Source organism: Anser anser (assembly GCF_964211835.1).
Source record: "Anser anser genome assembly, chromosome: 20".
NCBI lineage: Eukaryota > Metazoa > Chordata > Aves > Anseriformes > Anatidae > Anser > Anser anser.
In genome coordinates, this window is record NC_139741.1 from 2,318,655 (window position 1) to 2,388,983 (window position 70,329).

Below are 70,329 nucleotides of genomic sequence, written 5' to 3' on the forward strand. Positions count from 1 at the left end.
ACAAATCTAAATTCAATATACATATCTTAGAAAAATCCCCAGCGCACGCATTCACACGCTGACAAGCCATATAAAGCGGGCGTTGCTATTGCGTGCAGCACGGAGGCAAAAAAAGGCTTCATTTAGGATAATTCCTCATTTATATCAGACAAAATATCCAAATACGCATAGATTATTGTAACAAGCCCATGGCTGCCAAGGAATTTATGGGTGTCTGTGGCGAGCTGGAAACAGAAATTAACGGGGATAGACTCAGGACCCTTCTCCCCGTGGACATGAGCTGCTTCTCCTGGAGCTCACCTGGGACCACCCTCAGCTGTGATCTGTGCAAGGGCTGAGACAGGGGGGCACAGCTCCCAGGGCAGCAGAAAATGCCAGAGCTGGCTGCTCTTCAGCATATGGCATGCCCACATATAACAAAATACGCAATGTTTTTTATTCCTCGATGGACAGACTGCTCGGACACATGCCGAAGCAGGACCTCCCACCTGCAGCACCATTACTCCATGGAAGCGAGGTTTTTAGTTTCCAAGTAAATGGGGGGGGGTGCCAGGCATCACCCTCACATTTCTTCCTAGTCTCACTGAGTGAAGTTTGCAGAGGAATTTGAAGGCTACCATCTTGCAAACAGCCCAAATTGGAGATCACAGCTCACAAAGCAGCGCACAGCCTAGAGCAGACACATCCAGGTTTCAGCGATGCAGGAGGAGCAGCGTGAGGTTTACTTACACAGAAGTACAGTCTCAGGAGAATACCAAGACATGGCAGCTTAGCCCTCTGTGGATCAGCAGCTTATTTCCAGTTGCTTAAATTTTCTCCTCCTCTCTTGTTCTTGATTTTGCTGGATTTTCTTCCAGCTCGCTAGTATTACATTTTCATTTACAGGCAATATGCTTAGGCCAGAGATGATCACCAGCACTGGGGGCTAGAAATAGAGCTGACAGGTGCCTACCTCTAAGAAGTCCCCTGCATTACAGCACAGCTAAGCTGCCAGATGATCCCACAGCAGCAGCCGTACCCCCGAGAGCCCGCCTGTCTACCCTCTGGGAGCCGAGGCCACTGCCACATCACCACCAGCTATCGGGGTATAATCTCTTGCTTACAGAAATACATCCTGCTCTTGCATGCAAAGGGACTTTCAGAGAGCCCCAAAGCCCTGTGATCAGCTGCCTCCCCCCCAAAAAAAAAACATCGCACCACTACAGCCCTGGCACAGGATTACCTCCACAGCCGCAGCACAGCTCCCACAAAAACTCCTAGGGCAGGGAACTTACCCCTAGAACCCCAAAAGCCATTGAATTCACAAAGCCCTGCAAAGTATAGTAGTATTTGGCCCTCAGCTGAGGACACCTGAAGCTCTTTGTGCTGGTGGCCATGTCACCAGTGTGATAAGGTGTTAATTCTGCAGGAGCAAGGAGGTTTGGTCCTGCATCTGGTTAGTTCTGCTGCAGCCTGTTTGTTACTGCTTCCATCACCTGCCAGTTCCATTTACGCCAGCTGAAATTTCTAAATCTGAACTTTTTTGCACCAACATGAAAAAGTCTCTTCCGATTAATGCTTTAAACACAATAGCACAGCCCATAGCTCTGCAAAATAAGAAAATCACAGAGACCATCAAGAGGCAAGCTGGTTACTTATAGGAAAGCAAACCGAACAGTAACAGAAGTGCTGAGCTGACCCAAAATACAGCCCCCTCACCCACGAAAAGCCCTGAAAGATAACCCAGAGGGGAGCAGCCGTCAGCACAACCCCCGCACAGGCTGGGCACCTCCGCACGTGGTGGCACCGAAGAAGTCCCACCAGGATGCTGCAGGAGCATCCTCCAGCAGGAAGCCGGGCTGGGGGACACTGGGGCACGGTGCAGCAGCACTGCAAGGTGGCTCCTGAAAGCCTCCTGGCCTGGCACAGCGAGCTGAAGCACAAGGATCCTCTTTGTTTCCACAAAAACATGCACTGTCAATGCCAGCAATCTCTCTCACCTCACACACACGCGCTCTTGTTCAGCAGCTTGTCTCAAGACCACCCCAAAACAACCCTAGCCTTTTTAGGCTTGGTGGTAGCTTTTTTCCTCCCCTTAATTTTATTAAATTGTGCCATCAAAACCAGTAAATAGATCACACCAATTCTACTCCTTAGTCCCATTGATTTTAAGGCTGCATCACGTTCAATTGTTTATTTACAGAAACTTTTCTTTTAAAAAAAATGCAAGTTATCTGTTCTTGCCCCAAGCTGCTGGGCAGCTTTATAACCAGCTGTTATCCCTCGCTCCCGAGGTGGCTGCAGTTACTGACAGAACAAATGATCCCTTTGTGCAGTTTTGCATAAATGTTTGTCAAGTGTCCCGGGCTTCTCTCACAATGCCGGCTATTAGGGAACAGAAGTAAAATTCCCAAGAGCAGAAGCGCGTGTGCGGAGTTATCCACTTAGGCTAAAATCCTCATCAATATATTTTTTCTCTCCTGAGAGGCCCCATGCAAACAGGAGAATAAAGTCAGCAATAACCACGCGAGGGGTGGTTGCAGAGGAACGGGCGGGCGCAGAGAGCACCTGAGCAATGCTGCAGTGGCACCAACCTTCCCCGCCTGGCAAAAATGCTGGAGCCAGCATTAAAAAAAAAAAATTCAAAAGCTTTTGAGCATCAGCCTTGCAGCCAAGCACACCCAGCACACTTCGATTTTGATGTACAGTTTGAAACAAATCAATAGCAGTATAATAATACTCAGCACGCTGTGTAATTTTTATATCATTAGTTTTCATTTTCCGCTCCCCATGCATCAAAAAACTTACAACGGGCTCGTAAAGTTTATTTAGTATTCCATGAATTCCTAATCAGTTTCATTTCATAATGATTCAGAGCGGCCGTTGCCAGGGCCCCGGTGTCAAAAAATCGATAAAACCAACACACTTTTCCTGATGGCGGCTGCAAAAGGATCTATTGTAGGGGAATTATGATTTATGTCTGGGCTGCACCACGAGCAGCGGCAAGCGACAGCCTGGCTCAAGAGCTGAGATGTTCGCCAATAATGATTTATATGCATGCCTCTCCCTCCCCCAGCTCCCCTCGCACCACCACAGGCCCCATATGCCGCATCGCAGCGGCTCGGGCTCTCGCGTGCCTGGCTGCAGCTGGGTGCTGCAGGCACAGATCTGAGCACGGGGCAATCCTCAGGAGCCGCTGCTGGCCCCACGGCCTCGTCCGCAGGAGGAGGGAGCGTGGCGATGCCCCGTAACCCCCCCTCCCCGCTCCCCTTGTCCCCAGGCTCTCGTGACAATCTATTCCGCGGCGGCTCCAGATGAGCACGGGGCCGGTTCGATTTTCAGCCGGGCGCAGGAGGTGCCTATTTGTCTTGGGGCACCCATCCTGTCACGCCTGCCTGGGGTGGGGAGCACGGCACAAGCGGTCCAGGAGAGCCCACGCACAACTGAGCATACGCGGACGTGTCCCAGAGGGTGAAGCAGGGTCTGCATGGGGACATGAGCACCGACCGCGTCCAGGTACCCCTAAAGTTAGGGACCTTTAAGGGAAAACCTTTCTGAAATGAAGCAACGCAGCCTGAGGGATGCCGTTATCCGCCTGTATTGCTCAATGTCCTTAAGACACAGGTATTCTGGGGTCAGGACAGTTATAACGAGTACTTTGGAAGTTGTGCCTGTACCATAAGGAAGCAGGGACAGCACGGGGTTCTGCTTCATTTAATACGTTCATCAGCTTGCTGCCTCCCCACCAGGGACAGGGAAGGCCGGAGCAGAGGGTTTGAGGACAGGATGAGCAGGCACAGCTTGCTGTTGAAGTCCTGCTCACATGCTTCACCCAAACACCACCAAAAACTACTTCTACAGGCTCCACGACTGGCATGTTTTCCCTTTTAACTCAGCAAAAGGACCAGGACACGCAATACTATTATCGTCAGCACCAGCTTGTAGCAGTGCCTGTATCAGTGATAAAAATGGTATTTTGGACACTGTGCAGTTACAGCCCGACAGGCAAATCCTGCCTGGTGCACCTGCACAGGAGTCAAGGCTCAGTTGGAGCTCTGGTGTTAATTTCACATACTGGGGAAAGTAACTTTTATAAGCCACACACTCAGTGCCATGCCTCCTCTGAAGACTAAAAGCAGAATGAGGTGCTTTAAAGTGAGCGCGTGAATATTAGAAATTGTGCGCTCTGGTTTTACAAGCATGCATTTAAATACAGGATGACAAAAGATTTGTGTGAAAAAAATACCTGAAAAAATCTCTTAAAATAACTAAGATTCACACTTAACTTGCTCATCACCTGCCTCTGGACCTTTGAGGCAAACATCACTTGGTCTCTCTATAAACACAGAGAGTTGGAAGGTTGGAAATTAAGCATTCAGCACAGGCTCTTCAGCAAGTCTCTAGTAAACAAAGGGGAAGTTTAAGTTGGAATTATGCCACTTGGTTAATAACAAGCAGTTATGATGAGATGATTCAATAGCTTGGGTGAAATGAAGGTCCCAGCGATAGTATTTCATCCCTTTATTTACATACATCATGTTCACACACACGCGCTCACGCTGTTTGCTGATTATTTCAGAGCAGCAAAGGTTGAGATCCCAGCTCCTCTTGGTCTCCCCCCTCCAGTACAAACAGGGGCTTTGTAAATTAAGAGCACATCACTAGGAAAGCACTCAGACACCCAAGGGTGCAGGTGTGTTTATCTGGGGAGGAACACTACAAAAGCATCAAGGGAGCACAGCATCCTCTAAAAGGAACGCGCTGGAAACCATTCTCCAGTTTTAGTACTCTCCGTACTCTTTGGCAGAACAGTTGACAGACATTTGCTACCAGCATGAAGCTGAATCTAACACCAGTAATTAGCCAACGGCTTTTTAAATTCATTTTTCTGAATCACGACAGATTCGTGTTTTTAAATTAAGTGGATGATTCACGGTGCTTTAGGGAAACCTCAGTGACACAGGAGGCTTTGTACGGCCGGTCAAGCCAAGAGCGAGTTCCACGGCTTTCTCACCCACTGAACTCTGATTGCACAAGTCCAAAGGGAGGAGGAGAACAATACAGAGTTTAGAGGTGAGGAGCGGCGAGATGTGGCCTGCACTCAGAAGAAAAGGTAACCAAGAGGAGAAAGATGCATGAAGGGGTGAAAGCAGTGAGGACGAGGCTCCTGCATTTCACCAGGAGAGCTGCTTCGCAGCTACATGCTCCTGTTTCGCCCACGGTTCATTCATGCCTGCATTCAGGATGCTGAGCAGCAGCACGCCCGCAAAAGGCACAAGTTCTCAACAAGACAACTTTCCCTGAGCGAAGGTGGAGCTGGACCGGCCGACAGCACATACCTGCATGTAAACGACTCCTGCGGAAGGTACAGGCCTACTTTTATCACCTCTGAATTTAGCCCAGGAATGACTGGATGGAGTCATTAAGACCTGTGATCTTATTTGCAAGGCATTTTTTAGAAAGACAAAAAGACCTGCATGGACAACATAATTACATTTTGGTTAGCATAAGTTAGCAATTCCAGTACATTCACATTAAAAAGAAAATGGGGTTTTCTTCTTCCCTTCAAAAAAGTAGATGCTGCTTAGAAACGTACTTTTATTACATGGGGTGGGAAACCAGCTAAAATATTGAGATTTAAGGGAAAAAAATAATCATGGGTTTATGTTCCCAGGCTCCTGTGAATATTTTCAGCTTATTTCACCATATCATCGCGCAGTGGGCTCTGTTCGTGCTGCCAGAATGGATGTTCCATCATTTCTATAGTGGGCCTGTGTGACATTCATTAAGTGCAGCTACAAAGGGAGAGGGTTAAACAGCGCGGCCTCTTTTCTCTGATTTGGTCATACATCAGCAGGCGCTCCAGGTTAAATGCCCAGAATACCGCAGCAGATGGATAGGGAGAAGGAGAGCGGCAGATACTTCACCCCACACTACTTAACCCAGGGAAATGAGTCTCAGAGTCGGTGTCACGGTAAAATATGGAAGCTCACTCAGATAATGTGCAGTTGAGATTTTTTTCCCGAGCCTTTACAACTGGCTGCGCGTTAAGATACCACAGACCCCTTCCTGCAAACTGCCAGCTCACTCTAGCTGGAGTATCTATTTGTGTGTAATTTATCTTCATTGACTATCAAATAAGAATTTTAACCCATAGTACGGCAATATGAGCATTTCTTCTTTGACTCTAACTTCACCCCAATCGAAGCCGTGCCCTGGGGAGTTCCTTTTTCCTTACCCAAAAGTCCTCGTTCACACACAGAGGAGCAGGGTAAGGGTGAAGAGACACTGCTAAAACAGCAAAACGCTTGGTACTGCCAGCATTAGTTTGTCCTACACAAGTAAAAGTAGTAATCCAGCTAATCAACACGTGGAGACACTTGTGTTTGGTACACGAGCACACATGCACACGATCATAAGGCTATGCCAATAATTTACATTCTGACATGGAGAAATAACTATCGAATTGTAACCAGCGCCTTCCCTTTTCCCTTAATCATAAAGGAAAATCCAGAGCCCTGCAGCATCTATTGTGTTTTTTAATATCTCAGAAATAATTGCTAATCAAAGCCTCATGCGGTGGGGCCAGTAGGAAGTGGATACATGTCCTCAACACAAAATTTTCATGTGAGCTGAAGGAGTGGGAAGAGGCAGGGACACCTAATTTCCACCTCGCAATCCAACTCCATCTGATGAAAAAGATTGCCCAGCAGTCAAAAATCAAAGTCACACTGTCCTGGTGAGAGCCGGAACGGTGACAGGTCCTAGCATGCCGGGAGAGCAGGCATGCAAGCAAGTGAAAATTTGGTCTCCACTAGGTGTGGAAAGTCAATGTTATTTGTTTTTAAAGTTATTTTAGCAAACATGCAGTTTTTGTTCTCTTATCAAAACTGATTCAGTACACGGGGGTTCTACTATCTTATTAACCTTACCAAGTCTTTTCCATTATATTTTTAAAAAATGATTACTGTTCATTAGTGCCAGCTCTGTCACAAGAAATTCAGTCCCTTTATCCTCGATCTGCGGTGGTTACACGTTTGTGATTTCTTCCGTTCTGGCAAATGAAAAATTTACACCGAACAAAAAACAGTTCTGTAGCAATTCCTTATCACTAAAATCTTTAACATCTAAAAGAATTTTTAAAGCCGAGTAACACAGAACACAATTAACAGCTTGCCTTGCTAATTAGGTAACTCCTTGCTAATGAGATAGCAATAAGCTGAGCAGCAGTCACATAATAGGAAAACAAGGTCTTCCCAGGCAGTTCGCTACTTCTGCCAACACAACCAGAAAGGCTTCTCCTTTCCAACCAGCTCTTTTCCCCCCCTCTCGAAGACGCAGCTCAGGAGTGCTGAATGCAACGTTAACAGGAAGGCCGCGGTGTTCCCTGCCCTCCGTCCTGCTTCGTGGCATCCCAGGAACGCTGCACAGTGCAACTTCGTCACCCCAGGCAGCCCCCAACTCAACATAAAGCACGGAGGTTGATCCAGACCTCACTCACATCCCTAACCTCACGGGCACGGGGCTGCCAGAATTTCAACATTCCCCACGCCCTGTCTCCCTATCAACACTTTTTGCCCCCATACAGCCCAGCCTGCTGTAGCATTTGAGCAAGCAGTTCCTGCATCAAGCACCAACTACGGCTGCTCTGCTACAGGAGCAGTTGGAAAACAGGAACAGTTCTCACCAGTGCTTGAAGAAAGCATCTTACCCTGAGAAGATATGATTTTAGGTCAACATTCAGTCTCAAACACAAGCAAATAAATGTGTTGAATAAACATTTGATGGTGAGAGTTGGTCATTTCTTAATGAAACAGACTCAGGAAATTCGTCTTAACTTAAGCCTGCTCTTAAAAACAAAAATAAACAAATAAAAAAGACACACGCAGGTTTAAACAGTAAACATGCAAGGGAAAAGCAGCCAAAGAAAACCATTCAAAGCACGGGGACAAGCACAGTTCCTTGCTGCCACTGACAACTGCAATTCTAGTAAGGGTTGGAGTATTTAATTCCCATACATGTTTTTCTGCCAGGGATGAAAATCTTATATTGCTATTTAAGCTGGAGATAATTTCATAACTTAAATGATCTTGAAAAAGCATGCTTTAATGTAGAAACATCAGTACAAGTTAGTGCAAGTTGCCCCTAAGAGTGAAATTAAAGCAAGGGCTGGAGCCAGACCACTTGTGCCTTCTGCTGCCAATACCATGCTTGCGTCAAGGTAACTTATTTCCACGGAGGACCCAATACAGAATCAATAAAATCAGGCTTTGGTGGTGTTGAACTTTGCATTGTGTAACAACAATAGTTCAAATTGAATTTTAATTCTTTTAATTACAAAGACGCTCAGAGGCCACATCACAAGAGGATTTTGTTCGTCAAGGAAAAGGAAGCCACAACAGCAGCTGGCAAAAGATGTCAACATTAGATATTTGCACAAGTGTATAGAGATATTCCAGGCTTTATCCTTGACAGAGTAGCCAAAACCCAACTGTCTCTCAGAAAGGCAAGGTTGCGCTTTCTTTTTCAAGGGTTCTTTACAAATAATAGCTGTTCTCTCAAGAAAAAAAAAAGAAACCCTTAAATTCCATTTATACCATCCTTAAAAGAAAAGGGAGGGAAGGAAAGGTTAGAGGATTAAACTTTGCAGATGCTTTGCACAGCCTAGCTAAAGATCTGGAAAGACCATCTCAACCTTTGATCCCTTTGGGGAAGGAAGCAGTTATTTGAGCAGGCTTTTTTCGGAACCCATGCTGTGGACATCTGTGCCAGCAGACCCTAATCAAGGCAGACCCATAGCGCTGGACCAATTTGTGTTCCAGGATTCAGACAGAAATATGAAATTCCTGATGGGATAACTAGCTACCTGTAGGGGCATGGATGAGTTTCCCGGACAGATTGTGAATATGAGTGACAGTTTAATCCAGGTTTTTTTCCATGCCTGTTTTTTAGTTGTTTTCTTTTCCTGTAAATCTAGGAGTCTCTTAAAGAGCAAGAATTTCAAAAGCATTACCCAGAATTTTGGTAGCTTCAGGAGGAAAACTACTAATTGGTTCTTCCAAACCTGGTCTCCACCTCCCCACACTCCCAATTTAAAGAAAGTCAAAAGAAATTCTATGAAAGTTTCACAGGATTTGACAACCAAGAAAGAGACTGATGCAGTGAAGCCTACGGTTTAGTTTGCACATAATTCAAACAAAAAGCCTCCACGTACTCCTTTCCTTCCATTTCCTGAAGCCTCTGAGGCTTTCCAAGATCTGGCAACTGAAGCGATGCTGGGATGTCATTAATTGGCTCTGTGCTATAGAGCTCTACCAAGTCCTCAAAATCCCAGATTACAAGATCCAGCGAGACACTGAAACTTTTACAGTGGCACAAATTACGAGCACAAAGTAAATGGGCAAAGCAACTAATCCATACACCAACCAGCTGTTTCAATAACACTAACTAACACGGGGCTCTGGCACAAGGATAAATTTTGCCCTGAATTAACAAGAGCAATAGTAACTGGAGTCTTTGAGAGGCACTGTCAATATTTGCTCCACTTGTCATTGACAGAACACACAAATCCTGCAGCCCGAGTTTGGTGCATTTCAAACACTCACCGAGAGGCACTGAAGCAGGCTCTGCTCGGGGTGCTAATGCGATTAGCGCTGCAGGACGCCTGCCCAGGCAGTAACCCCCAGGGGTGGGACAATCCGCACCAGTAGGAGGGACAGGAGAAAAAAAAAGGGAAGGGGAAGAAAACCCCGCTGCCATCACAAAGCATCCTGACTGAAGTGACAGCAGGCAGCAGAAGCAGCTATCTGGTATTAGAAGTAAATGCTTCATGAGCACAGGATTCTCCTGAGAGCACCCCTCTGATGAGGAACACTCAGCATTTTGCCAGTTAGTGTTACAAGAACCTTCGCAAGTTAGCCAAAACCCTTGTAGATGATATTTTTCCTTCCCCCACCCCAGTCCCGAGCCATTGGCACTGACAGGGAGTTCAAGATCTGTGCTTTTAAAAACCAGTCTTCACACACTGATACTATCTGTGAGCTGTGCCTGTCAGACAGGGCATGCCACTGGACTTCGGAAGTCATGTCCTGGATATTTGCTTTCCTGGCTGGACATGGGGCACAGACAGCAACATTTCCCTGGCACAGTACTGAATTTCTCCCCAGTCCCTCTTCAGGAGGAAATAACTGTTGAATTTTTTTTTTTTTTAGCAGAATATAATACCTGAGGTGTGACTTGAAGTGGCCAAGTTCATGAGCAGGTGGCAGCCTACTTCCCTTGCAGAGAAATTACTTCTGATTTACTACATTCCATTTGCTATCCTCAATCATTGAGCCACACACCTGTCATTCATTTAGGGTGCAGGAAAAAGAAGCAGGCAACTTGCCACCCATCACCAAGACAAGATTTTAAAGGAGAACAAGCACAAGATTTGACAAGCAGCAGCTTAATCATCTCTTATTCTCCACCCTGGTGGTGGCCTTTCTGCACACATCAGGGAGACACCATGAAAGGAACCTCGAATAGGCACATGCTTTCTTGCTCCACTGCCACTTATTTTCTCTCCCACCTACAAATTCACCTCTGCATAGTTTCATTACTTTCAAGCAACCTGCCAGGCTCCAGAGCCAGCAGGTTCCTTTGGTCTCCGAAGGCAGAATTTAATATAGCCTGGGGCTTTTCTTCATAACACACACAGCCTCAGGACAGCTGTTAGCAGAGCCCCAGTGGGGACCAAGCTGCAGCTGTGCTATGCACTCAGATACAGCAGGAGTTTATCCCAGACAGCTGGAGATGCAGGAGCAGGTCTGTGATACAAACAACAGAGGTTCACGCAGACATCTCGAGCTGGCCTGGGTACCAGCGATGGCACAGAGCTGGTTTCCAGCCACAAGTATTTCTACCTCCTGCTGCCCTGTGCTGTTCCTTCACGTGTCCCCTCGCTGACACCTAGAACAGAGCTGAACAACTGCATGCTCCTGCACCATCACTGTATTTAACACAGCGCTGCTGCAGAAAGCTGTCCCAGTCCACAGAAACACCGCCTGAACCCCAGATGAGGAGTTCGATTTTATTAGAGCAGTCCAGGCCCACCTAATTCAGACAGCAATGAGCTTGCTGCCTGCTTTCCTACGTTACTTTTTTTCCCTGAATCCTTCTGCTCTACTCTACATCAAGGAGGAAAAAAAAAAAATAATTTCTTTCCTCCAGAGTTAATTCCCATACACTGCAATGAGAGAAATGCAATGTTCTGAGCAATAAAAGCTGGAAAGTGGAATTATTTTCTGCACCATTCAGATGGAAATGAAGCCTAGCCTCAATTCAGCCACCCACCTGGAGCCATGGTATGATCCTATAGATCTTTGGATCAATACTGCATCATAGCTACAAAACTAGACGGGGAAAAAGACGAGGCACAAAAATTAAGGAGTGTAAATTTTAACTAAATTAGTTCTGTAAAGGCTCCCCCCTCGCTGCCACTTCTTCGAAGAGGGTACAGCAGTCAGCTGGAGGATAGGAGTGCAGACAGCGGTTCGCTCCCTTTAAAAATAGCCGGTGTTTATTCTGACAGCCATTACGCCTCCCCTCAAACACACAAGATTATGTTGCACGTTTTCTGTTTGATTACGTGTGGAGGGAACAAGAGAGAGTGATACACCCTGTATTATTTCCTAACGATTCAGTAAGTCGCAGCATCTCCCCAGGAGGGGCTGTTTGCACAGCCTCCCCACTCGCTACTCACCCAGGCATTTTGCTGCAGGCTACCAGATGAGCTTCTGCCCACACGGCAGAGAGATGAAGAAGGCTGGGTTTTGTGTTTGTTTGCTATAATTTAGGACTGCCTTACATCACAGCACGTAGCTGAACACGACACGGGCAGAGGAGCACAGCTCAGAAACCACCTGAGCAACAAGCAGGCGCACAATTGTGTCCCATATATTTGTTCTGAGCTCTAAGGGGCTTCCCACCTGGAAAGTTCACCTTGCTATGCTTCTCCAGGGAACTTCTCCAGAGAAGACCACAGCCCCTAACCTAGAGGGGGCTCAAGGCCAGAGGCTGCTTCCAGACCTCAGACCCTTACAGACCACTCAGCAGCTGCTTTCCACCGCACAGAAGTACAATGCACCAAACACAGCACACCACAAGCCTGCTATGCGTACCAGGGACGCTACAAAGCTACAACACCCCCCTCACCCACCACCCAGAGAAGCGAGCAGTAACACCTTACCTTCACCAGCCGAGCCACACGCGCAGGCTTCGCGGCAGGGCCTCAGGGCCAAAGCAGCAGCTCCGCGTGCTACCCAAGGCAGGCACAAAGCAGGCAATACCCCCCACAAGCCTGGTGCAGGCTGCCCCTCACCCTACCAGAGGGAAAACGCTCCCCCCAGCTCCTCGTTTATCCCCCAGCCCCTCGCTAACCGCCTGCAGATGTGGGCCCTGGTGATGGCAAAGCGCAGGCAGGTGGGCTGCTGGGGGGGGCCCACCTCCCTGCCCTGCCCCTAGTGCTCGATTGAGGATCATCCTCGGGGTTTGGGCCGATGCCTTCATGAGAAACTTGTCTGGTCACCCAGATGTCGTCCCCTAGCTCTAACGTGAGACCAGCACGGTCTATAGTGCTGGAGTCCAGCCTGTATTTGTTACCTTTCGAGTCACTGATGTTCTTTGAGCAGGAGAGCAGTTCTTCAGTGTAGGGTTATCTCTTTTTCCTTTGTTTCCATTTGTTTGTTTAATCAGAAGTTTTACAAGATCTTATCCACTCATTATGCCCTCTGCTCCTTACGTCCAGTGAATTCTGCTTCCTTATGTCTCAAAAAAAAAATAATAAAAAAAAAAGCCCTTAAACCTCCTCCTACCTCCCAGGAAAAGCTGACAGGTGAAGATCCCTAACGTCCAAACTGCAGCTCAGGAGAGCCCACAAGACTTTTTTAGCTCTTGTTATTTCCTGAGTTATTTCATGACTGTGAATGCCCGCAGTTAATACAGCGCAACCCCGAGCCCAAACCCTGAGCTGTTGTACCCAGGGCAGCTGCCCCATGTCCCAGCTCTAACCAGCCCTGATCCCACAGTGAGCGCCACGCAGGCAGACTGCTGGCTTAAACAGGGCACAGAAGTTCATTCTCCTGGATTTCATTGCAGGTTCCTAATCAAGGGCAATATTTATAACCCTAGGTTTATTTCTGTGGTCTCCCCAAACACTTTAGCTAATAGAGATGAACCGTCCACTACCAGCTTATCTTTTCTCTTTATGCCAATATTTAATGCCTTCTTTCATCCACTTCAGTAATGAATCATCTGTTTTTGTATGATTAGGGTTATGAACAGCTCAGTACTTGTACAGTGGAACATTAGGGCAGGGATATAGATGCCCATAGGACAGAGATAAGGATTCATGAAAGAGGAGACTGGGCTGATTCGAGAGAACGTGTTTAAAAATGCATTAGTGAAGAGTAACAGAATGAAAATACTAGATGAATATTTTAAGTGGCCAAATATTAAAAGTGTATGTATATATATGTATATAGAGACATTCATGAAATGAAAGATGCTGGTCTTAATGTCCAACCAATCTTCAATTTGCATCTTTGATGGGATTTATCTGAACTTGGGGCATGATTCTGCATGGTGCTGAGCCTGCTGGCTCAGGTCTGGAACAGATTTTAAGCACTAGTTTCACAACGGGTTTATTTATAAGAGGGAAGTACAGGATAAAGTATAGGATACACTTTCAGAGACTCCGGGGAGGCTTATCGTTGCCAGTGCCCAACAGCCAGGACTTGGCAGTATGAATCCAAGGTCTTCAGTGACTCAGGCTTAGACAAAGCCTCCTAAGTTCCCATGCCTGTAAGATACATACAACGTTATTTGCAAAACAACCAAAAACTGCACAGAAAAAAAAAACCAACACAGAAACAAATGAGACTCCTTAAAAAATAAGTCACATTCTGCTGAAATAACCCTGAAACAATCAAATTAATTTTGATTGATATTATTTTTTATATTCCTGCACTTGCAAACATGCACATACATAGAGGTGGATAAAGCTTTCTCGAAAATGACAACAAAGGAAAGTTCAAAAAGTCCATAAAACAGGTATTACATCTCATTAAGTTCTGCACATTTTTTCATAAGTGTTTGTAAAGCCTTTGAGAGGATTCAGTATCAGTACCAAAAAGGACGCAGTACTCTCCCATTATTAAAATGACCCAAAAGTAGGAGGAGGTAAAGTACTGCAAGAACCCAGCCCTAAGTGTACATCAGTCAAAATAAAAAATTAAAAAAATAAAAAATTGAACAATTATATGTGTTTGGATTCCTGTGTCCTGAGGTCTTCATTTCTTTGCAGGATAGCGTTTGAGCACGTGCTAAGATCCCTGAAGTCCTAACTGAACGGGCACATGACAGAGCGATGCGCTGGATCAGCTGCATTTCTGCATGTTTTTTCAATGACTGACTTCCTGTCAGAATGAGATTTTTAATGATGGGAAGAATTTATAAGATTATCAAAATAACGGATGTGTCAGATAACTTGCAGGGTTGGACCTTTTTAAAAATCTTGGATGTAAAATAATACAGGTTGATTCACGGATGGCACTCGTGTCACTGCTGACAGCAGGAAACAAAATACATGGGGGCTCCCACCCAAGCTGCACACTGACTCAGCGCTACAATCAATCACAGTTTTGCTAAATATCCCCACCAAAGAAACCTCAACCACCTCCCATCAGCAGATCTATTGCTGGCTGCGGTGCCTCCTCCAACATGAGACAAGAGCAGCATGCTCATTACCAAAAGCATATACGGCTTTTGCAGGCTCAAAACATCTCACAAACACTTTTAATTAATTTTTCCAGCATGCGGGATGAGTAAACACACTATTGTTGATGCTGTCAGCTGTTTGATACATGTCCCAGACCTCTTTCAATTTCACTCAGAAATACTTTGACCTCTGTCAAAAATTCATTGACAATAAGGTCTCTCAAAGTAAATGTTTGCAGCAGCAACAAAAGAGGAGGTAATAGTATGCCTGCTATGCATACAAGAGGGATAATACTGGTTTAGATTTCTATGGTAATTTCTTCAGATACAGTATCAAGCTTTGGGGACTTTTTAACTGCTGAATTACTGTAATATTTCACATAAATCCTGAAATCTAGGTTCCAGACAAAAAAACTCATTAGATGTATTTTGTACCTAGCAAAAAGCTAACTCTTTATTTATTTATTTACCAGTACCGTGCTAGAAGGAAAGGGTGGCCAGCAATCTGTGAAATTATTGTTTGCTTCCAAATGTAGTTACCATAGCTGAGGACTTTATACTTGGCTAATGTCTGTGATCCTCATTAACATAAATATTGTAACAGGCGGGATGGAAGTCATACACAAGATAAGATCTTGTCTGTTCCTGGCGATATGATCTCAACACTAGTCAATTAAAACTGCTGGAGTATTTCGTAATCATTGTCATATCAAATTACCGCACTGATGCATACTTTAGGTAGGAAAAGTTATCACATTACCGCATGGGCGAAAGAAGGGCTAAAAGAATACCACAGCGGTAGTAGTTTATGGAGACATAAAAATTACTGTGGACAGTGTTATAGTTATTCTGAGGACCACTATAATTGTATAATAATTCTGTTTACACTTGTCCATCCTATTTTTCCTACATGAAGTTATATATGGAATGATTCTACAAGACTGTTCGAGGGACTACGATATAAACCTGGGAGACTGTCTTTCCTTCCTCTTACCAATGGCACTTTACAACGCACTCTTCTTTGCAGAGGCTGACTTTGGGTAGTCAATATAACATATTCCTATAAGACTGTCAGTAGGATTGGTAGGGTAATTTGCAGAGGTTTTGTGGATCTGCAAATTGAGAATCAGCCCTTGGAGAATTAAGGTTTCAAATTTAATTTTACGCTAATTCTAGGCATTTTTTGAAAAACGACAAGCTTGGTTTTACTACCTCATATACAACGTTATTTACTTCTCCTTGGGCTCTTTTTATTGTTTTGGGAGGATACCAAGCTAATGCAGCACTGCCCTAACTGCTTAGCTGCATCGAGCGAGGCCATCTGCATGCGGCGTGTCTGACAGCCAAGTGCTGCACTGCAGAGTTCACGTGCAAGGAAACCAGCATTTGGTGCTCAAAAGTGGCGAGGCCTGATTCTGCTCTTCCGTGCTGGTGGACATCAGCAGCAGTTCACGGAACACGCTATGAGAAAAGGGCGTGCGGGCACACAGCAAATGAGTCTCCAAAAAGATCAGTGATTCCTGTCAATCAATTCCCTTTATAACTCCTGGATTGTTCTCTGACGTCACTAATATTAATAGTTCATATTTTGATTGGCAGTATCTCGTAGAAAACCTAACTAATATCAAGGCCCCACTGTGCCAACACTAAGCTAGAGAAAGTTCTTGCCCCCAAAATCTCCAGTCTGAAACCTCGATATGTCAAATGCAGAGACCATACACAATACATATATTCTTATTTGCCGAAATAAATGGCAGATTGTTTTCTTAAGAGACAAACAAAAATAAATAAATAAATAAAAGGAGAGCACTTGTAGAAATGAGTAAGGTTTCACCTAGTGATAAAGGTAGTTATGCTCCAGTAATGAGGAGAAAGGGAACTTGCTATCAAGAATTAATGAGATCACAAAGAACAGGCAGGGGAAGTGAACGTTTTTAAAATGTCCCTGCTGAACACCAGGAATAATAGAGTGAGAAAAAATGGAGTAGATCCCTGTGGTAAAAACTATTAGAGGCGGCGAATTATAAAACTATTAACCAGAATGTAACTCCCAATTAAAAGATGATTTAACACTGGAATCTGATGGATGAATTTTGATTAAATGGAGAACTATTAGGAGCCCTGGGAAATGGACTTCTCCTGCCAGTTCTAAAAGTTAAAAGGCAGTTTGATATAAAAATTTATAAATTAAGGTTAATTACTTTAAATAACATGGCTGGAAGCAATAAAAAGAAATTTATAATATTCTCTGGAGTTTTAGGAAAATAATATAGATATCCGCACCTCTCAATGGAAAATCGAATTAGCGTCCCCAAGTACAGGTCGACAAAGACAAAGGCAAAATAAACTGGCTGACAAAGGGGCTGCGTGGGAAGCTGAACGACTCAGCCTTTGATCTGCCAGCAAACTCCTTGTCCAGTGCTACAGTGACGCTGCTCAGGGGGTTGTGCAAAGGCTGCTTCCCTTCAGCCTTCCAAACCCACGCTGCAAACCTACCGATGGATACCGGAGATGTCCAAAGAGGCAGGCTGACTCTCCTGCCCATCAAGAAAGGTTTGGCTCTACAAGCAGGTAGGCAAAAATTGATATGAGGCGACCGAATCTACATTATGATAGCAATGGGAGGGGAGACAGTAGCCCAAAGCAAGGTCAAACAGTCCCTCTCTCAAGGGCTCGTGGTTATTACTTACAAACCTTTAAATACCGTAAGAAAGCATTCAGCCTAAGCGGGGAACGGGCTTGTCCAGAGAGATGTTGTGGGTTACACAGAAACGTGGAGGGGGAGAGGGAGCACTGCAGCTCCCGGAGACCACAGGTGCCTGGTCCAGCCCAAGAGCTCTCAGATGCACAACAGGGGAGCTCAGGGAGATGGGTTACATTAAATTACACCAGCTCTCATGTAATGCACTTTAACGGGAAGAAAGAAGAGTGTTTGGGGAGCACGGCACTCGTTCAGCCTGAATTTCTTTTATCCTTTCAAGTGGATCCCATGGAGGAGGCGGGGAGCACGGGAGAAAAGCGTGTGCTCGTGTCACTCCGCACCAGCTGGCGGGGCCGGATCAATCCCCGAGGACAGGCAGCAGCCGAGCGGGCTCCCCCTGCAACCATTGCCCAGTGGCACAGAGGAGGCAGAAAGCCTGGCGGGTTTCTGCAGATCCCAAAGGACTCCCAGGAAGCCGGAATCACCTGAGGAGGTGTCCTCCACTAACAGAAACGTCTCCTTGCCCCACTGTGACCCAGCTGGCAAGGGATCTTCCTCTGGGCATTGGCCACCCACCCGCCCCAGGCGAAGTCACGCCAGCTCCCCCCACTCAGCCCCACCAGGATGCCGAGGAAGGCTCCCAAAACCGTTCCTTCACACGCACCCCAGTCACGCAGGCTCCCACAGGAGGCGTGGAGCGTGCTGCAGGCTGGCTCCATCCCGTTTGCTCCTGCAAATCCCTGCAGGCTGACCTCGAGAGTCCGAGCCAGGCCCCAGGCGCTTTCTGTCCCTCCCCTCTGTGAACACCCAGCCCTGGGGAAGGCCGTGGGGGAAGCAACCCTGCATCCCCCGTCTGCTGCTCGTCCAACAGGAGGTGCGCCTGCGGCCTGCTTGCTGCTCGGAGGCTCCTTCCTGCGCCCTCTGAACGTCTGTGCAGTTGTGTGCCCACCAAATCCTGCCCAGCTTCTCCCGCCGCCCCGCGTACCCACGCATGTCTGTGTCTGTCCACGGACACGTGCACAGATTCAGCTTCCTCCTGCCACCTTCCTCCCTCGGTGTCCCCAGGGGTTCACCGCTGCCACCCACTCCACTGAAGCCCAGGGTACCCCCACCGGCACCCAGCGGAACCCCCCTGCCCCCTGCGATACCACCGTTCCACACCGTGATCAGAAAACCTCTCTGATAAGCGATCTCTTCTCTCGTCTGCGGTCCCTTTGAGTGCTGACCCTTGAAATTCCCGGCTCCTCCCTACCCTTCCCCACGCACCCTGCTCCAGAGCCACCCCGGGCCCCTCCGTCCTTTGTCTTCCAGGTTTCCCTGCCCTGCCAGGGGACTAGCCGTGCTGCTCCTTTAAGGCTCGGTGCCTCTAAGTGATTACTCTTGGCTATCACTTTTTCTATATCAGACATGTCATGGTGAAGAATCTTCAACCTTGACTCTTACAGCTGCCCTAATTATAGGACATATTTTTGGTGCTGTGTCTTTATTCCTTTCCGTGCTGGCACTCTGACCCCGGTGCTTCCTCCGTCGCGCTTGTGTTAACAAGGTTGTCCATTCCACAGTTTCCTCACTCTGATTTGTAACTCGAAATTACCATATCTGGCTTTCACTCACTGACAACCGTCACTTTAAATAGGCCTTTTAAAGTTAATACGATGTCCATTCTAAAGTGGAGTATTACTTTTCAGTGATGTTAAATGAGCAATTTAAGGAGCTATAGGCTTTTCTTATAAGAAAAATTAAATTTTATCTGCTGCTTAATTTATGAATAGGGCCAACCCTAAACAAATCTGTCATAGGCTGCTGCCATCCTTAAAATAAAATCATAATACAAAAATAACTCTAGTTAATGGTGGTAAAATACAGAAGAAATACACAAATTATTCATAAAAAGAAGTCTAACACTTTTTAGAGCCTCAGGTACATGCTGCAGTGGGAACATATTCCTTCTCAGGTCTCATCAAGTGGACCTACGGGATCAGTGGCCAAGAATATATATCAGTGACCAGGAAACGTCCATATTTTGCACCAGGAGCTTCGTTGTCACATCACTGCCAAGTGGGAAACAGCCTTTGAAGCCACTCATTCGGTCGCCCAGGCGAGGCAGGAATCCTGGACACCCCGGCCAGGCAGCACGCACACAACCTGCCCCTGCCTGGGCAGCAGGGTGAAGGAGGGGCTGGACGGAGATTGCTCACCTGAAGACGCCAGCAGCCTCCGAACTGGCTGTCCTGAAGCTCTGTCCTCTCCATCTCTTGCTCACTCATTCAGAAAGAAATTTGGACCTCACCTGCCAAGGACGTGAGAAGAGAGGATACCTCACAGACTAGAGTTTAGCTGATAAACGCTATCAGTGGCTCCTCGCTAAATGAAACCGTTTTGTACTTGTTAGTTCACACAAATTCAGGAAAGGATATCTAGACAAACATATTTTTGCTGATATGGAGTTCAGCTACTGCTCGAAAAGGGCTATGTCCCACTCTGTCAGCCCCACAGGTGATCGGTGAGGAGCCTGCCCAGCTCTCCTCCAAAGCCAGCAGCTTCATGGCCTGCTGAGAAGGAACAGGGCAATGATTCTCCGATGAAATCAGGGGAGCAGGAGCTCAGAGATCTGGCCTGTGTCCATGGTTCAGCACTCACTCCCTGCTGTGCCATGCTTTCTGACCAGGGTTTTCAGAGCAATGCATGGCTGCCTGAGCTCCTCTGTAAGTCTCAGCTTCCACCCGTCCGCCTTCCACCATTTCCTAAGCAAGGTCATTTATCTCCCCACTGCTTACTGGGTCACGAGACTACACTCCCTCCTGCTTGGCAAAGGATTTGAGAACGAACCTCCCTTGCTGCAGAAAGCCCACACACCTCCAGCCAGTTCCAGAAGCTCCAACCTGCCTGAGATTCCAGTGTTCATGTGGGATCAACATGCTGGGCCTAATGCTTTTCCCCTGGCTTCCGAAAGGTCAGAACAGCAGTGTATTGAATCTCTAAACATACTGATCACACAGCTCTGCTAGCTCACTAGAATCCATTAATATCCAAGATACTGGAAGGGAAAGGGAAAAAAACCTTCCTCCATGAACTTAAATCAATTAGCTGGGACTAAAAAATGTAGATTCTTGTGGAGGAATAAAAAATGGAAAACACCAGGCCTCATTATCCTGTCCCTGAAGTGCCAGAGGGTAAAATTATCTTTCATGATGATGTTCTTCATTGATTAGTCAAACATGTAGGAAATCATATTAAAGATTTGACACCTGATGTGGGATCAGAAGAGCTTTGTGCTACAACAGCACATGCAAATGTTGTGGCGAAGCTGTATGTGCTTTGGCCAAAGGAAAAGCATACATGAAGGGACGACAATGGTTTGGAAATACGGTGGGAAAATGAAAACTTGCAAAATTCCCCATGGAGTAATCTTGTAGGTTTTAATACAAGGTTCAAGGGAAAAAAAAAAACAGTTTCCACAGAAGGTACTTGAAGAAGCTGTTTAATAATTTCTGGATGATTTCCTCTTTGCTTTTTTTGTTAATTATCCTGTAGAGGCCTGTAACCAGAAGCTGATTAGATGCATTCAGGTTCAAAATAGGCAGAGTAAATTCTAGACAGCCATATGCAGAAATCAAGCACTCTCAAAGAGACAATCTGTTGAGATTTATAGTTCTGTAGTAACTTCCCTATGAATAATAATAATAATAATAATAATAATAATTGGCTGAAATGAGAGAATCAGATCTACAGATGGATTAAACTGACATAACTTCAGAGAAGCCACGGTGACTTACATCACCTGAGACCAGGCTCTTGTCACCCAAACAGCCGAGCAGAAAAGGCTGATCACCTTGCTCTGGACCAAGCGTGAAATCCTGGCCTTGCTGAAATCCAGAGAGACGTCTTCATGGCCCCTACATCTGCAAACACTTCCACACTAAGCACCTGCCCCCTCCAGCGCTGCAGAAGGATTGTGAATGACTGCAGCTTGTCTCTGCCTTCAGCACCATGGTCAAAGAGGGCTTTGTCTTCAGCACCAGCTTGGCACCAGGTTAGAGGCACACCGGCCTCCGTACTGACAAAGCCATTTCGCTGAACTCCACAGCTATTAGAGGCCCAAATCAGGAAGGGCAATGATACAACGTTAGCTATTTAAGTAGTGCCACTGCCGTGGTGTGTGATCCTGACTGACTCGGGGCCAGAGACACAGTATTGCTACAGGATCTGACGTTTAGTATTGTAGTCCTGCATACCAAACAGCCTGCAAGGGTGGCTTTTCTCTTGACTCTGTATTGGTGGTGAGGATCATAATGTGTGCCTATATGATCAAAATGCTGACTGCCTTCAAAAACAGATAAACTATTAGATGAAAACAATGTATAAAATCATTGTAGGCCTATGCTCTTATCGGGCAACCATAATCAGCAGCCCGGGGATCTTCCAGCACTTTAGGGCTAATTTCTACGTCAGTGTTAAGTAAATTCCATGGCATGAATAACCTAAATTATGTGGTAGATTAGACTGCAGGATGCATAGCAAACATTACTTAAAGCGTTTTTAAAACTGCTATACAAAGTGCACTATAGCGATAAAATAGAGCAACACCTAATTAATATGCACAAAAAAGCCCTATAGATAAATAATTTTAACCCCGTCCTTACCACTGATTCTTACGTGTGAACACATATCGGAATGAGCTAAGCAGAAAAATATCTTGGTTTTAAAATGAGGCTGCCAAAAGTCAAGCCCCTAACTGAAGAAACCCACCCATAAACAGGGCGATAGACTGAGGCTTCCCCATTCAAAACAGTTTTTCATTAGTCCAATGTTGTCATCACTGCCCCTATTCACCCAGCTCTCGTAGCATCAAGCTCCTCACCTCAAGTTCCCTCTCCCTATTTATTTCCATTGCATTATGCATGTGAACATTTTTCTCCCTTCTGGACTATAGGAACAAAGAATTTTTACTCTTGGCCAAGACGCAGCAGATGATATGTCCCATTGCTCCATCTAATACTGTTGCCTACTTCTTCCCACCACCTATCCCGTGCTGTTCCTCCACAGAAGGAAGCGTGCTGTCCAAAGACGTGTGCTGCCTTCTGCGAGGTTCTCATCCAAGGCACTCTCAGTTCATCTTGCTGCCTTTCAAAAATGACTCTCCCTTTCTCCCATGGCTTTACGTCCACCTCGCTCTTGCTACTCAGACCCAATGCCCATCACAGGCCCTGGGCAGCTTTCTGTGCAGACACGGGACAAGCAGCAGAGCAGTTTTCAAGATGCTTTACAGCCCCATGCTGCTGTATTCAGACTGGAACATTTGAACTCCAAACTGAGCAACTGAATTCACATCAAAATTGCTGCTGACAGTGTAACTAAATAAAAGACCTACTTTTCTAATCCCCGAGGCCAATACAAGAACAGTGGTGAAGAAATGGATATTCTTCATCCATCTGGCTGCAGTGATCACCATTAAATTTGAACATAAAGCTCAAAGGACCCATGGAGTGTCACCAAAATTCCTGGAGTGAGCTGTCAGATGGTAATAAATCACTTGCAAATGACTTTATGGGTGGAATCATAAACTGATTTTGAAGCAAAAGTTTTATGGAAAGTCACTGAATTTGGGGGTGAATAAAAGTTTTGATTTCTTCCCTTCCTCTCTTTTTCCCCCCTCAGTCCAGGCCACCCCACGCCATCACACCAACAAATTAATCAAGTTTGCGTGCCAAGCTTAAAACTTCTGGGGGAACGTCTATCTGTTTTGTCTGGATTTGCAGATGAACAGCATGTTCTGCAGAAGATCATGACTTCCTGATGATGCTTGTGTCAACCCCAAGCCAGGGGTGACCTAATAGCAAGAGAAAAGCAGGCTAAATCTGCAGAAGATGATTTTATGGGCACAAAGTTAAAGAGAACCCCTGACAAGAAGCCAATACAGCTCATGCACTTCCCCAGACTATTTAGACAAATGGCCCACACAATATAGTCCCACTGGCAGCTCCATGAGTAGTGGGGTAGCAGGAGGCAAGTACAGTATCCATATATTCACAGGTACCTCTAATGTACACAAAAATATATAATAAGTATCAGCAGTCTTCATTAGAGTGCAACCAAGAATTATGGAGATCCTAACCTTGCAAGCCGAATAAATTATTGCCAGAGGATTATTATGTATTCTAACAATATCTAATGTACCTCTTTGTCTCTCATAAATTACAGGGCATCGTGTGACTCCTAGAATATACTTCATCTCATGCATAGCCACTATGTAGTCATTTTTTTTTTCTTCCAAATACACACAATAGAGACTCTAATCAGCATGATCTTGCATAGAGATTTTAATAGCCGAGAAAAGCGTACTTGTAGTCACACGTTCTTGGGCCTGGTGTAACTATTTCAATTACCAAAGCAAATGACCACAATTTAAATGTGCTGATAAAGGGGAAGCTCATTTGCACTGTGTATATAAGAATATCATTATTAGCTACATACACCTCCATTCACAGTTGCATAGGAATTTTACCAGTGCGCAAAGTATCTCCACCTAGTGCGTGCTATGGTAGTGTGGCTGTGATTGTTTGAATTTCTGCCTTTTGTGAAAAAAATTGGCACCTGCTTCTACATTGACTTGTCCGTTGTGGACTTAACAATGGCTCCCAACAGAGAGTCATCAAACTCAGTTCACTCCAGCAACCAAAAAAAAAAAAATCCCTTGTATTTTGGTACCTTCCACTTACAAATGAGTAGAGATGGCACCTAAAAAAATTTCGGCCCTGTTACTCTGTGTGCGTTAGCACCAGCAAAGCTAGTGGATTTACATCAAGAAATAGCTGGCCTTCAGATGATCTTGAAATTAACAGAACATGGTGCATTTGTCCTTCTTTGCAGAGTGCTTTTGTCCACATCCCGGCAACACAGGAATTGTCTATTACTTTCCAACAGACTTACCCACGTATCGGATGCCTGCTTCAAGGTTTTTAAAAGGCTGGATACACCAACAGGCACCACACAGTTAGAAAGTTCTGTACCCCACCACCAACTCTTTTCTGTTGGGAAATACATGAAAAATACATTTAGTACTGCGCTGTATTAAACTGCAAAGAAAGCTATAATTACTTTTTAAAATCCCATTCCGTTTAGAAGGCCACAAGGACGATTGTTTTGCATTATTCTCTCAAATGTTTCTTGTTTCGGGCTCCTTTTACCACTTAGACTGGCACATACACACACACTAACACCCTCTTTTAATATGAAGAGTCCAAGGATATTGTGCTTGAGACTTCACGGACTGTATTTTAAATATATATTAACAAGATGACGGATACCTGGAGTAGACCAGTCAGGGAAAGCAAACGAAGACAAGAAATATTCTCAGGGTGTTATTGATTAACTGTTTTTCAGAACAGAGGGAATCATTTTTAACTGGTTTAAACTATGATGGACTCAAGTGGAAAATGCAAGCAGAGTTAGCAAGGAGCATAATTGACTGGGCATGGAACTAAGTAACCTCTCAGCACGCTGGAAGTGGTGGAGCGAGGGGGGTGACAGCCGGGGCTGCTCCGGACCCAGAGCCCTTTCTTCCCAAAGTGAACTCTGCCAGCAGCCAAAGACGACAACGACAACAAGTAAAGGGAGGGGGGAAGAAAAAGGGAAAAAAAAAAAAAAAAAAAGGGTCCAGCCACTCAGTTACATGATCTAAATTCTAATCAAACATCATTTAAAGCATGTTTTATTTCAGCCTCTGGAGAGATAGTCCCTCCTGACTCCTCACCATGGCAACCGGTGTCTCATTTCAGAAGTGTCATGCCACATTATCATCTTGCCGGCTCACACACTCCTGCCTGACAAGTTCTCTCTGCCCCTTGTGACAACCGTTCCAGGCTTATGCTGTTTATTTTTGGTGTCAGGCTGGCCCTGGCAGATTGAAAGGCAACCTCAACCCCTTGAACAACAAGCACCACACCCCACTTGGTGATAAGAGATGATTTGAGAAGATATTTGCTTACATGTGTATAAGCAATTTGCCGTATGATGAAGCCCCAGTGTGTCTGTGTGAATGCACGCATATGTATATGTGTGCAAAGGGGAAGGAATTGCAGAAGCGTAACGTTTCATGAGAAAGCAAACAATTCATTTCAGATCCCAGGTAGTAGGTTTCAATCATCCGATCCTGTTATACACACAAACAATATGAAATATAGGCCAAAAAGGCATCATAGGAGCTCTCTCCTAAGAGAAATGAAAGCAAAGCTAGACATTGTCTCTGCAAAATACCCTCATGGCGTCCCTGCAGAGTGCTGCAAGACAGCAGCAAAAGCACTCTGTGGAAGGAATGGAAACAAAACATAATAATTTGATAAGGAAACATGCTAGAGAGATGCTTTGGGTCAGATTCATTTCTGCTATTGTAGTACCAATTTGGAACAACAACGTTGTTGTCAACGAATTACTTGGGATTGTCTGCAATCAGAATTACAGAAGCTCCACTCATATTCAAGTAACAGATTGGGTTCATCACAAAGACAACTTCCTTTTAACTATGTTTTTTTGCAGCCCCTACATAAGTATGAATAAGTCTACAGCTAAGGTCCCTTAGTGTAAGTGCAATAGTAATTATAAAAAAGTATGTATTACATTTGCTTTTAATAGTAAACATAAGAATATAGCAATTTTTTTATTTTTTTTTGTATTTATTTGGCTGGCAGTGGCAGTAGAGCAGTGCTTCATTCCATTCAGAGTTAGGAACATTTTCCTACCTCCCCATCCAAGCAGGTAGAGAACAAGTTGTTCCTGGATGAATTGTTCTGTTGTTACCTATCATTAGGCCAGGAGGTAAGCTGCAAGGAGTCAGATACCATGTCTAGGTAGCAAAAGCACAAAGAAGAAATGAAGGAATAGGTGTTGGCAGTGCAGAGATCAACACAGATTTCATATTTACTATCCAGACTAGTATCTGTAGCCTGTGACAGAAGGTGGTTCAGGATTCACCCTAGAAAAAGCGCATTAAACAGAGAGAACATTCCTCTTAGTTAAAACGTCAGGAGTCACCAAAAATGATTTTTTTCAAAAAAGTTGCAGTTATGCTGAGACGTATGGAATCCTAGTCTCATGTTAATCGATAACTGATTTTCCAATTATCATTTTCATGGACAATAATCAATTTGAATGTTGCTAACCAAATTAATAGAATCTGATTTTCACAACAGCCACACAAACCCAAAAGAATGTGTCACTCAACGCTGTCACAGCACCACAAACACCAGTATCATAAAATGTGTACATTATTATCACCAGAGAGGCAAAAGAGTAGTAACACTGAAATATCGGCCAGTAGCTTGGGAACATTTTACCTAAAGCAAGAAAAGCAGTGTTAAATGCAATATATATGATAAAGGGCTTAAATATTTCAGGTCATCTGCAGATATTGGAGCTCCCAACCACGCGTTTAATGGGGAAAACAGAGTACCGTCCTCTGATAAGCAGCCAGAAAGGACTGATTTCTACTAACTTCATTGTGATATTGTCACACAAGTGATCAGGAAGCTGGTTACTGACAGCATGCCTCAAATACAATTGCTGCAGCGATCTCTCTTTTCTGCTTAACGCAGGTCATCAAACCTCTGTACCAATTTCTCTGTGGCTATGTCTATCCCAACATAGGTGGGCTCCTCCAGCAACGATCACCAGGCTTGAGTAATATCTACAAAGTTATTGACGGAAAGACTGATTTTAAAGTCATAAAACAGAAGAGTATAAAACCCCAAAGTTCAGACAATACCTGTTCAAGACAGCCATCACACCAACAGGCAGCGATGGTCCCTAAGAGACACAGCAGCTGGAGACTGGTCCTGGTAACAACGGCCATGGGGGGATATCACAGGCAGGTCCATGACTACTTTTGGCAGTGCTGAGTGTTGTGGGCAATGCTGGTCTCATGCCTCTCAAAGTGTTCTCACCTTTTCAGAGCTGTGTGGTGAGAAAGGAGCCCAGGATGGAAGAAATGAACGCGGTTGGAAGAGGGACAGTCCGAAGTCTGGCACAGCACTGCAAAACAAAACAAGGTACAACAGCATTTGAAAGATGGCTGTGAGATTTGTCAAACTGAGCCAGTTCAAAGCAGAGCTTCTCCATTACACACGTGGCACTAGGGATAAAAACAGCTAACACGGGCGACTTGTGGACAATCTCTTGCCTCTAGCAAAGGCTATAAGATTCATCCAGTAGGTGACTCAAAGACTGAATGTCAGTTGGAGCTGGGCATACAAATTCTCCTGAAAAAGTGAGGCATGCCAACATCAAATAGCTGCATGCCTACTGTTGTGCAATTAATTTAGTTCACAGGCATATCTCCATGCACTGCTTTAGCCCTGGGAAACAGATATGTGTGCGCTTTACCATGGAGTTCACACAGGTTGCAACGTAAACAAAATTTGACCCATTATCTTTTATGTTATCTCACAGAAAGATTCATAAACTGGGCAAAAACACACAATTAACTCAGATGCAATCTTTGATCAAATAGGGAGCTAATTGGAAAAAACAGCTTTCATTAAAAACAAACAAACAAAGCAATATGTTCATTTAATTTTAATCCATTTTCTAGTAACTGTACCATAGAAAGACAGAGGCTTACAATAGCAAGGCATTTGTAAACAAAATATGATAATCCCAAGACACACTAATGGCATTTTACAGAGTTGGTAAGAAGAGAGCATGTACATTTTTAAAACTATAAAATGGGGAGAATTAACATTGATTATGGAGCGGCAATGAAACTCCAGAGTTGCAAGTCCCATAAAAAGCTATAAACATGGCAAATGCTACTGGAAGTCTTTCCAGAAAAGAGAAAAGGAAAACAAGGGGAATATTTCACAACACAGAAACAGCATCCAGGGTAAGAAGGTAAGGAGTGATGCCTATATGGCTGCAAATATATATATATATATATGTACACGTTGCTACTACCACATAACCCAGCCTGGAAGACTTCCATTCCCAAATGCCCGAGTATCTACAAACCCCTTCACAGGTGTAAAAAAATCCAACTGGCACACAATGACTGCAGTGCTGAAATGCTGAAAGAGAACTCGCATTGCCTATACGGTCCATCTACTCATCTCTGCCACTACTTTTTTGTACCACCTTTTATACTCCATTAAAGCAAACCACTGATGTTCTTCAGCAAACAAATATAGTCCTAGGAAAGGACTCGAAGTCTGGCAGGAATTCAGCTTTGTCATGCAAATCCCAGATTTTCATCTTACATTTGCAGTTGCTCGTGCATATCTATATATCCATCTGTATACCTATCTTCATAAAAACCTAACTGCAACAAAATAAACGATAATAATTCTCCTATTTCACTCTTTCCACTATTCTCCACCAGAAAGCTGGTAATAAAACAACAAGCTCTCTAAAGTAGACATTACCAACCCAGGCCATGCAAACAAACACTTCACCATTTTATAATCTCACATGTCGAATGAACATCATCGTTCCCTTCGGTGCCTTAAAATATCAGGTCCATAAAATTACTAAAAGGCAGAGCAGCAATGCTGCCTACCACTAGCGCTGCCTAGAACAGACAAGGAAGCTAACACTGCCTTCTTTTTTCCTCTGAAAATCCTCTTCCCTCTGCAGGTCCAGGCAATGTTCCCTCTGTAGTCTCCCTAACTGAATGGCTGCCTTTTGACTTTTCACATTTGGTATGTCAGTTCTCTTTTTTTCCCCCCCCTCAAAGTCAAAGACGACTGCTCAATGTATCCGTGACTCTAGTCCCCTCCTAGCTACCCACGAAGATACAACCACACCTACCTACGAGAAATGCTGTTTGCAAGTAAAGTCTGAAGCCTCCAAGCTACATCTCTATCACCCTCACTTGTTTGTGGCGCTGAATTTGCAAAGCAGCGTTTATTGTGTGAAGCGCTTGCAGAGGTAACAGGCAAGCGAGGCCCACCTTCTATGTGAGCTTCCCTGGCAGAAAATCTGTCTGGAAACTGGGGTCAGCATCTCCCCAGCACGGAAGCAGAGTGCTTAGAGCAGAAATTGGTGGCAAGAGGCAACCTCAAGCCCTGAGCCATTTAGTGTGGATGCAGCTGTGCCTCCCTGCCTTTCTGCAAAAACAGGATGCCAGCATTTCCCTAACTCTCAGCAGCACAGAGAGGCTAAACAAGAGATAGTGTGGGCCACTGAATATGGAAATTAAAGTGAGAGTAATCCCTTATATAGTCTGGTCTGTCCATTGCTGTAGTTGTTTTTAAATAATAGCATACACAGCAACTGGCTTTTCCAGGAAACGTATAAGACTTTCAAGCTTTATTCTTTCAGAGCAGTGCTAAAAAAAAAAAAAAAAAAAAAAAAAAAAAAGATTATCATATTTTTTTTAAACAAAAGGACCGTCACTGATTAAAAATAGAAAATGAAAATGTGAGCATAGCCGCTATGGGCTCTCCTTGGTGCAGAATGCCAGATTTATGACAAGTGTATAATTTTGCAGACTAATAAGATCAAGTTGGTGGCAAAAGAGGAAGGGGGGAACGGAAATCAAGTCTGAGCTTTGGGGAGAGAATGAAGGAGCCTAGTGAAAATGCTGATATTTACTTACTGTAAATGTTGAGCCTATAAAACGTTCCCTCACACAGCAGCCTAAAGTGCCAGGCAGACAACAACAATAGCATGCTTGAATGAAGTTATATATTGTTTTGTGAAAGCGGCAGCTCACAGCAGAACTGAGATTAATAACAACCGCAGCTTTTGTGGTGTAAGTTACAAGAGCACACCAACACTTTCTGATAGCATTCAGCCTGGCAAAGCGATAGCTACAGCACTAGGGCTGCTATTTACATGAATGTATCATCTCTGGTTTTGTTTGTGGGTTGTCTTTTTTTTTTTTTCAAACCAAAGTGAAGAGGGAATGAATTTCAGGGGTGCTGCCTGATCAACAACAAACGCTCCAGTTCCTCTGAGACAAAGGAATTCAACTCGCAGATAAAATCTCTTGCAAACCTCTGTGTTGATAGCAGGTATTTGCAAGGAAGCCGGGGCACCTGTGCAAATGAATTTCTTGCAAGACTTCTGCCTCACAAAGCCACCAGGGACTGCCGGGCTCCCAGCGCAGCACCTCTAGCCATATTTACTTGGGGGTGTGAGTTTTTATAGACATTTGTGCAGCTTTGTGGAACATGTGAGGGGTCAACACCTCCCTGTCGGGGTGCCCTGGGCCTGGGGCCGTTTCGAGGCGAGGACCCTCACCCCGGTGTCGGACGCCTCCTTCCCCCCGGCCACCAGGGCGGCAGGGCCGCGCTGCCCCCGCCGTCGGGCTGCTTCGTTAATTGTTGTTTGTGTGTTTATTTAATGAGGTGTGGAGCAGCCTCTAGTGGCGGACGGCAGGCAGCGGCTCAACCACAAGCGGGCCGGCTGGGCTGAGGCGCTGCCGGGGGTTTCTTGGCGGTGAGCGGGAGCTGAGGGGCCGAGGCCGCCCCGGCAGCCTGCGGCTTGCTTCAGCCGCGATGCCCCCGCGGGTCTCTGCCCTTGTGCTCCCTCACCGCCTCACGGGGCCCCAATTCCCGACACAAACAGAGCGAAACCCCCCCCAAAACGCTCACTCTGCCCGAGGCCTTACCTGAGGAGGCTTCGGCCCGGGTTAGGCTCTCCCGCTGTGGGTGCTGCCCCGGCTGGGAGGGAGGCAGCCCTCCCGCTGGCTTCCAAGAGGACCTGTTTCTTCTTCTTTTCCGTGTTTCCATCCATCTGAGGCACAAATTAATCAGTCCTGGAGATGGGGGTGAGGGTGTCTGCCGAACAACACAGCTGGAGGCAGCTGTCTCCTCACCAGCGTGGCCTGAGGAGGTCGAGGTGCACCCTCTCACGGGCAGTAGAAGCCTTACTGTGGAACTGTACTGGGAGGGGAAAAAATATCAAAACCCAAAAAATTTCCTTTTGGTTCCCTTTCCCCTTTATTTATGCCCCTAAACTCTGCCCAGAAGCCCGCTGAGCTCAGAGGATGGGCCACACATCCCCCTGGGCCAGCACCCCGCCGGCAGCCACTCGCCCAAGTGTCAATTTCCTCCTGCTTTTAACCACTGGCAAGTCGGATTCACCGTGTCTGGCGGTAACCACCTAGACTGCACTCACCTACTACAGGGATGCTCGGAGCTTTAATTAATTAGAATGTGTGAATCAAACATCGTTAATTGAATCTTGTTGCAGAAACACAGAATATTGCCTGGCCAGTGCTGGGGCTGGACTCACACTCACTGGTTCCCCAGTCAGGCTAGGGGCCCTCAAATCCTTGCAGCATTTGTTCCCTTCCTCTTGTGTCTGAACTGTGCTTCCTTCAGTTAAATTCACCTCCGTAATCACTTTATCTTGTGTCCTGCAGATCCTCCAGCATCGCACCATCTCCCAGCTCACACCCAGCACCACAGAAACCAATGCATCCTCACAAGTACCCAGGAGCTCAGAGCTCAACCAGGCACTTGCACGTCCCACATTTGCACTTTTACTCCAGATTACACGTCTGTACTGTGTTACATCCAACTTTTCCTGCCACTGCAGAAGTTATATCTTTTGGCTCTTCCTGGCTTATGATTTGCACGAACTCCTCAGAAAGCCTCTGTCGGTTTCCTTCTCCTTTTATTGGCACAGCTTCCAATTTTTGAATCTTTGATGGTTTTCCTTAATTGAACTCATAACTTCTCCGAAGTATTTCTCTACTGCAACCCCAGATTAAGACACACATTGGCCTCCCAGCCATGAAAGGTACTTTCCTCTGTACACCTTTAGTTCCTGGACAGCTTCCTTAGACCTCTGGACTTGCCATTTGCAGGAACCTCTCCATTACTGGTCTTCAAAGAGGTTCCCATTTCCTGCAACAGTTTTCCTGCTTTTTGCTGACTCTGCTGAAAGTCTTGAAAGGGGGCTGACATGGACCACATGCTTTCAGGGTCTTTTAGTGCTCTAATTTCTTCATCACCTCTGCTCAGTTTCCTTCAATATTTCTTCTTTATGCAAAAGGAAATTTATCTTTCATGCTGGCATCTGCCCTGCCATCTGCCTTTGTGACAATGAAGGCAAAACTGTCAGTGATTTTTTTTTTTTACACAATGTCTATCAATAAATAACCCTCAGCAGCTTTTAAAGTCTTTCCATTGCTGATCTATTATTCCTTTGGCCCATGCAACATTCCTTGTTATTTATTATAACCTTTTTCACAGTCTTCCCTTTATTTCCCACCACTGATTGTCTTGTCACTTCTTCTGCTCATTGCTTCATTCTGCTCTTGCAGTTTCAGGACCAAATGTTGGCACATCCTTTTACCTCCACACAGGCAGGGCTGCAGGAGCTCTCAGGAAGACAACCAGCCTCTTAAAATGGGAGAATTTTAAGGGTGGCAAAACTCAGACAATTTATATTCTACAAGTATATGGCACATAAGAGGGAAGGCAGCAAAAACCTTGTGCTGATTGTGAATGTCACTGGCCATTTCATAATAAATGTAGGTTTTACACTATAATATCATATAATACGTTACCTCTTGAATACCTACCCTTGTATATTTTCCATTTCTTTCCCTTTTATTCTGATTTTCTTGAAACTTTTTGCTTGTTTTTCCCAACCAAGAAAAAATTCTCTATTCCCTTTCCTGAAACTCAGTTTATTTTTTGTGACAGTGGTCACAGACCGTGATTACTGATTCTAGTCAGCATAAAGTACCAACCAGAATGAAACCACAACCATGGGTTTTAGTTTATATACAATGCACACTGTGAGGGCTCTGAAAATTTCTGCACCTTCATAACTAATGTTCTAGTCTATCTCAGCAGAGCTCCACGAGGAAAAGATTTGGCTCTACAAATTTGCAATTAGGTACCTAAGAGAATAAATCAGTTCTTTTACCAAGGAACAAAGATTGTCCTGAACTATGTAAACAAGATCCCTCTTTTAAGGGCAATTTCAGTTTTTTTCTAGCCCATACTTCCAGTGAGATCTTCTTCGTTACACATATACACGCCCCTATTTTTTTTCCTTTTTAGAGATGACTAAGGGTCATCTCTAGTTTTTAATAGTTGTGACCACCTTAGCTCCTACAAAAGCAAGTGCTAAAAAGCCACAGCCCTAGGGTCAAAGTAGAAATGCTCTTTATTTATAGGGAGCACATTTAACTGTCATGCAGTTCCTGCCCATTTTTTGTCACCATTATTAATCGGGTACTCTAGTCACCCCTACCTCTATATATGCTCAGCTTTTGAGGGATTAGCAGCACCACCCTGAACACTTCATGGGACAAGGGAACCAATAAAAAGGCATTCATGAAAATGACCATTTCAAGGGAGATAAAATATCATTATGTGAAATGGATTTGCTGGCACTCCTCACCAAATTTAGCACCTATTAAATTATAGAAACCATTATTCCTCTTATACAGAAAAGTCTGAAACTTTCTCTAAGAGATATATTTTATTATTTTAAGTGGGGCTTAAATGTATTTTTTCCTTGTGATAAATTTCCACGTATGATTTTTCTTAGAGATAAAACAGGTTCTCGTTCTACTCATTTTATTGATCAAAGAGGATAATGCTTCCCTTTTCCTACAGTGTAGGAATAGTTCCCTCCTGGAATGAAGTGTTTTGGAATTTTAACAAGCTGTGTTTTCACATCACAAGCCTTTAGTCGGGAAACGTTGCCAATACTTAACCATAGTAAATGCTACAGCTTACTTTATTAATAGGGAAGCGTATGTGAAGAAAACCAAGTGCTTTAACGTTAAAAAATAGTGCTACGCCTCCCAAACATGATACATCTAAATCCTCTCCCTGTGCTTTACTACTGCATTTTCTAAACTGCCTTCTCAGTGGGTTTGTCCACTGTGCCACTAAGGCATTCAGTGCAGGATGGCCTGTCTGGAGTTGTAGGAAGGGGGCTTTTTTTCCCTTCATCGGGCAAGCGCTCTGGGAAGACCGGAGGTTGCGGAAGCAGAAGTGTTCCGCCGGTCTCTAATCAAACTTCCCCTGGCCGGGTGCGAGAGGCCAAAGTAATTAAACAGAACATCAACCCCCGAGGGAGTCAAGTGTTGGAAGAAAGTTGCCTGGAGAAAGAGGAGTGGGTTGGGAAAGCAGGTGCCTCGCAAGGGATGGAAACGTGACCTTGCAGGACAAAACTGAAAGGCGCTCGCAGGAATACCTTTTGCAGACACCTAAAGGGAGCCGGTGCCAAAGACCTGCGGCAGATGTTGTTATAAACTTACACAGATGGGGAGCAGAAACACGAGAAAGACTGGTCCTGTTTGATCACCAAGCGTTGAAAAAGCGAAAGAGCGGACGCACCTCTGCAAACAATTTCTTTCCTCTTCCTTTTTAACATTAAGAAACTTTGAAGCACCTGCGGTGGGAAACAAAAGGTTAATTAAAAAGAACCCCCATCTTTGCACTAAACTGATTGCTGGGACTCCTGCCAGCCTGGGAAGGTTAAAGAGCTCAAGCATGCGTGGGCTGCGGGGGGAATGGCTAAAATTTACAGCTAGCTCCCTGGAAAGTCACAGTTCAGCTGTTCTCCCCGAGCAGGTGCTCATGGGAGCGGGCCTGTCCCTTTCAAAGCGTGAAGATTGATGAAGCCTTCGCTCTCACCAACTGTAAATATACAACCAGCCTTGTCAGAGCAGGTTTGTAACATCACTTGCTGACAGCGAGAAATTTTTTTTAACCTCCTAAACACACACACGCACACGCCTACCCCACACAGGCTCTCACACACGCACATAAAAGTACTGAAAAAATAGGCTTTTTCCCAGGAAACAGAGAAAAGCCAATAAATAAAATGATGGGAAAGGCATTTATGTTTTCCCTGCCCGGAGAGGCAATAGACAGAGGACGTACACAGGGTGATTTCATCCTGTCCTAGCAAACAAGCAACATCTTCCTTGGGCTGTGCAGTTTATGGCCAAGCCCTGCACGGCAGCTCAGGCGCTTCTGCAAAAGCGGCAGCACAGGAGCCTGGCGAGCTTAAATCAACGGGGCTGTGTGCTGCCAGGCACCCCTCCGTGGAGATGCAGAACAAGCGATTGTAAGAGAAGATACTGCTAAAATAACCATTTTACACTGCCCTAGTGCCTGCTTTCTGAGGACTTCATAACGTGTTATAGATAGAAATTACTCACTCTTTGCAGCCGCACAGTAGGATCTTTATAAAGTTGGACACAAGTGTCTTCAGGTTGGGATTTTCAAAGTCTTGGAGCATCCCTCACCAAGGGAACACAAGCTGCCCGCAGGGGCAGGCAGATTCCTGGGGAACCAGGGACATGAGGAGAGAGCCAAGTGGCACAGCAAAGCACAGGGACCCGTACCTGGGGGCTCAGCCACGGGACCTCCCTTTCTGCTTTTATTTTCATGTACGGTATAAATCCAAGCACTCTTCTCCCGTAATCAATGGGTTACCTCCTTGAAGACACCAGAGCAGAGATGAATCCTCAGAGGGTGTTTGCACCTTCATGGTGAGCTCAGGATGCGGAGTTTGTGCCTGGTTAGCTGGGCAAATGCCCGACCAGCACCCCCAGCAAGGTGCCTCCAAGCACCGCCCTTGGCGCTGCCTACGAGGACTGAGAAAAGGCACGGTGTACGATGGAGGAATCCACGGCAGAGCCAAAGCAGCAGGGGAGAGGTGGCTGCTTCTCTGCCGAAGAAAGTATTTTGACTAATAACACTAAAGAGTCACAGGCAAATCTAGCAGGAAAAAATAGCATTTGCAAGGCTTACCCAAAGCCCATGGAAACCAGAGTATGAATGGGCTCCTGGCTTCAGCGACTGAACTCCTTGGATGATTGGAAGCAGAATTAATATTCTTGTATGAGTTTATTGTGCTGCCCCAGAATTCATTTTTAGCATTGCAGTCATCTTAACTAAAATAATTCTGCAGCATCCTTTTCTCTTTTCTTTCCCAAGGAAATTCATTCCATGTTATCGTCTCTCTAAGGCAAAATTTCAGGGTAATAGAAAATGTTTAGCCTAATTTTTTAAAATTGTGAAGTTTGATATCCCCTTTGCAGCATGGAGGGATTAAATTGGTTATTTTAGGAAATGTCAGCCCATTCTGACTACCCAAAAATTTTACCTTGGAAATTCATCAGCTTTTGATTGGTGGCTTCTTTGTTTGTCTGGTGGGGGTTTTGTTTTTGCTCCACTGCTTCTGTCTCGCTACTTTCTTCTGCTTATTATTAATAGAATGGCACAAGACTCCCTTTCCCTTGGACTCAGTGATATACCCCCCGTGCTCTTAGACAAAAACAGGCCTTGGATAATATCCTCAAAAATTTCTAAAAGCCCTCTGGTTATTTCTTTCTACAAGGCAAAGAAGTTTCTACATCTAACATAAAGCTCCAACAGACCCCGCTTGCACATAGACTCGTCCAAGATAAATTTTGTTTGCATTTCCTTCAAGATACTAAAAGAATGAACACACCTACAAAAAAAAAAATCATGCAACTCAGTCAGTGTTTGCAAACTGTCACATTCTTCCCTTTGCTTGTATTACATCCTGTCTCTCAAATTCTTTGACTGACGTGGCTGTTTGAATTGCTAACGCTCCGTGATGAAGACTGTCACTGCCATTTCTACCGTGTTTACCCAGTGCCTCTCACAGAGGGGTTCCCTGCCTGGCACAGTCCCTCACACTATGCTATATGCTAATAAATAATAAGGAAAAAAAAGGTACTTCCTTCTTTTCAGCAGCAGCAATCTAACAGTCCTGATGAATAAGCCAGGGACTGGGAATGTTTCCAGAAGCTGTAAGGAAAAAAGAAGTAATTTATTGCAGGTGCTAAAAATACATCATACACCTGTGAATACAGGTGACCATCACTGCTCAAGTGACTGGTGCTGTCCTTGGAGGGAAAAGACCACGAAGGTCCCTTTCTACTGCAGTGAACGGCAAACAGCAAAGTCCTCCCTGAGCTTCAGGAGGGGCAGGCGCTGGCACATGCTTGAATTTTACTCCACAGCAGAGCTGGAAAGCAAAGGTGGCGTGAAATACAATGACATTTTCTCAATAAAACTCTTTTTGGGCTGGGGCTCTCCCTCCAGGGGGCAGGCAGGGCTTTGGGGGGGGGGGCACACACCCCCTTCCTTCCATGCACATATAAAATGAACCCAGCTCTGTCAGCATCACAGTTCCCCAAGTTTCCAGAGCGCTCAGTCAAGCCACATTCATGGGTTATTCACAGATCCTTGCATGTTCCTCTCAGGAACCTGAATGGATCAAGTTTGTTTTTTTTTTTAAGGCTAATAGGGCAGCTCCATTTTCCATCAGCGGAGGATTAGGCCAAACAACTTGTTTTCATTTGCTTGTTTATTTTTCCCAAGAGGGTGATCAGAACATCTTCTCCCATGCCCTCCTTCTGCTCCCAATTCATATTTTGTATGGCAAAGAGGAGGAACTCGAAACCATGCCTGCTCAGCCCCCGTTCTCCCAGCCCTCCCATCCCACCCAGTGAAGCACACAGCCTTACAAACTCCGGCAGCTGGGAGCATCTGATTATTTTTATGGAAATTTGCTCCAAGTTCAGAAGTGGATCAATGGCAATTTCTCAAGCTGGCTCCATTTTGAGAACCAAAATTGACTTCTGGAGAAGCTGCTTGATTTCCCAGCTCTCCCCCACCAGAAAACAGATTATTTCATAGGATGGGGGTGATATAATTCAACTCCAAATAGGTTCTGGGCCTATTAGACCCAAATATAAAACTCACCAAGGCTCCAAGGAAAACAGAATTGCTCTGTGCTTTACTCTTCCTTGTCGGCCCTTTACTCCCATCTCTGTCTGGTGTAAATCTATTTGCCTATAGTCAATGCGCCACACTGATGTAAATGGCAGCTCACAACATAACACAGGAGAGACTTATTTTCTGCAATTTAGTTTGCGTGTGCCTTTTCCGAGCTCCCCAGTTTGCCCTATTTCCATTACCCGGCCGTGCCACCTCTTTGCTTTCTATATTGCCTCGCTGTCTGCCCATCTCTCTCCTTGTTCTCCTTTCCTTTTTTTTTGCACTCAAAAATACTTTACTTCTACTTTAAAGGTCTTTCACTTGTCAGTCCCCCTCTTTCCCTGCCCTGGCCCTGCACCAGGACCACATCAGCCCCAACATCTCTGCACCAAGTGCCCTCCTGGCCGGGGAGCTCCAGACCCTTCTTCCCCAGGGGGGCTGAGCTGAACCGGCCCCCCCAGGAGGCACACAGCCCTGGGTACACACTGCCAAAGCTTTTCTCAGTCTTTTCCCCCTCCCACAGCCCCACGCTTTTTTGGCACTGGCTTATTCCGGAGGAACCCGACTCACCTTTCTCTGCTTAGTCCCACACCCCCTACCCTTTAGGAGGAGTTTTAACTGACCGTTCTGCTCATAAAGGTAGCGCGTTGTTAGAACTGCATTTTTACAGGCTGTGAAGTGTGTCAGCGGAGGGCATTCTGCACTGGGCGGGCGCAGGAGCATAAACGAGGCTCAGCTGCCAGCCAGCATCTCCCCAGCCCTTGCCCACGCCTGCAGCCACCGCCGCGTGCTGCCCCCGAGGAATTTGGCAGCAGCGCTGTGCTACCGGAGTGACGGGCAGGGGATGGACGGAAGAAGAACAAACCCAGTGACCAGAGCAGGCTGATGTGGTAAAATTGACACCGTGTGGTCTGCCTGCAACGGGGCAAGTGGTACCCCGATGGCACGGGATGGTGGCCAGGCACCAGGCATGCACGGCAAGGTCACCCTGCCCAGGCTGGGGAGGGCAGCGCAACCTTTTCCATCTGTTTTGAAGGGGAAATTCTGACTTTCTCTTCTTGCCTGCCTTTCCTCTCAGCCTGGCCCCTCTTGGGAGCGGGATCTGCCTGCAGAACACGTTGTGCTGCAGGAGAGCCGGCAGGAGCTTTGTTTGTTCTTGCCACGGCTCTGTCGAACAGACGCTTACGTGAACCACGCTTCTTTCATGCTCCATCACACAGCTCCGGGGCTGAGGCCCCTTCCTAGGGCCAGGTGATGGAAGGAGCACTGCCCTTCCAGGGCTTCACTTACCACTTTAAAGGATCTTGGGGGGCACCGAAGATTCACGCTGTTAATGCAAATGCCTGGCTTCAGGTTAGCACAATGCAGCGCTTTCTGCAGGGCCTCCATAAAGAGGCTTTTAATTTAGCCCTAATAGGGAAGTTATTGTATGTTAAATAAATACTAATTGATTATTTAATATATATGCATTGAGGGTTAACTGCTATGTAATGAGCTCCTCTCCATTAGTGGGGCTGCTAAACATCAATTAATATGGGTTTTATAATCAATTGATATTTAACACGCCCTAACTTCCCTGTTTAGACTTAATGGGTCAGCATTTCTGAAGTGGCCAATGCCAATAGTTTCTTTTAAAAATGAAAAAATATTTGTTGGAAGATTTACAACGGGACGGAAAGTTGTGAATCTATTAAAAGCTCAGCAAATCCGCTCCGCAGAACTGGACACCGCGGGGCGAGTGGGTCTGAAGCCCAGCCCTGCACATAGCCGAGACCTCTGGGACAGGCAGAGGGAGCCAGCTGCCCTGAACATCTGGGGGACTTGGACTTTTTTCTATAGCGAGCTTCCCAGAAAGATGCTCTATACCATTATATTCTCTCCTTACTCAGAACATTAGGCAGTAGATGGCATACAGCTGGGTTTGGCCCCCTTATGATCCTGCATCAGCTGGTTTTAATGTCCCATTGCACTGAGGTGCACGCTGGAGATGCAATAGGCAGTGCTCTATTTGGAATTGACTGTCAGATAAATATGAGGGACATGATTTTCAAGGATGACCAGGGGACTTAGACACACAGCTTCTATTTATTTTAATAAGCATCGTGTCCCTAAATCTCCCAACTGCCTTTTTAAACACCTAATGGCTTAGACTTTATTCCCTTTGCCTCTCCTCCCCAAACACACACAAATAAATCACATGCAAGCTGTTTCCTGGTGTACGTCAGGGAGAAAACAAGGAAGTTTCTAATGAAAGGAATGATCATAATGCATTTACAACCATTATCTAACACTATTTCTTGCCTAATTTCCTTACTGGCAGCTTTCAGACAGTTTTCATGATGTGGCAGAGTTTAGCTCAGCACGCCAAAAATTCAGGCTGGAAGAGATTGTACATGGAACTGCAGGATCTTTTCCCATCTGAGAGGATCCTCTTTGGGTTTGCCCTCTCATCTGCCCATGAGAGGTACGTGGCTGATCCTGAAGCTAAACACCGCCTCTGAGCGCTGCCGTATTGCGATCAGCGGGGCTGGGTGCAGGATGATGGGTTCCCACCTCAGTATTCTCACTCCGGTATGCAACAGCACTCATTAAAGGCAACTCCATCACTTTGCCCTTGTGGAAAGCAGCTCGTCTTGCCCACAATGAAAACGGGTCAGTTCATACAGATCTGACAGATACTAACATCACAGCCCAAATCCTAGTCTAGACGAGGTCCCCATCTCCCGCAATTACGTAGGATTTGTAAAACCTGTGGATGTTATAAGTAATAAAAGGCACTACCCAGAGCAGGTGAAAGCAGGGAAATACCTTCTCTCACTGCGTCTGTACAGCGCTAAGACAATGGAGCTCAAAGCATCATTGCAGCTCACAGGCAGTGTTATGATGCAGATAATAAAGATGAAGGAAGAACAAAGAGGAATATGTGGCCAGCTCGTGGTTTGAAGTCTACAGGCTGATTTATGTCATCTGAGGATCTGGCCCAGTTAGATCTAATTTTAACATCCTTGACAAATTCCCTTTAACAGCAAACTGTCAAAAGGGAACCTTCTCTCCTCCCCTCATCCTTCCATCTCCATGAGCTGTTCCCTGTGACAACACTGTTCTCAAGCAGTAATTGGCAGTATCATTCCATTATCACTTATTCTTAAGGCCTGAGGATTTCATTCCTTGCAATTTTCCTGTTGTACAAATTCATGTCTATTAGTTTAACATATGTGCACGTGCATGCGTTCATCCCCTCTGTGTGTGGGTGCATGTGTGTGTGTGTCTGGGGAGGAAAACGGTACTTAAACCTGAAAGGGCCATTGTCTTATAAGCCATCCTAAGGAAGGAAAAGAGCTAATTACTGGTGACATGTAGTTATGACTTGCAGGAGGAGGTGCCTCTGGCGTCTACAGCAAACAGTCTAAATTCTCCTTATAAGCATTTTAAATGGATGATGATCCTAATGAACTTAATAGCATCGCTATCCAAGGACAGCATCAACTCATTGCTATCCTATATTTTGCAGAAATAGCTTCTCTTTAAACACTGTGCCCCTGCTTTGAACAGTAATGGTTTTTAAAAGTGTCTTAGCACACAAAGGCAAAATCTTTTTTGAAACAGGGTGGAATTGGTTGGTGATTATCACTGAAAAGCTGGCAGCCACCAGCTAACCTTCTAACAATGAAATATGGGAATTTACCTTCATGCTTCAATGCTTGCTATTCAGCTGTCTACCAGGGTCTAAATCAATGATTCTACACCCTCCACTCAAGGTTTCTCTTTCAAATGCTGCAGATATGACCTTAAGTTCATCATCTAAACAATGCAGTTCACGTTTAATTTCATTAATCTAAGATCTTCCATAAAATTGCAATATGGCACCATACCTTTCAAGTACCTTCATTAAAATCCATGTTATTTCTAAATCCTATGCATATCTATGAGGTCATACGGTGTTTTATTAAAATGGATTTTTGAATGGCTCGGCTCTTTTATCACCAATTGTCATAAGGTAGTTTACAATAAAAAATAAAATAAAAAAACTCTCATTGTGTAGGTGATGAACAGATCAGTTATTTCTACAAGTTACCCCATTTACTAATTTTTACCCTCTTTCTGAGGATTTTACAATTGGAGGGAAGAGAACGAAATTACGAAATCCTCCTTGTCCATGTATTTTCTGCTACTTACTATGCCTAGTGCAGTTACCTTTTTGAAATGCACCATGTCATTCAGATCCAAGGGACATTATTTCCAAGATTTGCCCTCGCATGTCTGCGTGGCACCATGTTCTCAAACTGCACAATGGATTTTTTTTGCTATTCTTGGAATAATATATTGACAAAAGTTTCCTTTTCTACTGCATTCCTTTCCCTATCTCTTGTCTATTTTATAGATTATTTGGTATTGTAACAACACTTTGCAAGGCTGGTTAGGAGCAGGGACCTCATGACAGTAGATGCCAAGAGCACAAAGGAGAGATCCTGCCCCCAAAAGCCCAGCACTCTCTATCCATATAGCTAGAAATATTTAAGGGAAAGAATTTTCTTCTTTATTTTGTGCTTGCAGCCAGCAAACACAATTTCTGCAGGAAAGTTCTTACATAATTCAGGCTTATGCGCATAATAATAATAGCAGCAATGCAAAACAAATAGATTAATCATCTCCCTAATAAGTGCACATCGAGCTGGGCTCTGTCGCCCGGACTCTGCAGAGGCCCCGAGCACGGCTGCCCTCCCGCACCCAGGGCGCCCGTGGGCTCCGGACCCTGCTCTTGCCAGGATGAATTCCAGGCTCAGGACCGACTCCGTGCTGCCAACCCCTCAGCTCAAAACAATGGTGAGCAGAAATCCTGGTGCATCGCGGAGTCTCAGGACTCCCTGTCCACTTCAGAGCTCGGGTATATGGGCAAAAATCCCAGCCTTGCTTCAACTCCCCAGGCTCCACTGCAGCTTGGGCTGCTGCCGTCAGTAAAGGCTGCACGTCTGGAGCCTGCCGAAGTCACTGAGAGCCTCCCCGTGTATAGACACTTGGGTTAGACCTCATACTTTAATTCATTGCAAGTGAGACCGCATTGGAGCAACCATTGCTCCCTCTGTAATTAAACTTGCCACGTAACCATAAGTTCAGCACCCACTCTACTGATCTCTCCTCGAAAAAAATCCCCCCATGGGTTAATGCTCAACAAAACCCTGGCAAAACCTCACGCAAACATCCAAGTATTTAAGTTTTTCCCAAAGGTGCAGGGAACACAAATGATGATATCTGTGCCCAAGGAAAAATAACGTTCCACGGTGTTTCCAGCTCCTAAGCAAAATATTAAGCAGCCTGGAGAGACAAAGCTGTCCCGTGGTCCTGCCCTCATCCTCGGCACTGTTTTACTGAGGCTCCAGCAGCAGGCACAGACACACTGCTATTGAGATGTCATTTGCGACAAACCTTCCACAGTTAATATTGGTTGATGACTTCAACCTCGCCTTCCTTCATCCTTCCATAAAAACGTACCCGGGCTGCAGTACGGCGCTCACAGTGCAGCATTACTCTGAAGAAGCAATTACAGCGAGCAGAGCAAGGAACTAAAGACAGGTCACCTAAATGAACTGGGGGAAAAGTACATGAGAAAACAAGAAAATGTCTTCATCACTTTTCAGGCTTCAAATTGGAAAAACAGGGATCAATACAGCAGAACTTCATTTAATGGTGTGAAAAACAATCCGCCCCACGCCAGGCAGGAATCACTTATTGCCAAACAAACAGGCCAATTAGCGCCGGGCCGGCACGGGGCGCAGCCATTCCTCCGGCCTCGGCTGCCCTGGCACGGGTGAGAGGGACGAAGCCGCCGGCGGAGGTTGCTCTGAGGCCACGCAGCCAAAAAAAACATTTTTTTTTTAAGAGAACCATGCAGCAGGAGCTGTCTGTTTTTTCTCCCTTCATTTTTCTCCCTATTCAGTGTAATGATCGGAGGGGCTGCATGCAGCTGATGCGCAGAGGGAGGTGGGGACGCGACGTCTCCCTGCGGGCTGGGGTTCATCCAGAGCCTCTCCGCCTGCCTCCGGCATGGTGGGAACAAGAACGGTGCCACCGAGCTGTGGCTTCGTGCTGCCCGCGGTGCAGGGGATGTGCAGGGCCACGCTCGCCATGAGAAGCAGGATGAGGCCACCCTGGGGGCTGCCTCATCCCCTAAAGCCCCCCCAGCTCCCCTTTACGGGGCACGCACAGCCCCAAAACCCTGCCTGAGGCAACACCAACCACTGCTGCTCTTGGCCCAACGTGGCCTTCGGGCTTTTGGCAACGGAGCCCAGCACCCTCCTCGGTCAGCTCGTCCTGCTGAACAAAGTTTATCTCCCTGAGTACAGAGATGGCAGCTCCTCGCTGCAGCGTGCCGCTCCGGATGCCGTACCTGAGCACAAACACCAGCCACGCGGGGGTTTTATTGCCTCTGCTGTCATCGCCGCCGCCAGCATATTAAACAGATTAATAGAAGCGATGCGGAGGGAGTATAAAACATGCCAGTCTTCACCACGGGCCGAGTGCCACTGAAACGCAGAGAGGCTGGAGCTGACATTTGCAGAAGTAACGTCGTGTTATTAAAACAAATTTGGCATGAGGGGAAAATATGTTTGCTTTGCACTTAATAACTGCTACGAGAGCATATTCAAAATCAAATATTTGCAAGGCTGAACATTAGGGTTTTCTCCTCCCCCTTGCCAGTCAAAACCAGTCCTTGTGGCACTGAGCCACAAGGCTGGTATTTTAAACACAAAGAGTGGACACCAGGTCTAAACCCCAAACCTAGCTTTGAACTGATATTTGTCTTCCAAAAAATAATCAACCCCAAAACACGTGGCCACAGTCTCTGGATGCGTCTACAGAAAACTGCTATGCATTGCAATTTTTCTCTCACTTTTCTTCCCTTCTCCCGAAACATTGGTTGTATTTTCTCCCTTTATTTATTGGAGTGCTAAATGGATTATTTCAGTAATAAATCAGGCCCTTTCATTACATTTTTTAAGGTGTTGTCACTGTTATGAAGTACAGTGTGCCATCAAAATTAAGCTCAGATTGCATTACCACCTATTTTATAGATAGAGAATGACTTGATGGATTTTTTTTCCAGCACCCCAAGCACGGGGTGTCTTTCCTTCAAAGACTTACCGGCTCCCCACGTTCACAGAAACACTCCTCTACAAGCTAGACCACTGCATTCAGATATCCCTCAGATACCTTCGTATTACATCTCAAAACAGAGGGATGACATTTCTTTTAGCCCAAGGTAGATATTCGTGTAAATGCAAGGAGCTGCTAACAGGTGAGGGAGCGCTCGAGCAGGATCACCTGTGTGCCTGGCTCCTCCTCACCTGCCAGCTATAAATCTGGAGCCGTTCGGCTGGAGTCAGTGCCGTTACCTTCCTGCAGAATTGCCTAAGTGGGACTGGAGCGAGGCAGCCTTCGGCTTTGCTGCATTTGTAGCAGAGGCTGCTGAGCAGGGTGCTGATTTCCAGGGTCATTTCTGCTTGACTTCAACTGAGCAAGAGCCGATTTTCCTCGCCTCCTCCCAGTGAGCATGTGGAGCCTGTTTCGCTGGTCTTCTGTACCCTGCAAGGGACAAATAGCATTACTCGGGCTAAATTTCCAAGCAAGTCTCCGTACGCAAGGCCTTTATACGTACACTTTTCTAACTGGGACCGTGCCGAGGTGCTCAGCCCAGGAGGCAGCGCAGGTGGCCACGACTTCCAGGCACACGGGTTAGGTGCTTGCCACCCTGCTGCTGTGCACAGCTGGGTTTAAGCAATAGGTGGCAAGTCAGGAACGACTTTCTCCTGAATTTCCAAAGCACAGAGCTTTTCTGCGCTCCCACTCTGTGCCTTCCCTTTAAATTTGCAGCAGCATTTTTTGTCAGGACTTTTAGAAACCAGAATGTCCCCGAGGAAATGAATAAGGAATGCCTCACCTGCGCATGACACGGCCCTCTCCAACCTCTGCTCTGCTTGCTCCATCTTCCAACCCTCCTGGCACAAACTGGGAGCAATCCAAAGAAATTAGTGACATTACCCTCTGCCAGCCGGCTGACACTTATGTTCCAATCTTCAGGAAAGTGACTGCAAATCTGCGGTCACGTCTGCCTAGTGCTACAAAAGTAATTTCAGAAAACTAGCTGCTGCGCATTACGGGCGACACTCTGAAAGCCATGCGTGTCCGTGACCGCTGCCGCATCCCGTGACAGCACTGCAGAGCATTTCATTCGTCTTCCCCAGCAGCAAGACGACAGACTGAAACCTTACATATTATTGAAACCTTCTCCCCCCCCACCCCGGCCGCCCCGCTGGGGACAGCCCCGCTCTCAGCCCTGGGCACCACAGCTCCCCACCAGCCCTGGCCATGAGCACGGCGCTGCCAGGAGGTGCAGGCTGGAGCCAGGCCTCTCCACTGCCAAAAGCTGCTGATTTCCCCCCATTTTCAGGTGTCTGTTGCTCATCACATGGTGCATGGGAAGCGTGTCCGGCGCCACGCCACCTCTGCTCGCAGCCCCCAACTTTGAGCGTCCGTTGAAGACCCAGCGCGGGGCCGAGCTGCTCAAGGAGTTAAATGTATTAAGCAATTTACAATTAATATAGAACTCATTCCAGAGATATCTACTAGAGAGTACAACAGGGCAATTAACCCACTAATACACTAGGCTATTACATCGCTATGTCTCTTATTTTAGCCTGAGGTGATTTGAAACGCATTGGATTAAAGGATATTACAGGAGATAGCATGAAAAATAGCTTAATGTAATGAGCCATCCCGTGATGTCTGCTATTAAAGATGATTTGCAGTTGAAAACTACAACATACAGTAGTTCAGCCATTTAGAAACACGAGTGTCTTTAACCCTTTTCTGGCCCACGTCCCTTGGAGGGATCGGTGCAAGGGTCCCTCCTCTCCCCCCACCTCCCCTGCCTTTATCCGAGGATTATCAAATGCACCTTATTAAAGCACAATGGTGTCACTGGGAGATTGGTGCCTGAGGTTGATAGAAAACCAGTAATCTGCTAATAACTTTTAAAAATAGATCCCCGAGAGAGTAAATAGGCTCAGGCCGAGGGAGGCTATTTGACTGGCGACACGTTGGTGAAATGGGAACTTGTAACAAATTCCTATCCTAACCTTAGGCCGGTCATATCAGTTCAGACGGTAGCTCAGACAGAGCCGAGAAACAAAAGCACCTTATCTTAAAATCTCTAATGGTACGGCTTAGCAGGGGAACAGCAGCACCCGGGCGGGCGAGGAGGGCCCTGCAGCTCCCAGGGGATCCTGACCGCGGAGCACACCGACCTCCTGCAAAGCTCCGGCATGCTCGCTGCACAAGAGCCCAAACAAAACTGACACATATTTGAAAAAAAAAAAAAAAAAAAAGTCCCATGTGGCCCATTAAAGACATTCTGGGCAGTTGGGGAAAAGTTGTAAATACACTGCCATGGAAATACCCTGCCTGCCATCGTACCCTGCTGCGTCCCGCTTTGCGACCAGGCTCTCACCTCGCCCGCTTCAGGCAGCCTCTCTCCAACGGCACCACTTCGTAAGGTGCTCTTTACATGAGAAATGTCTCCAGGGGAGTCAACGCAAAGAGGCTTGCTAACACAGGCCCTGGGATTTAAAAGGTGGGTGCTGATTCCCACAGAAATCACGAGGAGGAGGATCACTTGTTCCATTGTGGTTCCTCCTTGGAAAAAACTATTAACAGTGGGGGAAAATTGAATAAAAGAAAGAAAAAAAAAGGGAAAAAAAAAATGCTCTCAGGAGAGTCTCCTGGGCCTGAACTGAGACCCGTCTCCACCAAGGTGGCCACAGAGGACAAAAAGCCCTCCCCCAGCCGCCCCCCCTGCGGCCATCGGCAGGGACGCCGGGCAGAGGGCGACGTGCCACCAGCCCGCGGCGCTGGCAGGGAGGACGTGGCGGGGCCTCTTTCTAATCAAAGACCTTGTCACTGTCACTTTGGTGCTGGCAGACGCCAGGGACAATCACCAGGACCCCACGCCGTGGAGATGCGTTGCTAACAGGCGGCGCTCCTCGCCGCCTGGCCCTGCGCTGACGCTTCCCTTTTCGCTTTACTCCGCATCCCAAGCGGCGCGGGGAGCTGTCATCTCTCGTTTCCATCCCGAGGAGCGAGCGGCTGGGGAGAAGGGGAGAGGATGACCAGGTCTCTCTGACCTTTTCTCCTTCAATTTCGTTCCTCTCCTCGGCGAGGAGAAGATGGCAATCACGCTAGGTGGAACCGACAAACTCATCTCCGCGTCGCTCCCCCGCGCACACAATCGCCGTGTCACTCGGCATCAGGGACGCGCAGGCGGTGACGGGATTAGGGGCCCGTGATGGCCCTAATCTGGGCGCAGGTTTAAGCCTTCCTGCTGCAAACCATGCTCCGGCAGTGTTGGCTGGGGCTGCCTGTTCCTGTGCAAGGCCTGGTTACACGAAGAGCAGTGGTTGGAGGTGCAGCACCTGGGTTTTTCCCTTCCGAGCGGGATCTGGGTCTCCCTGCACCTACAGAAATCCCCCACAAGGCAGGAGGCATTTGCAGCTCCTGAGCTCACCAAGTGCTTCATGCCACTTTGGGAAGGAAACTAGAAAAATCTCAGGGTTATACCATGGTGATGGGGAAACCGAGGCACAGACAAACACTGGGGCTGTCCATAGCCATGGCCATTAGGGAACCGAGCACCCAGGTGCCAGCCCCACTCCCCTCTGGGGCACATGCAGACGGGTGAGGATGGTGCGCCCAGCAGCACCCTCTGCTATGGGACACACGCCCCGTGCCACCCCAAAGGCTGCTCCCACCGGAGCCGGCTGATAACCCGCAGGGCGAAGGCAGGAGATGGCAGTGGGGTACTCACGGGAGCGGGCACAGAGGTCCTGCAGAAATGGGAGCCAGACCGGGGCACTGCCAGCGTGTTGACGGACAGAACAGGTCATTAATATTCCTGATTAATAGGAATAAACTGGCCAGACAGGAGGACTTTGCAGCAGGGCTGGCATGTATTCACCGGGGCTTTGCAGGCCACCTCCGAGCCCGACTTTTCAGCTCTCCTCTGCCTCTCGGTGCTGCTCGGGGTGATCGATTTGGCTGTCCCAATACCGACACCTCGGGCTGGGACCAGCAACGCCGGGGGCGCCTCGCGGTGACGTGAGGCTTGCAGGCACACTGATTTGTGGGGAGAGTGGTTTCTGGTAAATTAGAGATAGCACATGAAGGGGGATTTTTCTAAACTGTTCTCAGCCTGCGAAGAACAGAGCACAACACAAAACCATTGGAGAGAAGAACAAAGAACAGATACAGCATCATTTTAGTCAATTGTAACCAGTTCTAGGTGAGATGCCACTTTGCAGGACGACGTATTCCCCGTCGGTACGATGCACGCCAGCTCAGTGCTCCTGAGACTTGAATGGAAACACACAGAAAGGCAAAGGGGGAGTGGAAAGAAGCAGGGGAGAGGTTTCATGCGGAGAGAGCTTTCTACAAGAAAACTCCCTTTTTGGAGGGTAGGAGAGATATTAGTTGGTAACAGCGAGAGCATAGATTTTTGCACTCCTATAAATCATTATTACTGGAATGTCCCCGAGGGGATGAGAAGAATGAATCAGTTACACACATACACACACACAATGCCAAACTTTCTCCCTATTTTTTTTTTCCTCAAAAGAGAAAAGGAAACAAAGACAGGAGAAAGGTAGAGAGGGAGAGAGAACAAAAGCAAAAGCAAAAGGAGGAAAAGAAAGGGAAGAATGGGAAGAAGGGAATGAATGAACTTTGGAAGCAATTTATAATTCCTTTCACCTACATCATGAATTGAACATGCAAAAAAAAAAAAAGAGGAAGGAAGGAGGGAAAATATTCCGCCCAGCATGCAGATTATCATTTGAAAAGATTCTGTTGCCATGTTTTTGTCCCTGGGTGATGAAAATGAAATTGTCTGATGTGTGCGCCGTGTTAGATTTACCTTTGCAGGGTTCACCCACAATCAGTAGAGAGGGGTCATGCCACAATATGTCATCTCACAGCTCCATCACACCAACTCCAATTTATACGAGGAGGTATTATGCATTTCAAAGGAACCCCCTGCGCGTGGCTCTTGTTACTGATCTATATCACAGCTCAGCTGAGGGAAGATTAGTTCTGCTGCAAGGGCAACGAGACTTATTTGTTTATGATTATATCCTCCTTAAAGACGCACCATTCCCTTTTTTTAATGTCTAATTTAAAGTGTGCATTAAAGGGGCTGGGGAGGGGGGTGGGAAGTAAAAGGTGAGAGAATTCTGTACTCTCCCACAAGGAAACCTAATAGTCTTAGTCTCCCATGCATCCTGCTCATTAAAAAAAAAAAAAAAAAAGAAAAAAACTCCATTTAAATGCAAATTTCAGTTTTAGCTGGGGACTCCCCCAAAAGCTTCCCTTGGAAGCACCAGGGAAATAGGATTCAGAAACCTAAAATGGCTGACAGCGGTTGCACGCCGCGGAAAACGCTTCCCCCCGAAGCCCCCTCCCCAGCCCCGGCCCCGCAGCCCGGGCAGCCTGGGCGCAGCAGCGCTTAGCGCCGCTCTGCGCGCCTCGCTTGTTTTACCTCGGGCAAACACCACCCCAGCGAGCTAAAACTGATAATATTAGCCTTTCAACTCCTGCTCGCTGTTGCTTTAATCAACGTTTTCCCAGAAAGTCGACGGGTTTGTCCCCGATAAAGGCTCTGGCGGATTTAATGAGGCCGTCGAGCGCGGCAGAGCCCGGGAAGCGCCACGCCACTGAGCGATGCTCCCTGCGTGCCCCGAGCAAGGCTTGGGTTTTGGGGGGCTCCAGCTCACGGCACATGCCCAGGAGCAGCCAGCACTGAGGGGAGATGCTCTTTGGCTTTGGGGAGGCCGCATCGAGAAATTCCTGGAAAGTTGTAGCAGCGGGGAGGGGGATTTGTCTGATGGGACGTGACACAGAAGGAAGCAGGGTGGCACCACGCGGTCCCACACGTGGCTGTGGGGACACCAAAGCCAGCTCCTGTGGGACCACATGCCACAAGGTCAAGGCAAAGGCTTCAGTCCAAGGCACGTAGGGCAAAACACGACATGCACACTGCCATCACTAGAAAATCATAACCGGGGTCTTCTAAGGAAAAAAACTGAGTAACTTGGCACGAGGGACTCGTGACCATTCCTGCTACCACAGCCAGCTGCTGTCCCTTTGCTGGGACACCAAACGTGGATCACAAAGTCCTCCTTATTCTCAGAGACCAAGAGCAGACAACTGATAATTGCTGAGGATTTATTAAGGTGGAAGCGTCCCCTGGCTGTGCGTAATTTCATTTCCCCCTCTAAAAGGGCGCTTTGCAGGAGGAGCAGGATAGGGACAGGGTGCGTGGGCACACTGCAGAGCAGGCTGGCTCTCACCAGCTGCAGCTAAGCACACACCCCTCCAGAGCCCAGAAACAGGGACGTGGCCGTCCCTTAAATTGGGGGAAAACACGGATTTTTTTTGATTGCAGCAGTGGAAAGGAGTTTGAGGTCCCAGCCCCATGCCTGCTGTCGGCATTGGACTGGAGAGGTGCAGCAGGGGTGGCACAGGTACCTCGAGCTTCTCCTGAGGTTTTATTGAAGCTTTTTTGCAAAACTTTGGAGTTACCAAATCAACGTGGAGTCAGAGCATCAAAGCTGCCATTGCCTTGCCTTCAAATTACTGCGGGCTGCTTCAATTAGATGTGCAAGGCTGAAAGCGATGCCTGTCCCCCTTTGCCGTGCCCTCGGCGCACTGGAACAATAGATGAATGGATAAACGTATATGGAAGAAAATGAGCATATTAATTACGGGTGGAATTGGCTCATATTTCACTCTAAGTGTACCGTGCTTTCACACAGAGCTGCACCTCGTGGGGGCTTTGGATGCTCAGTGTCACGGTGAGCACGGGGCGGTGGCACCCAGCAGGGTCCCCCCCAGGGGGCTCTGCCCTGCCCCAGCCCTGCTCGCCGGGAACGTCGCCACCAGCCCCTTGGTGTTGTCCAGCCCCGAGCACTAATGCCAGAAGCCAGGCTGGGGAAGGAGTGCTCCAGCAGTTCAGACCCAAAGCGTTAAATATTTTCTGCTTAAGTGCAAAATCTTTATCGCACGGCTCGTTAAGTTTCTTCGCATGCCAGCCCATGGCTGGAGAAGGAAAACCCGGGATGCTGAGGGCCAGTCACAGGTCCCCCAAAATCCACAGCTCTCCACGACCCCACGGGCACCAGGCTCCCATGGCACAAGCAGTGCAGCCACACTGGCCTCACCACGCTGCCGAGCCCACTAGCGCCAGCTCTTGGCACCCACCCGGGGCTCAGAGGGTACCCCCCACAGGAAGGGACCCTCTTCACCCCCCCCCCCCCCTTCCCTGCCACTTTCTCCCTTGTTCTTCGTAAAACCACACTCATTTCACTACTTTGAAAGCTCGTAATATGATGGGTGAAAACAATTAAACGAAATAGACTGGTAATACCCATGGGAAAACATTTTTTGATATGATATTACAATCTTGTTTCAAAATTGGATTTTGCCAAGAGGAAATACAGTTTATTATAAAACACATTTTCTTTTAATTTAATTATATAATCTTTGGCTTCAGAGGAGGGATGCTTAAATCAGACCCATTTAATTTTCAAGTGTATTCACCCATCACCTAGGGCAAATTGGTTTAAATTAGTAGGTGACTATATAAGTTCTAGATGTGTGTCAGACAAAAATTTATCTGCAAACTCTGTATAAAAGCCCATCTACATCAGCAGCACAGCAGCAGAAATTACAGGGGAAGAACAGACAAGTACCTGAAGAGCAGTATTCACTCTGATTTCAATGATAGCCACGACAAAAAAACAGATCTGAGATTTTTCTTTTATTTTTTATTTTTTTTTTATCTTGGTTAATGTTTTGCCAGATCAGTTCATCACACTGCATGTCTGCACTATGCCAATAAAAACTGATGACCTGCAGTTAGTTTCTACCAGGTGCATTAAATTCCCATAACGTGAACAGATCTTGCTAAGTCTACCATAGCCTCTTCTTTTGCAGAGATTACATTTCCAACCTAATGACAAGAGCGGTTTGTTCAGACACCGCAGTCGCTGAACTCTTCCTCCGATCCATCACAGTGACCCAGCGCACGCTGCTGCCTGTGTGCTCGCAAGGCTGCTCAAGACGGACAGTGCTACGAGAGGCACATCGAACGAGTCTCTTCCCATCCCACGATTTTTTTTCCCCCAAAAAGGATTTCCAGAAGCTGAGGGTGAGCCCCCAGAACTGCATGGGAAGGGGCTGCCCCTCTGTGAGCTGTGCCGCCCGCTCCTGCTACCGTCCATCCACGCTGCCCGGCCACCAGCACGGGACAGCCAGACAAAGCCACCTCCCAGTAACGGCGCTCTCCATCACCTGGGAGAACGATCATGCTGCTCATGACCATCTGGGACTCAACATTAAGAAGTGACCCCCAAAACTGCCTCAGTTACACGTGTTAGCAATGTGCACGCACGGCTCTCAGAGCCCAACACCTGCGTTTCACCGCCGCTCGCCGTGGGGCGGGAGGAGCACTTGCAAAGACAAGGGAGGAAATTCCCCAGTGAAGGGAAAATACTGCAGTGCAGTCAAGGCTGACTTGGCCAGAACACTACGGTAATAGTAAGTAATAACAGGTAGGAGTCGGAGGGTGTTTTTCACTGCAGATCCTGCACCTGGCCCACCTCACCACCAGCACCGCTCAGCCCCAGCAGGGCTCTGCCATGCAAGTGCCCATTTGTAAACCCGTGGCACAGCAGCACTCTGCACGGGCTCCAGACCCCACACGAGAGCCCAGCAGGTTTGTACACCGCCCGAAATCCCCAGCCTTGCTCACAAAGCGACGAGCACCCCTCCTTCTGCACCCTCCGGCACAACCAGCCCCACAGTGTGCACCACCACCAGTACGGGCAGCCTGGTGCCACGAGGCACGCACACAGCAGAGGCTGGGCCAGACACCCTGCCACCATCAGAAGAAAAAAAGAAAAAAAAAGGCAATAACAAACATCAGGCAATTTGGTTATTATAATTCTTGCAAGGCTGCTTGGTTTTCAACAAGCAGCAAGGAAACGTATATCATGGTTCTTGTGCCAGGCAGGGTGCGCAGGTCACTGCGAGAGGAAAAAACTGCGAAGCTTCCCACAGCTGCGGCACCGGGACCATTGCTGCAGGTGTGTAGGCTGTCTATGTGCATAAATAAACACACAAATATATATAAATATAAACGTGTACATTCATGCACATAAATAAATGTATATATGTATATATCACTGTAGCATCAGTACGGGAAATTCTGAAAAGATTATTCAAACGAATTGGAAGTGTTGCTTAAAGGCAAATTATCATTATTTTTACGTAGTTATTATAATTTAAGAATTATTGTAACTAAAATCCATCAAAATATTGTTGGTAAAAATATATATATATATTTTTTTCTAAATCTATATATAGATCACAAATTCAGACTCCCCCAGGCCAAGCTCTAAGTGCCTCCCTCACAGCTGCACACAACCCTGGCACCTTCCCTCCGGCACGGGCTCCCCACCCAGCCTCCCGCACACCCCCCAGCGGGGCAGACGCTGTTGGGTGCCCCCAAATCGCCCCCAGCACCGCCCTGCGGGTCCCAGCGAGCTGTGGCCACTGGAGGGGATGGCAGCAGCTCCGGGCAGCGCTCTCAGCTGGCAGCACCACGTGGGTGCTTGGGCATGCTCGCCCAACACGTGGCTGCACGGCCATCACGGCAATATAGGGGCGAATAAATACATATAACAACAAACTAGTACACATTATGATTTCAACAGGTGTTGGCACCTGCCTCCTTCTGGGTCCTCGATGCCAGGAGAGCACCGGGGCCATCCCAGTGTGCAGCACCCGCAGCACCCGAGCCCAGCGGCTGCCAGGACGCGGCTGCGCGCCACACCAAGTGTTACGAAAACATATGATCTCAGCCACGGCTGGTGAATAAACATTACAGGAGGCTGTTTCAGATCTTTGTAGTAGCAAATCTCAGCACTTAACTAGTAATGCAATAAGTCCTATCAAGAGCACGCTGAAAGGTGGAATAAATTTCCCGGAGAACAATGCTGGTGATGTATGCATATGACCAACGCACAATAAAACTGTAGAATGGGAAGAAAAAAATGCATACAGTCAATACAATAAAATCAGCACAAATATAGGCTGTGTAAGCAAATAAATCTAACAATCCAAATATTTTACAGCATGCTCACATGCAGAACATTTTTCCCCCCAGAAATCTTAGGGTAAAAAAAAAAAAATAGACTGCTTTGCATCTTAGTGCATTGTAAAGGCATCAGCGGCTGTCTGCACAAATTACCATTCATCTAGGCGTTGTTGTGGAAATTTTCAAGGGATTTGCAGTAATTATATGACAAAATGCTTGCAAATCTCACTCATTGCTGAATAGAAACACACGGGTCAAAGATTGAACACTCTCAGCTTGGTAATTTGTAAATGTCAATCAGGCTGGGGGCCACGGGAGGCACACGGGCGGAAGCAGTGAAAGGCAGAGCTATTCCGTAGCAACCAGAAAAAGCCTTTTCAGTACAGATTATAAAAGGCACAGGATAGTTTTACTTTCCAGCTTTTTTTTTTTTTCAAACAAACTGATCACCTTGCACCAAGAGGAGGAGGAAGAAGGGGGAGAGCTAGGAGGAGGGAAGTAAAGAAAGGAAGGAAAAACAGTTTAAATAAAACTGGTGAGATTAAATTAACTGATACATACATTCGCAGAGGTAGATCGTTTGCTCTGTAATAAATATGGACTCCTATCTTCCCTTCTCCAAGACAGCAAGGAAAGCAAAATAAAATTAAAAGATATAACAATAAAAATTATAAATGCATTGCGGTCCCGCAAACCAGCAGCCTGTAATGAAGGCGGCTTGGAGTTGGGGAGCGCGTTATCAGCCCGGATCGTAAATAGGGCGAAGGAGGCACGGTGAGGGTCGGATGCCACCGGGCCCCCAGCTGGGGATGGGGGCTGCACATCGCACTGGCCTTTTTTGGGAAGCCAGCTCCATCGTCTCCCATTTTCCCCAAAGTGGGATTTGGCAATGAATTGTTTTAAACTATGCAAAAAAAAAATAATAATCCCAGCACTTCCCACTCCGCAGGGAATATGTAAGCGACCTGATTTGCCTCCAGGAGAAGCATCTTCCCCTCCTTGAGGGCCGTTCCAGGCATGACCACAGCCCAGGCTCTGTGCACTGGGAATTTGTGGCACTTGCCCTCAGGGGTGTCCCCTATTTCAATGACAACACAAGCAGCATTTTTGTTTGAAAATGTTGATGTCTCATGCTGGTTGCCTTTTTTTTTAAAAAAAAAAAAGAAAGGGGGTAAAAAAAGGAATAAGATGCTGCTATTTTTGTCCTAGAGACTACAGTTTTTTGAAAAAACACACCTTGGAACAACTGCAATCATCCAGCAAATCCTTCAGGCCTCCCTGCGGGAGCATGGGCTGCAGCCGAGGAAAACTCGGCACAATTCTGTGGACACCAAACCCAAGCTGCCAAAACACACCTTTGCTCCAAATGCAAGACCTCCCTACCTCTGGGAAGCAACGGCTGCTTTAACCAGCTCAGAAAAAGAACAAATCTCCCTAACCCTGCCACGGACATAAGGGGTTGGGGAGTACCCAGGAGGGTAAGAAACGCGGTCCAGCTGCCAGCACACCTTGCTGGGCAGGAGACTTTGCTCCGGATACACTGAGAGCCGAGAACAGCTTATTTTGTGTAACATTAAACCTAAATAGATGCTTCTCTCTTGCTGCTGGTAGAGGCCAGCACCAAAGCACACCAGGACCGAGGCCTCGCCGTGCGCCCGGAGCAGGGCCGCCTTCCCCTGGCACTGCTGGGAGCTCTGCCCGCAGCCTCTTTAATGAATCCCAGAAAAATTATGAAGTACCATAAAGCCACAAGTATCATAAAAAGTATAATAAAATTGAGAAAAGCTATTAAGTTATAAATACAACCAATACATGCAACATCACTCAGATGGCAGAAACTAGCCATAAAATACAGTCATTTTAAACCATCATCCTCCAAGTTACCAAGTCTCTTAATTCACAAGTCACACTTCCCTTTATGGCATCCAGTCCTATTGTCTGTACCGAGAGCTGGGTAACATTTATCTCCCTGTACTGGTTAAATGTACACGTGCCCCTACATATGAGGTAGGACAGAGGACTTCGTTCCCTGCCTTGGCACCTCTCGTGGCCTCTCCACGAGCAGCCGTGCAGGTCTCCGTGTAGTCCCTACTGCAACATCCAATTTCACCAGTGCCCTGAGTATCTGGCACAATGCAGGAAACTCCTTTGGAGTTATTGCACCACATGAAAATGTAGAAAAAAAGGGGCTGGTGCCTAGGGAAGCAATGGGGCACTTGGCACCTCACTACCCATGCACACCGTGGTGCCACATAATCCAGCTCCAGAGGCTTCGACTATTTAAGACCAAAGTCATCCGGACATACCAGTGTCCATCTACAACTAGAGATGCACCAGCAAATTGCTTAGTAAGAGGTGCATTACTCTCTTAGACATACACAGAGCAACTGCAGAACTAGAGGCTTACAGAGCAAACATATTTCCTTTTACTCACTCTGAATTTAAGGCTGTTTTTTCATATCAAGCTCCCAATCGCTGTGAAAAATCCTCCTGTCTTTATTTGCTCCCAGGGTCCTGTATGTTATGAATATTCATTGAAATAATTAAATACGCTGTTCACAGCCCATTGTGTTTACTGTTAGCCCAGTAAAAAACAAACAGGTTAATGGTGATCTTTAATACGGGAATTTAATATTATTCCACCTATATATTGGCTAAAAGTTTAGCTTCTGCTTTAAGCTTCATCAATTTTCTGAGAATAAGTAACCACCATAAAAGCTCGTGCTGGGTCGTAAGTCAGAGGTACAGGCCTCTATGTATTTGTCTTGTGCGCTATTTTTGCTGAATTCTCATTTCAGTTTTGGCTACAGCATTAGGGAAAGAAAAACATAGAGGGGGGCAAACATCACACCTCCGAATTATGGATGCGACGGAGCACTTGGGGCAGGGAGGTGGGCCAGGCAGGAGCGCTCCGACAGCGGAAACGACCTGAAAAATCTCATTACGATCCAGCAGTCGTTAGAAAAATGTATTTACCAAGGATTGTGTCGCGGTGGGAGAGCCCCTTTGAGAATCCTGCTGTTCGCATGGCACCGGGAGGAAGGGGCTCCCCGGGACGGGCACCCACCCGCAGCTCCCCTCGTAATTAACGCTGCCGCGCGAGGATGCGATCGCTGACCACTGACTGCTTGAAGAGTGCTGTCCAAGACAGATCAGGGAGGTCAATGAGGATAACAGATGTTAATCACACCATTTATTGGCAATAAGCCTCTGCTGGGCACTGCTAAGGGTGAAGGAGCCAGCCCCCCACCCGTGGGGTGCCCAGCTGGGGGCTCCCCAGTCTGCCCCAGCCCCTGCAACCCGGCTGGAAAGAGCACCTCAGGGCTGGGAAGGAACCACACAGCAAGCAGCCAGATACACTGCTAAAATAAATAAAATTAAAGGAAAAGGAAAAATAAAAAAGGAGGGGACGCATACGCTGCTACTGCTTATCTACAGCTTCTCGTGATTAGACAGAATCGACTTGGCTGGAGACTTTCACTGGGTCCTGAGCATTAGAGAAATATTATTCTCTGAATTACCTGAAGTTTTATTTAATGCAATGAAAGCTCGTTTTAGATGAGAATTAGTCCTGAAATGGATGACTATTAAGAAACGCTCGATGATGTATTGCTCACCCCTGTGAACTAATGAACTCGCAAATATCTGGCGGTGAAATGCAGGGGGAGGGGGCCGGGGGAGCGTGCGATGCCTTTCCGTCTGAGAGGTGGGTAATAGGACAAACAGTTGAGAAAATGTCTAATTTAACACCGAAATTAGTGGAGCTCTCATAATTCATACCTGCAAAGCAGCTACTCCTTCAAGAGAGCTTAAATATTTTCAACAGCCCGAGCGTAAGCAAAGTTACACCATTTGCTAAACTGCTCAGAGGAGAGGAAAAACTAAAACCAAACCAAGAAATGCCCCTACATCAGAGAAACAGAGCGCAAACCACAGGTGTTACCGCTCTTACAGGGCTTTACAAAGGCATTTTCTATTAAAAGATCTGTTCCCATCATTTAATGAGACTTTATTCTCAGGGTCCCTGATTGCCTTAACCACAGGGGCTACTGGCAATTTTAAGAAATGACATTAGCTGTTTTTCAGTTTATTTCCTCCCAAATCTTTGCACATTTTTAGCAAAGTGAAGCAATTCAGAGCAATGAGAGGAGAGCAGCAGGAGCTGGGATCAGAGGTTCCCTGGCACACACCCCTTTGCCAGAACAGAAAAAGAAAAGGAAAAAGCAGTAAAACAAAATCAGTCACAAGGGGACCAGACCCAGCTCCTGCCATACAGCAGCAAACACCCAATTCCCTTCAAAACGGCAGAAAACGAAGCAAATTAAGGAGTTAATCTGCATTTCAGGCTATTAAAAAACTGCTGCCATCCTTACCTGCAACACCATCGGGAGGGAGCTGGGGCTCCCCTGGAGGGGAGCTCTGCCAAATTTATAACTGGGAGCACCTGAGCTGCCTCCGAAGCTCTCACTGACAAATTAAGGGACAAAATCGCTTATAAATCTTCGGTTTCTGGGTGGTTGTATTCAACTCCGCAACGTTGCTCAGCAAAAGCCCCTCAGCAGCAGGTGGGGCAGCTCTTCAGCAAGTTCCCTTGAACATTTTTCCCCAAGTAGGAGGAACGACTGACCTTGTCTCCAGGGGGGAGCAGGTGTAAGGGGGGAGCAGCCAGGCCCCCACACGTGAAGCTGCACTTTTGGGGGTTTTGGCCCAGAACTGATGAGTTTGGGGCTGGGACACCCCTTCCCACCTGTGGGGACAAACAGAGAAGTTCAGGCATCCAAGAGGGGTGATGTAAATGTCTAGCTCTGGGATAACCCACCAACACACAGCAGCGTGTGGCTGTGAGATACAGCCCAGGAAAAAAATAAATACGCCCCACAATGAGGCCGGATCTGTATTTTTGTACTTTTTGAGGTTACTTTTTCCACCCAGGGTGCTGTGTGCCAGCCTCTGCCCTTGGCGAGCAGGGGCTTTGCCAGCCTCGCTGAGGTTCCTTGCGGTGTGCCTGGTGAGAATCACACGTGGGAAAAGCAAAACAATGCAGAAAAGGCTATTACCACTAATACAGCCTTTTGTGTGACAAATAATAACACATTTATAGACATATGTGGCTGCACAAACAAAAGTACTTCTAAAAAGATCTGAAAGAAAATGACTCTCTGACTTTTCAACTTCATCTGCAATCATGAGAAACCATCCATTTCAGACAGTAACCAGAACGCCTTTCTTTCCTTTTTTAAGCACCAGCCAAGCACCAACCAAGCAATGTGTATGGGTAAAAACGAAGGTCCCAAAAATTATACACAAAGTGTCATTTTTAGTCATTTTTATTAATGCCAGCACTGAGGCGTCAGCACCAAACACCCTTTTTTTAGCCCAACAGCGCAGATTAAATGCGGTGGAGAATGGGCGCCAGGTGCCTTTTCAAAGCAAGAGGCTTTTCTGGGAGTAAAAAGAAGCATTTGTTGTCTGAGGCATTAACCTCCAGCCTTGCTCCCCTGCCCAAGGACTTTACCTTTCTGCCCGGCCCGATCTCACCTTTCCCTGTTAACGCTGGGCACCCGTCTGCGCCGCCCTCGGCCCATCTCCGCGTTGCAGCACCCCCAGGGGCTGACGCGTACGTGCTGTACGCTGGGTTCCCCACCCCCAGAGCATGGGTGAAGGAGGAGAAACGCCACGACTGACACCCCGTCCCCTTTTAGTTTGGTGAGACAGCAACCCCTCCTCTCACCACCTCAGCTAAGGAGCTGACCGGTGCACATTTAGGGATCCGCAGCAGTGCCAGTTCCCCATCCCCAAAACCGGACCCTCATGAACTAACGAAGGAATGACCAAAAAATGTTATTTTTTCCCCCATTTTCTCAGCACCCCACCTTGCTGCAGCCCCGTTCCCAGCCCGTGCCTCTCAGGTGCATGCGGAGGGGCCGAGCAGAGCCGGCCGCTGGCCCCTTGCCCACAGCCTCCCGCAGCAGGGGAAGCAAAGTGGGGTTCCTGGCACGCTCCCCATTTAATTTCACTGTGTTGCCCCTCACATGTTGGTTTTTCTTCCTGTTTTGGGACATTTTGTGGTTCTGGAGGGCTGCAGGGCCCCAGGCTCAGCTCGCAGGTGCCTGTGCCTGGTCTCAGAGCTCCACCTCGCGCCACAGGGAGGGGGAAGGAGGAAAAAGAGGAGAAAAAAAAAATAAAACATATTAAAGGTGTTAATAAGCGACTTATTTAAACGGAGTATCACATATTGAACATTAATCACCTTGCAGTAAAAGTGTAATTAAGGAGTCACTCTGCCTTCTGGGGAAGGCTCGCTTGGAAGCCGAGAGAAAATGGTCTCTTTATTAACGCAAATTATTTTATTTGGCTAAAGGTAATAATTCTAAGTGAGGTCAACGGGACTTGTGCACACGCGAGCGGCACCGGGGCCCGGCCACCGTTTCCATGGTGACTGAGCCAAGTTCGTCCTCGACACGGCGATGGCTTCGCTCCCGAGCCGTGCCGGGCCAAGCTGAGCCGTGCCGTGCCGTGCCGAGCCGTGCCTCGCCATGCCAAGCCACTCGGGGTTGTTCCTCAGGAGCCCAGCACCCCGGCCAGGCCTGGCACAAGCAGCCCCTTGCCGCATTTCCCCAGGGCTTCTCCTGGCTCCCGGTGCAGCTTTTTGGCTGTCCTGGCCCAGCGCCCCCCAGGAGGGCTGCAGCACGCCGCAGAGAGCCCACCTGCGAGCACCCGGTGCCTGCAGTGAGCAGGGACCAGCGAACATACGGACCAAATTCCATAAAACCCAGCTCTGAGAAGTGCTGCAGCAAACCTCGGAGCCAGCCTGGGCTGCGCAGCCGTTTCCCCACGCGCCTCCCCGTGCTGGGAGAGCCCGTGCGTTATTCTGCCTCCCGCGGATTATCGTCTGAACGCGGCGGTGATTTATCTGTCTCCCACGTCATGCCAGTCCTTTATGTACAGTGTTATATGCAGAGCGCGGCATTAACATTTTACTATTATTCTTACCTTTCAACGCAAAAAGATAAGTGTGTAAATCTCGGCGGTGTCAGCAGCGCCGACGCGGTGCCGCAGGTGGGCGGCACGGTGCTCAGCACCACGGATCCCCACCGCCGAGCTCCGCGGGCTGCTGGGCTGATACCAGCTGTACCAGGAGCAGCCCCAAAACCTCCTGGGAACCAGGGAAAGCCCTAAGGCACACACACACACCCACAGAGCAAAACCCTCCCCGTAAGCAGGGCCTCCAAGGTGCCTGCACTGCTGAACAGATGCCAAAACCACGCGAAAACCGTCCGCTGGGCACCACTCGGATGGAAGTAATCGAGGCATCCTCAGCGCCAGCGCTGCCCCACGCCACCCAAAGCCCCGTGAGATGGGGGGTGCCCACCCCAGCCACGCCACCCCATAAATCAGAAGCCCTTAACATGGTCGTACCCCCCCCCCCAAGCGTCCTCACACTGGCTCCTGCGTTGCCCGGCCGTAAACCACCTCGGTACCACGCCAGACGGAGCCACAAACAGCCTCGCCGCAAGTTACGGCTGGTCCCACGTAACTTATTAACACCTAGTCAAGATTAATCAAGCAGGGAAAGCTAAAGCAGGTCCCTAATTAGTTGCTGATGATAACTATATTTGTCATCCTCTCCCAATTAGTCTACTGTACATTTTGGAGTTTAATTGCACCTTGTTCTTCATTTAAATGTCATCATGTGCATATATTCTCCTCATTCTTTAGTAGATTTGAGAAAAATTTGACATTAAATATAGATTATCTTTAGATTTCCATAATTAACACAACTGAACTGTCTTCAGCCTAAGTATTTCTCCTTACACGATAAATCTGGCCGCTCCCTTGGAAGTCTGCGCTGCCGGGGCTCCTGCCGCTGGCGGGCGTCCCCCTCGCGCCGGTGACACCGGGGCCACGCATCGGTGACAGTGACGGCCACCATCGGGACGTGGCCTGGGGGGGGTCTCCTCCCCACTTGCACCCGCACTGCTAGCTCCAGGGGAACACGGGGAGCCAAGGGGGGACATGCACCAGTGCCCTGCCTGCGGAGGACACAGGGAAATGCAGCAGAGGCTTGCCGGCTGTCCCCGCATTCCCATTTCCCCACCCCACCTGCGAGGGATGGACCCAGCTGCAGGAGAAGCGGATGAACGGACGCCTGTCCTTCACCGGCACGGGGCCACAGCAAAGCCTGGGGACGGGAGAAAGCCCCTGCAGCCCCCCCAGCCCAGCTCATCCCAACGCTGCCCTGCTTACAGGAGCCGCTCTGCCACGGCGGTGCCGGCACGCTGAGCAAAGTCGGGTTTAGTGAGAAGAAAGAGGAGGGGAAGGGGAAAAGCCATCAAAACTGCACGGTCCTACCTGTCCCTTAAGGTGAGGTGCATCGCACAGAGCGTCCCTATTCCTAGTCATAGCAAAAAAAAAAACGTCTGTCCATATATCTCCTAGCCGCTCCAGGCTCAGCGTGTCCGGCGAGGCTCCAGCCTCTCACTACCACGGGAGGAGGCTGCCGCCAAATGAGAGGAGGGGTAGGAGAGGAGAAGGGAAAAGTGGGGAAAAAAAATAAAAAATAATAATCAAGGAGTAGTCAAAAAGTGTATTAGAAGCAAATTTGGAGGGAAATCAATGGCATGTAATTAGATTTGATTTTTCTTCACGTTTTGTTTGGCTGGGGGTTATGTATAGACTCTGTGTGAGAGGCGAGGAGAGATTAAAGCACGGAGAACAGGTGCCGGATCACGAGCCGGTGGCCACCAAAGCATGACAGCTCCATCACCGCTGTCAGGCAGCACAGCAAATAAACATATAAATAAATAACGGGGAAGCGTGCTGGGAGGAGACGGGCATTTGCTCATTTGCTGTTTGAGCTGCTCCCCCTGTCCTGCCCGCAGCGGGAGGGGACGTGCAGCAAAGCGGGACGTGCCGGGCATGGCTGGGGGCACCCAGCGTGAGCCCTGCCACTCGCAGCTCTGGCCATGTCCCCAGCCCGTGTCCCCACGGCAGGGGATGCTCCTGTGCTCTCCCCGGGTGTTTTAGTCCTGCTCTGGCCATCAGGGCAAGCTTGGTGCGGGTGCACATCCCTGGAAAGAGAAATGAACCCACTCATGTCAACTCAACCCCACCTCCCAGCGGCATCACTGTGTGCCTTTATAAACACAGTTGTGCTCGTTCGAGGTTTTATTTCTCCTCATCTAAACGGGGTGAGCTTTGCATCGTGTTTGGCAGTCGGTGCTGGAACGCTGGCCATGCCACAGCCGCACACTCACAGTCCCAGAGCCTCCAGGCAAAGGCAGAGCCCAAGTGGCTGCTTCCCGCCCACTGTCCTCACATCCAAAAAAACCCCACAGTGATTGTAAACTGCAGTGTTCCCACACAGCTGGGTGGCCTGAGAGCACGTGGAAAAGCTGTTTTTTTCCCTGAAACCTGCCCACAGATAGGCACTGCAGCCCTTACAGCAGCATGTGTTGGGGCATAGCTTAGGGAAACAGGCACGGGCTGTAGGGATGCAGGAGGGGAACGCCTGAAGGGCCGGGCTCTGCTGGGAGCACAGATGCAGCCGCACACGTGCCCAGCTCCTGTGCATTATATACGTGTGTGTGTGTGGATACGTACAGGGATGGCACCTCGCGAGGGCCAGGTGGGTGCCAGCAGGGGCCCGGCTGGCGGTGGCAGTGCCAGCAGAGCTCCCTGTCCTCACAAATGAGGGGCTTTTTTTTTTTTTTTAACGCTCCCCTTTACCCTTTAACCTTGAAACTTAACCTAAAAGCTGGGCTGCTGTCCACATGACTTACCCAAATAAAAGGCATCCCTAATTAGCAGCACCCTCCGCTCCTCCACGCTCCAGGCCACGCTGCATCAGCGGACACCCCCGCCTGATGAGCAGTTATTGAACACGCGAACGGCAATCAACACTAATTAAACACTCAGCTGTTGAGAGGAGACAATGTTTATCAAAAAAAAAATGCAAGAGGAGGGGAGTGCATCTTCTGTTTTCTATAATTAGTTAGCAATATTCCCCAGGCGGTCGCAGCAATCGAACTCGGGTGTGCTCACATCTGCTGGGCACACACACAAAGGCTGCCCCGACGCTCGCCGAAACGCGGGGTGGGGAATCACTGAGGGATGCGGGGGCATGTGTGGGATGAGAGAGCACCCATGGGGCTGGGGGGGGGGGCCTCAGCCCAGCCCCGCTGCAGCAGGGAGCCCCAAAACCCATGGGCAGGGCAGAGCAGCCCTTTGTCCAAGGGCTGCCAGTGCCCGTCCTATAAATCCACACTGACATCACCACCTCTATCCGCTGCCTGCAGGGCCCACGGGCATCACAACGGAACTGGGTTTGCCAAAAAAAAAAAAAAAAAAAGAAAACTTCAGGAACTGGTCTGCTGTTGCTGCATGGGCAACCCCCAGGAGCAGTGCTGTGGGCCTGTGGTGTCCGCTCCTACAAAGTGCCTGCCCCCCTACAATGCTCTTGCTGCCGTCGTCACTGCTCGCAGGCATCCCTCAGCACTCCCACATTCCTCTGTGCACACGCAGCCAGACACGAGTGGCCTTTCTGAAGGCTGTGCTACTTTATTAGCAGCTCCTCTTTGCAAGCCCTGTACATAATTCGATATTAATGACAATTCGCCGCGTGGCGCCGTCCCCATGCCGGGAGGATGCTCGGGGGATGCTCGGCCCCCGGGGTGCCCCCGCCGTGCCCCCAGCACTGGCCCCATCGATCAATCGGCGCAGCCGTGGGGCCGGGAGCAGGGCTGGCACGTGTTGGTGGGGGAGAAGGAACAGAAACCACGTTTAATGCCAAGCCAAACTCAAACATGTGGGAGCAAGCGGGGGGGGTGGTCAGAAAAATCTTTTATTGTCTTGCAGATGGTCGATAACAGCAGCTAAAGCAGGTGCCAGGCCTGGGGATGAGCAGCGCCTTGGGATGCAGGTCCGTCCTGCAGCACATCTGCATCTGCACCTCACCCCACGGCACCTGACGGCAATAACACACACCTGCTTCAGTAATAAAACACGCTTGGAAGAAGCAGATTAAAGCCGGGTGGGCGCTGTGGGCTCCCACCCCACGCACACGCTGAGGAAGAGCCCAAAGGCAAGGCCGAGGCCTGCGGACAGGGCCCTCACTGCCCGCCTGGCACCCAACGTTCCCCAAATTCCCCCCAAACTCTTCCTGCCCCTCCTGGCACCCCCGGAGGTTTGCAGAGGGGACATCACGGCTCCGGCTTCGCTTTCCAACTCGCTGGGCCTGTGGCACCCATGGCAGGGATTTATGTAAGCGGGCTGCAGGAATAAGCCCCGTGCCCTCACACGGCGCTGTGATCTATCCTAAATACCTACAATATTTCTGGTAGTAAACAATCTCCAAGACTCATTTCTTAGAGCAGCAGCAGATGGTCAAGAGCATTTCCTGAAATTGAATATTATAATGAATTTAGGATCGAAAAAATTTACATAATAATCTGTTTTAGATTCTGATAGTGAAGAAACCTACACAGAAACTGCTTCTTTTCAGCTATTCGAATTAAAGTATAAATCTTCAAGTACTTTAATTATAAACAAACTCTTTGCCATTCCAGACCCATGAAAGAAATTGAAAAATTAACTACCCAGTGAAGCTCAAGGCCACACGGCAGGCTCGGTCCATCCACCAGCTTACCTCTCGCGACCCAGGCCTGGGCTCCGCGCACGGTGGCTGCAGCGAGACGGCCGCGGCCCTGCCTGGCGCGCCTGGCTTGAGCGGGGACGTGACAAATCCTCTCCCAGGTCTGCACCCTGGGGTGGGATGGGGTGAGGTGGGACAGGTCCGTGCCGCCTACGGGCCAGCTGTGCCCAGGTTTGGTGAAGGAGCATCCTGCGGGACAGGCACAGAGGATGTCCCCGTGCCTTCCCCTCTGCCCGCGGTGACGCGGCAGCACCCATGCTGCTGGTGCTGAGCCCCTCCCGGGGCCACCTCCCTCCCCGTTGTGGCACCTAGCACAGCCCCGGGACCAGAACCAGTCACTGCCAGGCCCAGCGTCCTGGTCCGGATGCTGACGGGCACCCCTGGAAGCAGGGCTGCGTCCAAAGGGCAGCGAATACAGCGGTGGTGCTCAGACCCCTGAGCATTGCTGCGGGGGCACCCACGGACACAGGCGGCCAGAGGCACCAGGTGACGACAGGGATGTCCCTGTCCTCCTGCAGCTCTTGGGCCATGGGAGTATTTCACCTGACAGCCCGGGGCTGAGGCTGCAGAGGGCTTTCCCTTTTAGAAAAGCAAATATTTAGTCTAGATAAAAAAACCCCGAGAGCGTTTTCCCCAGGTAATACTAGTAACTAAAATAATCACATTCACTTTGCTGGTTTAATTTTATATTTCCATTTCTACCTTATCTTTTTTCTGCAAGCATCATTAAACCACACCATAACAAAAATACATGAACTGTTATTCTTTCAAGAGAAGCCATAAACCACCTCAAAGCTTTTCAAGTTTATTCTTATCTCGTACATCTTCCTCTGGTTCTTTTTTTTTTTTTTCCCCCCTTCATGCATTTCAGAAAGGTAGTTTTCCCTAATGTTAAGAATAGTTGCATAGAAAATGAGATGCTGCCTCTGAAAAACCCCTCTGGAGGATTAAATAAGTAAAATATAGCCAGAAAATAAACTGGAACCTCATTAAAATATTTTTGCAAGAAGGAATCCTACCTTACAATAGCTTTTCAATATCACTTAGAAAATTCTTAGAGTCATATATATATGTTCTTAATTCAGGACCTTCCATTAAAAAAGACATTACAGAGGGAACTGAAAGGCCATTTAGTACCCTTGTTTATATAAAAATGCATATTAGGCACAGATGCAATCTCAAGCAAAAGACTTGTGATATGGTTTGAACAAGCTGCGCTGCGCCGGAAGGTGCTAATGAGGGCTGGCAAAGCTGCGAAGGCGCCGGCAGACACCGCCACCTCCTCTCTTCCACCACGCAACCAAAACCCACCGGTCTTGGAGCAGGACCCGGGACAGAGCTCGGCATCGTTGGGAACTGCAGGGTCCGGTCCTCAGATCTCCAGGGAAAAGAGCTGAGCTAACACTTATGGAGTGCAGGAGAAACACTGCTGATTTTGCAGCTTCTAAAACAGGCCAGAAAATAAATAAATAAATAAATAAAATTGGCAGGTTTAACTTTGCATCAAGCCAGAGCACATTGTTACATTTTAAATATATCAAACTATTGATCATAAGCAAGCCAATTACTTGTGTGCATAGCTAAAGGCGTGCAGCGAGCACATCTGAGCCCTCGCTGCATCCACCCGTCCATTCTGCACCGACTGGGCAAAAACCTCCCAGCCTCCAGCAGCCGGATCGCGAGCACCCCACGGACACAGCCCACGAGGGATGCTGCCACGGGCTCCAGCGGCATTCCCAGTGGCCTGGTCAGCATCGTTTTGGCGTGCCTGCTTGCACATACGAAATGCATTCAGCACAAACAACTTCGTAACAGCATGATGCGCTGGGAGATGTAATTAAACACAAATAGCATCCAGCTGCAACGAGCACGCAATGCACATCTTTTATCTCTAAATTTAGGTACCCGTGTTCAGCAGTGACATCCGTTTCGGGGCTGAAGCCGGTCACCACTATTTTAGTGCTAACGAGAACCTTGTGTACTTGCAGAGCATCTCCCACCTGAGGATCCCAATACCCGGACAAACATTTTATCTCCAGAGGCTTCAGGAAAGACGGTAAGCATAATTACTCCCCCAGCCCACTGAAAACACAAGAAGAATTTCTTCAGCTACCCCCAAAACCTCCAGCAGTTTGAATTGGACCACAAGATAACTTCAATCACCCTGAGCCTGAAGCCCAAGTGAGGTTAAAGCATCTTCCCTCAAAGCAAAATAACTCCTCCAGCTCCTATTCAAAAAAAAAACCAAACCCAACACCCCGCAGTCACGATAATACAGGCGCACAGCCCCAGACGTGCACGCATCACGCACGGCACAGCCCCTGCAAAAACGCCGCTGCAGTAAACCAAGCCTCATCATACACAATATTTGGGTCGCAAGTTTTATAGGGAATAAATATCACACTTCAATTTCATGGTAACTTAGGAGGGTTGACTGGCAAATACCATGGCTTTTACATGGTTCTACCAATTACGGAGCAATTACATGTAACCTAGATCTGGAGGACACAGTAGAGATATAATGTATTCCTCTCCGTGTCAAAAAGAAAGAGGCAGTTAATAGAAAACACTCTTTTTAAAAAAAAAAATTATAAAACTCTCCTATTAGAATCCACAATATTCCTGGGTGACGTTATTAAAACTCCACATCAATCTCCAACCCAATGCAAAGACTGCCATCCCATTAACACATCAGTTGTGGGACGATCAATAAAAATTTACTTTAAACTGTGCCATATGTCGCCTCCAACAAAGTTTTATTATTCAGATTCATCAGTTTGTACCTCAACCCCCGTGCAATTAAATCCCATTTAGCAGTACTGACCTCCTGATTTGAACCTGTCATTCCTACAGCTGGTTTGGAGTTTAACAGCACTTTTAAGTAACGAAAGCAAAATGTCTGCGAGCTGGTGGTGGAGCACGGCGAGCCCTCCGCCGGGAGCCCTCGCCGCGCCTCTGCCGCCGGCACAGCTCTCGCGCCAAAACAGGGTGAGGGGAAAAAAAAATTAAAAAAAAAAAAAAGAGCGCAGGCACATTTTAACATGTTGTAGCATATTTGTAAACATCGTTAATCACGGATTAGCAGATGGTAATGTTAATTGCACCTGTGGAAGTAACAAGACCTCAAGGTTGATTACATTTACAAACTCCGATCATCGCTGCGGCGCGGCTGGAGGATTCCCCGCCGCACCCGGAGGGGCCGCGTGCCCAGGCTGAGCCCTTGCGCCCGACTTTCAGCACAGCCTCGTTATAAAGCTGGTGCAGAAAAATGGGACAATTAATGCTGGCAGAGACCCGCGCTCGTCGG

The 70,329-nt window shown here is 47.5% G+C and overlaps 1 protein-coding gene and 3 long non-coding RNA genes across 20 annotated transcripts in view; all 4 read right to left on the reverse strand.

The window, feature by feature from the left end:
* Window positions 1-12,960, reverse strand: part of LOC310884703 (uncharacterized protein) — a 163,052-nt gene extending 150,092 nt beyond the window's left edge. For 3 of the 13 annotated variants that reach the window (XM_083806802.1, XM_083806801.1, XM_083806800.1), the window contains exon 1: window positions 12,209-12,960. The gene's annotated coding sequence lies outside the window, so the exon portion shown is untranslated. The remainder of the gene's footprint in view (window positions 1-12,208) is intronic. The other 10 variants (XR_014574333.1, XR_014574335.1, XR_014574334.1 and 7 more) reach the window with 9 other exon arrangements.
* A 12,545-nt stretch (window positions 12,961-25,505) lies between these two features.
* LOC310884363 lies at window positions 25,506-33,508 on the reverse strand. Of its 2 annotated transcripts, XR_014574192.1 has the most exons (4): window positions 31,041-33,508; window positions 27,198-27,463; window positions 26,176-26,279; window positions 25,506-25,589 (listed from the first exon to the last, which is right to left on the reverse strand). It is a non-coding gene; the product is annotated as an uncharacterized lncRNA (long non-coding RNA). The 2 variants fall into 2 exon arrangements; XR_014574193.1 differs by having other exon boundaries at window positions 26,176-27,463.
* Window positions 33,509-37,559: 4,051 nt separating this feature from the next.
* On the reverse strand, window positions 37,560-60,560 carry LOC310884362. 4 transcript variants are annotated; one of them, XR_014574188.1, is made up of 6 exons: window positions 59,743-60,560; window positions 49,025-49,408; window positions 47,672-48,740; window positions 46,103-46,170; window positions 45,510-45,747; window positions 37,560-44,687 (listed from the first exon to the last, which is right to left on the reverse strand). It is a non-coding gene; the product is annotated as an uncharacterized lncRNA (long non-coding RNA). The 4 variants fall into 4 exon arrangements; XR_014574191.1 differs by having other exon boundaries at window positions 49,025-49,355; window positions 59,743-59,760; XR_014574189.1 differs by lacking the exons at window positions 47,672-48,740; window positions 49,025-49,408 and adding an exon at window positions 58,346-58,507 and having other exon boundaries at window positions 59,743-60,555.
* On the reverse strand, window positions 54,322-56,436 carry LOC310884364. The gene is made up of 2 exons (XR_014574194.1): window positions 55,931-56,436; window positions 54,322-55,304 (listed from the first exon to the last, which is right to left on the reverse strand). It is a non-coding gene; the product is annotated as an uncharacterized lncRNA (long non-coding RNA).
* Window positions 60,561-70,329: the final 9,769 nt, after the last annotated feature.